Here is a 72,089-nt window from a genome sequence, read left to right on the forward strand (position 1 = left end):
GCAGCTGCGTTGTAATGACTTCGTTGTGTAGGTAGTGCAATGTAATGACTGCTATGTAAAGGTTGTTTCCCGGCTGAACTAGTTGAAGACTGTAGAAGTATTTTGCTTGTTAGGAGGGCCCAGTTATTGCCAAAAAGTAATATGCAGTTTATCCAGCAGTCTGGCTGAAAGAGGGCACACACTTTGAGTGGTATCTCTATCAGCTGAGTTGAACTTTTGACCTCTTCTGCCACCAGGGCAGAGGCTGGCATGAACATTCTGAGAGAAGAATGCCCTGTGTCAGTATTCTGTGCCAACATTCTAAAGCTTCCCTGCCCAGCCCCCGCTTCAAGCACCCTTCTCAGAGAGGAACATGAAAAGTGGCAGAAGCTTTAGATACAGAGATCGGTTCTGGCTCATGTCGCTCTTGCTTTGGCCAAATGATTGAACCTTACAACAACCTTACCTAACACTCTCCAGGTTATCCCTGTCCCTCACTTCACTCACGTCATATTCATTACATACATCCGGTATTGTTCCCTTTTCTATTCATTCCTAAATTGTTTACTATCCACACCCCCTTGTTGCACTCAATTGCCTTGCACATTTATTTCCTATGCTGGTTCTCTGTGAGAGAAAGAGAGTGGCCTCAGTAAGATTTCCCTCAACACGGCGGCCATCTTGGACTGCCTCTGAATGCATTAAGTCTCAGTTCACACAAAATGGAGGTTGTTCTTCAGTGCACCCATTTCCAAATTTACAAACAGTTGTGAGCTTCAATTCTTTAATTTTAGGCTAAAGAATCGTAAACAAAGAATAGTGTTTTCAGTGAAAACACACTTTTATCTTTCACAAATGATAGCACAGCTGATTCACATTTCCCTCACTAAACATTTGCTTTTTTAACAATATGTTTGTTGCCATCAAATACATAACATGCTTTTCATAAAAACATTAATTTTCATTCATGTTCTTTTAGGTATTGCTGTGGCCTCACACCTTTTATCCTCAGCATAGCAGGCAGTTTTTGTGGTTCTCACACAGGCAAAAAACCAAAATGTATGGTTGTAAATATGCTTTTCATTTACACATCCAGTCAGAAAAAACGTGTTCCTTTGGTTATATTAGATACAAATTATTGGACTGTGGTTTTCTCACTGTTCTGCAATGTTGCATTGATCACCTAGCCAGATTTGTTTTACTTGGCCTTTCCTATTTAATAAATGACTTCATACAAGATACAGCTTTTGTTTGCCTACACTGTATTGAGACAATGGGAGTCCACTTTTGGCTTTATTGTGGTTCAGGGGAGTAGGGTAAAAGGCTTTTGTGATGATAGGTGCCGTCCTATAAATGCGAACACGTTTATCTCTCTTCAATGAGCCTACATGCCAACATACCTGGTTCAAGCTTGAGACTACTAATGTTTTAGCCAAAATGGCTTTACCTGACATTGCTTCTTCTTTAATTTTTATCAATTGGCAAAATGCATTCCCCCTAATTTGTTTCCAAAACATCTACTTTTAAAATGTTGACATGTCTGAATGAGGCTGAACCAAATATCTGATGTTACAACTCAAACAGTTACAACGCATGCCTTTAGAACGTGCCTTTTACATCGCAGCATCCATTACAACGCATGATTTTACAACGCATGCCCTCACAACGCATTTTTAGAAACTAAATTTACAACGCATTCCATTACAACGCATACCATTACAATGCATGCCATTACAACGCACAATACTTTTAGGGCAAGAGTAGGGTAAGTGTTAGATAGCGTAGGGGTAAAAATTACTATTCCCACTCCATTGAGTGCAACAGTAGGGTAAGTGTTGGGTAGTGTAGGGGTATACATTTCTATTCCCACTCCAGTGAGTGCAACAGGAGGGTAAGTATTGGATAGTGTAGGGATAAGAAAACTATCTCCATGAACCCCAAAACCCATACCCACCCTAAAACTAAAAAATCCCCACGACTTACCTTATAATGCGTTGTAATGGCATGCGTTGTAATGATATTCATTGTAATGGCATGCGTTGTAGTGACATATGTTGTAATGGTATGCGTTATAATAGTATGTGTTGTAAGCGCAGCTGCGTTGTAATGACTGCATTGTGAAGGTAGTGCGTTGTAATGACTGCTATGTAAAGGTTGCTTCCCGGCTGAACTAGTTGAAGACTGTAGAATTCTGACCTGAAATTGCTTCTTCTTTAATGTATTTCAATTGGCAAAATACGTTCCCCCTAATTTACTTTCACAATATCTACTTTTAAAATGTTGACATGACTGAATCAGGCTGAACTGAATATATGATGTTACAACGCAAGTAATTACAACGCATGCCTTTACAACGCGGTTTTTACATCGCAGCATCCATTACAATGCATGATTTTACAAAACATGCCATCACAACGCATTTTTAGAAACTACATTTACAATGCATTCCATTACAACGCGTACCTTTACAACGCATACAATTACAACACGCAATACTTTTAGGACAAGAGTAGCGTAAGTGTTGGATAGCGTAGGGGTAAAAATTGCTATTCCCACTCCAGTGATTGCAACAGTAGGGTAAGTGTTGGATAGTGTAGGTGTAAAAATTTCTATTCCCACTCCAGTGAGTGCAACAGTAGGGTAAGTGTTGGATAGTGTAGGGCTAAACATTTATATTCCCACTCCAGTAAGTGCAACTGTAGGGTAAGTTGGATAGTGTAGGATAATGTAGGGATAAAAATACTATCCCCATGTACCCCAGAACCCATACCCACCCTAAAACAAAAAAATCCCCATTACTTACCTTATAATGCGTTGTAATGGCATGCGTTGTAATGATATTCATTGTAATGGCATGCGTTGTAGTGATATGCGTTGTAATGGCATGCGTTGTAATGGTATGTGATGTAAGGGCAGCTGCGTTGTAATGACTGCGCTGTGAAGGTAGTGCGTTGTAATGACTGCTATGTAAAGGTTGTTTGCCGGCTGAACTAGTTGAAGACTGTAGAATTCTGACCTGAAATTGCTTCTTCTTTAGTATATTTCAATTGGCAAAATACATTCCCCCTAATTTGCTTTCAAAATATCTACTTTTAAAATGTTGACATGTCTGAATGAGGCTGAACTGAATATATGATGTTACAACGCAAACAATTAAAACGCATGCCTTTACAACGCGGTTTTTACATTGCAGCATCCATTACAATGCATGATTTTACAACGCATGCCATCACAACGCATTTTTAGAAACTACATTTACAATGCATTCCATTACAACGCATACCTTTACAACGCATGCCATTACAACACGCAATACTTTTAGGGCAAGAGTAGTGTAAGTGTTGGATAGCGTAGGGGTAATAATTGCTATTCCCACTCCAGTGAGTGCAACAGTAGGGTAAGTGTTGGATAGTGTAGGGGTAAACATTTCTATTCCCACTCCAGTGAGTGCAACAGTAGGGTAAGTGTTGGATAGTGTTGGGATAAAAATACTATCCCCATGTACCCCAGATCCCATACCCACCCTAAAACAAATAAATCCCCATTACTTACCTTATAATGCGTTGTAATGGAATGTGTTGTAATGATATTCATTGTAATTGCATGCGTTGTAGTGACATGCGTTGTAATGGTATGCGTTGTGATGGTATGTGATGTAAGGGCAGCTGCGTTGTAATAACTGCGTTGTGTAGGTAGTGCAATGTAATGACTGCTATGTAAAGGTTGTTTCCCGGCTGAACTAGTTGAAGACTGTAGAAGTATTTTGCTTGTTTGGATGCCCCAGTTATTGCCAAAAAGTAATATGCAGTTTATCCAGCAGTCTGGCTGAAAGAGGGCACACACTTTGAGTGGTATCTCTATCAGCTGAGTTGAACTTTTGACCTCTTCTGCCACCAGGGCAGAGGCTGGCATGAACATTCTGAGAGAAGAATGCCCTGTGTCAGTATTCTGTGCCAACATTCTAAAGCTTCCCTGCCCAGCCCCCGCTTCAAGCACCCTTCTCAGAGAGGAACATGAAAAGTGGCAGAAGCTTTAGATACAGAGATCGGTTCTGGCTCATGTCACTCTTGCTTTGGCCAAATGATTGAACCTTACAACAACCTTACCCAACACTCTCCAGGTTATCCCTGTCCCTCACTTCATATTCATTACATACACCCGGTATTGTTCACTTTAATATTCATTCCTAAATTGTTTACTATCCACACCCCCTTGTTACATTAATTTGCCTTGCACATTTATTTCCTATACTGGTTCTCTGTGAGAGAAATAGAGTGGCCTCAGTGAGATTTCCCTCAGCACGGCAGCCATCTTGGACTGCCTCTGACTGCATTAAGTCTCAGTTCACACAAAATGGAGTTGTTCTTCAGTGCACCCATATCTAAATTTACAAACAGTTGTGAGCTTCAATTCTTTAATTTTAGGCTAAAGAATCATAAACAAAGAATTGTGTTTTCAGTGAAAACACACTTTTATCTTTCACAAAAGATAGCACAGCTGATTCACATTTCCCTCACTAAACATTTGCTTTTTTAACAATATGTTTGTTGCCATCAAATACATAACATGATTTTCATAAAAACATTAATTTTCATTCATATTCTTTTAGGTATTGCTGTGGCATCACACCTTTTATCCTCAGCATAGCAGGCAGTTTTTGTGGTTCTCACACAGGCAAAAAACTAAATGTATAGTTGTAAACATTCTTTTCGTTTACAAATCCAGTCAGAAAAAATGTATTCCTTTGGTTATATTAGATACACTTTATTGGACTGTGGTTTTCTCACTGTACTGCACTGTTTCATTGATCACCTGGCCAGCTTAGTTTTAATTGGCCTTTCCTATTTAATAAATGACTTCATACAACATACAGTTATTGTTTGTCTACCTTGTATTGAGACAATGGGAGTCCACTTTTGGCTTTATTATGATTCAGGGGAGTAGGGTAAAAGGCTTTTGTGACAATAGGTGCCCACCTATAAATGTGAACACTGAAACTCTCTTCAATGAGCATACATGCCAACATACCGGATTCAAGCTTGAGACTACCAATGTTTAATCCAAAATGGCTTTTTCTGTTTCTGACCTGAAATTGCTTCTTCTTTAATGTATTTCAATTGGCAAAATACATTCCCCCTAATTTGTTTTCAAAATATCTACTTTTAAAATGTTGACATGTCTGAATGAGGCTGAACTGAATATATGATGTTACAACACAAACAATTACAACGCATGCCTTTACAACGCGGTTTTTACATCGCAGCATCATTAAAATGCATGATTTTACAACGCATGCCATCACAACGCATTTTTAGAAAATACATTTACAATGCATTCCATTACAACGCATAGCTTTATAACGCATGCCATTACAACACGCAATACTTTTAGGGCAAGAGTAGTGTAAGTGTTGGATAGCGTAGGGGTAAAAATTGCTATTACCACTCCAGTGAGTGCAACAGTAGGGTAAGTGTTGGATAGTGTAGGGGTAAAAATTTCTATTCCCACTCCAGTGAGTGCAACAGTAGGGTAAGTTGGATAGTGTTGGATAGTGTAGGGTTTTAAAATACTATCCCCATGTACCCCAGAACCCATACCCACCCTAATACAAAAAAATCCCCATTACTTACCTTATAATGCGTTGTAATGGCATGCGTTGTAATGATATTCATTGTAATGGCATGCGTTGTAGTGACATGCATTGTAATGGCATGCGTTGTAATGGTATGTGATGTAAGGGCAGCTGCGTTGAAATGACTGCGTTGTGAAGGTAGTGCTTTGTAATGACTGCTATGTAAAGGTTGTTTCCCGGCTGAACTGGTTGAAGACTGTAGAATTCTGAACTGAAATTGCTTCTTCTTTAATGTATTTCAATTGGCAAAATACATTCCCCCTAATTTGCTTTCACAATATCTACTTTTAAAATGTTGACATGTCTGAATGAGGCTGAACTGAATATATGATGTTACAACGCAAACAATTACAACGCATGCCTTTACAACGAGGTTTTTACATCGCAGCATCCATTACAATGCATGATTTTACAACGCATGCCATCACAACGCATTTTTAGAAACTACATTTACAATGCATTCCATTACAACGCATACCTTTACAACGCATGCCATTACAACACGCAATACTTTTAGGGCAAGAGTAGTGTAAGTGTTGGATAGTGTAGGGGTAAAAATTGCTATTCCCACTCCAGTGAGTGCAACAGTAGGGTAAGTGTTGAATAGTGTAGGGGTAAAAATGTCTATTCCCACTCTAGTGAGTGCAACAGTAGGGTAAGTGTTGGATAGTGTAGGGGTACACATTTATATTACCACTCCAGTGAGTGCAACTGTAGGGTAAGTTGGATAGTGTTGGATAGTGTAGGGATAAAAATACTATCTTCATGTACCCCAGAACCCATACCCACCCTAAAACTAAAAAATCCCCATTACTTACCTTATAATGCGTTGTAATGGCATGCGTTGTAATGATATTCATTGTAATGGCATGCATTGTAGTGACATGCGTTGTAATGGCATGCGTTGTAATGGTATGTATAGTAAGGGCAGCTGCGTTGTAATGAATGTGTTGTGTAGGTAGTGCGTTGTAATGACTGCTATGTAAAGGTTGTTTCCCGGCCGAACTAGTTGAAGACTGTAGAATTCTGACCTGAAATTACTTCTTCTTTAATGTATTTCAATTGGCAAAATACATTCCCCCTAATTTGCTTTCAAAATATCTACTTTTAAAATGTTGACATGTCTGAATGAGGCTGAACTAAAAATATGATGTTACAACGCAAACAGTTACAATGCATTCCTTTAGAACGTGCCTTTTACATCGCAGCATCCATTACAACGCATGATTTTACAACGCATGCCCTCACAACGCATTTTTAGAAACTAAATTTACAACACATACCATTACAACGCATGCCATTACAACGCATGCCATTACAACGCACAATACTTTTAGGGCAAGAGTAGGGTAAGTGTTAGATAGCGTAGGGGTAAAAATTACTATTCCCACTCCAGTGAGTGCAACAGTAGGGTAAGTGTTGGGTAGTGTAGGGTTATAAATTTCTATTCCCACTCCAGTGAGTGCAACAGGAGGGTAAGTATTGGATAGTGTAGGGATAAGAATACTATCCCCATGAACCCCAAAACCCATACCCACCCTAAAACAAAAAAATCCCCACTACTTACCATATAATGCGTTGTAATGGCATGCGTTGTTATGATATTCATTGTAATGGCATGCGTTATAGTGACATACGTTGTAATGGCATGCGTTATAATGGTATGTGTTATAAGGGCAGCTGCGTTGTAATGACTGCATTGTGAAGGTAGTGCCTTGTAATGACTGCTATGTAAAGGTTGTTTCCCGGCTGAACTAGTTGAAGACTGTAGAATTCTGACCTGAAATTGTTTCTTCTTTAATGTATTTCAATTGGCAAAATACATTCCCCCTAATTTGCTTTCAAAATATCTACTTTTAAAATGTTGACATGTCTGAATGAGGCTGAACTGATTATATGATGTTACAACGCAAACAATTACATCGCATGCCTTTACAACGCGGTTTTTACATCGCAGCATCCATTACAATGCATGGTTTTACAACGCATGCCATCACAACCTATTTTTAGAAACTACATTTACAACACTTACCATTACATCGCATACCTTTACAACGCATGCCATTACAAAACACAATACTTTTAGGGCAAGAGTAGTGTAAGTGTTGGATAGCGTAGGGGTAATAATTGCTATTCCCACTCCAGTGAGTGCAACAGTAGGGTAAGTGTTGGATAGTGTAGGGGTAAACATTTCTATTCCCACTCCAGTGAGTGCAACAGTAGGGTAAGTGTTGGATAGTGTTGGGATAAAAATACTATCCCCATGTACCCCAGAACCCATACCCACCCTAAAACAAATAAATCCCCATTACTTACCTTATAATGCGTTGTAATGGAATGCGTTGTAATGATATTCATTGTAATTGCATGCGTTGTAGTGACATGCGTTGTAATGGTATGCGTTGTGATGGTATGTGATGTAAGGGCAGCTGCGTTGTAATAACTGCATTGTGTAGGTAGTGCAATGTAATGACTGCTCTGTAAAGGTTGTTTCCCGGCTGAACTAGTTGAAGACTGTAGAAGTATTTTGCTTGTTTGGATGCCCCAGTTATTGCCAAAAAGTAATATGCAGTTTATCCAGCAGTCTGGCTGAAAGAGGGCACACACTTTGAGTGGTATCTCTATCAGCTGAGTTGAACTTTTGACCTCTTCTGCCACCAGGGCAGAGGCTGGCATGAACATTCTGAGAGAAGAATGCCCTGTGTCAGTATTCTGTGCCAACATTCTAAAGCTTTCCTGCCCAGCCCCCGCTTCAAGCACCCTTCTCAGAGAGGAACATGAAAAGTGGCAGAAGCTTTAGATACAGAGATCGGTTCTGGCTCATGTCACTCTTGCTTTGGCCAAATGATTGAACCTTACAACAACCTTACCCAACACTCTCCAGGTTATCCCTGTCCCTCACTTCACTCACTTCATATTCATTACATACACCCGGTATTGTTCCCTTTCCTATTCATTCCTAAATTGTTTACTATCCACACCCCCTTGTTACATTCATTTGCCTTGCACATTTATTTCCTATGCTGGTTCTCCGTGATAGAAATAGAGTGGCCTCAGTGAGATTTCCCTCAACACGGCGGCCATCTTGGACTGCCTCTGACTGCATTAAGTCTCAGTTCACACAAAATGGAGGTTGTTCTTCAGTGCACCCATATCTAAATTTACAAACAGTTGTGAGCTTCAATTCTTTAATTTTAGGCTAAAGAATCGTAAACAAAGAATAGTGTTTTCAGTGAAAACACACTTTTATCTTTCACAAAAGATAGCACAGCTGATTCACATTTCCCTCACTAAACATTTGCTTTTTTAACAATATGTTTGTTGCCATCAAATACATAACATGATTTTCATAAAAACATTAATTTTCATTCATATTCTTTTAGGTATTGCTGTGGCATCACACCTTTTATCCTCAGCACAGCAGGCAGTTTTTGTGGTTCTCACACAGGCAAAAAACTAAATGTATAGTTGTAAACATTCTGTTCATTTACAAATCCAGTCAGAAAAAATGTGTTCCTTTGGTTATATTAGATACACTTTATTGGACTGTGGTTTTCTCACTGTACTGCACTGTTTCATTGATCACCTGGCCAGCTTTGTTTTACTTGGCCTTTCCTATTTATTAAATGACTTCATACAACATACAGTTATTGTTTGTCTACCCTGTATTGAGACAATGGGAGTCCACTTTTGGTTTTATTATGATTCAGGGGAGTAGGGTAAAAGGCTTTTGTGACAATAGGTGCCCACCTATAAATGTGTACACTGAAACTCTCTTCAATGAGCATACATGCCAACATACCGGATTCAAGCTTGAGACTACCAATGTTTAATCCAAAATGGCTTTTTCTGTTTCTGACCTGAAATTGCTTCTTCTTTAATGTATTTCAATTGGCAAAATACATTCCCCCTAATTTGTTTTCAAAATATCTACTTTTAAAATGTTGACATGTCTGAATGAGGCTGAACTGAATATATGATGTTACAGCGCAAACAATTACAACGCATGCCTTTACAACGCGGTTTTTACATCGCAGCATCATTAAAATGCTGATTTTACAACGCATGCCATCACAACGCATTTTTAGAAAATACATTTACAATGCATTCCATTACAATGCATAGCTTTACAACGCATGCCATTACAACACGCAATACTTTTAGGGCAAGAGTAGTGTAAGTGTTGGATAGCGTAGGGGTAAAAATTGCTATTCCCACTCCAGTGAGTGCAACAGTAGGGTAAGTGTTGGATAGTGTAGGGGTAAAAATTTCTATTCCCACTCCAGTGAGTGCAACAGTAGGGTAAGTTGGATAGTGTTGGATAGTGTAGGGTTTTAAAATACTATCCCCATGTACCCCAGAACCCATACCCACCCTAATACAAAAGAATCCCCATTACTTACCTTATAATGCGTTGTAATGGCATGCGTTGTAATGATATTCATTGTAATGGCATGCGTTGTAGTGACATGCATTGTAATGGCATGCGTTGTAATGGTATGTGATGTAAGGGCAGCTGCGTTGTAATGACTGCGTTGTGAAGGTAGTGCGTTGTAATGACTGCTATGTAAAGGTTGTTTCCCGGCTGAACTAGTTGAAGACTGTAGAATTCTGACCTGAAATTGCTTCTTCTTTAATGTATTTCAATTGGCAAAATACATTCCCCCTAATTTGCTTTCACAATATCTACTTTTAAAATGTTGACATGTCTGAATGAGGCTGAACTGATATATGATGTTACAACGCAAACAATTACAACGCATGCCTTTACAACGCGGTTTTTACATTGCAGCATCCATTACAATGCATGATTTTACAATGCATGCCATCACAACGCATTTTTAGAAACTACATTTACAATGCATTCCATTACAACGCATACCTTTACAACGCATGCCATTACAACACGCAATACTTTTAGGGCAAGAGTAGTGTAAGTGTTGGATAGCGTGGGGGTAAAAATTGCTATTCCCACTCCAGTGAGTGCAACAGTAGGGTAAGTGTTGGATAGTGTAGGGGTTAAAATTACTATTCCAACTCCAGAGAGTGCAACAGTAGGGTAAGTGTTGGATAGTGTAGGGGTAAACATTTCTATTCCCACTCCAGTGAGTGCAACTGTAGGGTAAGTTGGATAGTGTTGGATAGTGTAGGGATAAAAATACTATCTTCATGTGCCCCAGAACCCATACCCACCCTAAAACTAAAAAATCCCTATTACTTACCTTATAATGCGTTGTAATGGCATGCGTTGTAATGATATTCATTGTAATGGCATGCGTTGTAGTGACATGCGTTGTAATGGCATGCGTTGTAATGGTATGTGATGCAAGGGCAGCTGCGTTGTAATGACTGCGTTGTGTAGGTAGTGCGTTGTAATGACTGCTATGTAAAGGTTGTTTCCCGGCTGAACTAGTTGAAGACTGTAGAATTCTGACCTGAAATTACTTCTTCTTTAATGTATTTCAATTGGCAAAATACATTCCCCCTAATTTGCTTTCAAAATATCTACTTTTAAAATGTTGACATGTCTGAATGAGGCTGAACTGAATATATGATGTTACAACGCAAACAATTACAACGCATGCGTTTACAACGCGGTTTTTACATCGCAGCATCCATTACAATGCATGATTTTACAACGCATGCCATCACAACGCATTTTTAGAAACTACATTTACAATGCATTCCATTACAACGCATACCATTACAACGCATGCCATTACAACGCGCAATACTTTTAGGGCAAGAGTAGTGTAAGTGTTGGATAGCGTAGGGATAAAAATTACTATTCCCACTCCAGTGAGTGCAACAGTAGGGTAAGTGTTGGATAGTGTAGGGGTACACATTTCTATTCCCACTCTAGTGAGTGCAACAGTAGGGTAAGTGTTGGATAGTGTAGGGGTACACATTTCTATTCCCACTCTAGTGAGTGAAACAGTGGGGTAAGTGTTGGATAGTGTAGGGATAAAAATACTATCCCCATGAACCCCAGAACCCATACCCACCCTAAAACAAAAAATCCCCATTACTTACCTTATAATGCGTTGTAATGGCATGCGTTGTAATGATATTCATTGTAATGGCATGCGTTGTAGTGACATGCGTTGTAATGGCATGCGTTGTAATGGTATGTGATGTAAGGGCAGCTGCGTTGTAATGACTGCGTTTTGTAGGTAGTGCAATGTAATGATTGCTATGTAAAGGTTGTTTCCCGGCTGAACTAGTTGAAGACTGTAGAAGTATTTTGCTTGTTAGGAGGGCCCAGTTATTGCCAAAAAGTAATATGCAGTTTATCCAGCAGTCTGGCTGAAAGAGGGCACACACTTTGAGTGGTATCTCTATCAGCTGAGTTGAACTTTTGACCTCTTCTGCCACCAGGGCAGAGGCTGGCATGAACATTCTGAGAGAAGAATGCCCTGTGTCAGTATTCTGTGCCAACATTCTAAAGCTTTCCTGCCCAGCCCCCGCTTCAAGCACCCTTCTCAGAGAGGAACATGAAAAGTGGCAGAAGCTTTAGATACAGAGATCGGTTCTGGCTCATGTCACTCTTGCTTTGGCCAAATGATTGAACCTTACAACAACCTTACCCAACACTCTCCAGGTTATCCCTGTCCCTCACTTCACTCACTTCATATTCATTACATACACCCGGTATTGTTCCCTTTCCTATTCATTCCTAAATTGTTTACTATCCACACCCCCTTGTTGCATTCAATTGCCTTGCACATTTATTTCCTATGCTGGTTCTCCGTGAGAGAAAGAGGGTCGCCTCAGTGAGATTTCCCTCAACACGGCGGCCATCTTGGACTGCCTCTGCCTGCATTAAGTCTCAGTTCACACAAAATGGAGGTTGTTCTTCAGTGCACCCATTTCCAAATTTACAAACAGTTGTGAGCTTAAATTCTTTAATTTTAGGCTAAAGAATCGTAAACAAAGAATAGTGTTTTCAGTGAAAACACACTTTTATCTTTCACAAATGATAGCACAGCTGATTCACATTTCCCTCAGTAAACATTTGCTTTTTTAACAATCTGTTTGCTGCCATCAAATACATAACATAATTTTCATAAAAACATTAATTTTCATTCATATTCTTTTAGGTATTGCTGTGGCATCACACCTTTTATCCTCAGCATAGCAGGCAGTTTTTGTGGTTCTCACACACGCAAAAAACTAAATGTATAGTTGTAAACATTCTTTTCATTTACAAATCCAGTCAGAAAAAATGTATTCCTTTGGTTATATTAGATACACTTTATTGGACTGTGGTTTTCTCACTGTACTGCACTGTTGCATTGATCACCTGGTCAGCTTTGCTTTACTTGGCCTTTCCTATTTAGAAAAAGAATTCATACAACATACAGCTATTATTTGTCTATCCTGTATTGAGACAATGGGAGTCCACTTTTGCCTTTATTATGGTTCAGGGGAGTAGGGTAAAAGGCTTTTGTGACAATAGGTGCCCACCTATAAATGTGTACACTGAAACTCTCTTCAATGAGCATACATGCCAACATACCGGATTCAAGCTTGAGACTACCAATGTTTAATCCAAAATGGCTTTTTCTGTTTCTGACCTGAAATTGCTTCTTCTTTAATGTATTTCAATTGGCAAAATACATTCCCCTAATTAGTTTTCAAAATATCTACTTTTAAAATGTTGACATGTCTGAATGAGGCTGAACTGAATATATGATGCTACAACACAAACAATTACAACACATGTCTTTACAACGTGGTTTTTACATCGCAGCATCCATTACAACGCATGATTTTACAACGCATGCCATCACAACGCATTTTTAAAAACTACATTTACAACGCATTCCACTACAACGCATACTTTACAATGCATGCCATTACAACACGCAATACTTTTAGGGCAAGAGTAGTGTAAGTGTTGGATAGCGTAGGGGTAAAAATTGCTATTCCCACTCCAGTGAGTGCAACAGTAGGGTAAGTGTTGGATAGTGTAGGGGTAAAAATGTCTATTCCCACTCCTGTGAGTGCAACAGTGGGGTAAGTTGGATAGTGTTGGATAGTGTAGGGATACAAATACTATCCACATGTACCCCAGAACCCATACCCACCCTAAAACTAAAAGATCCCCATTACTTACCTTATAATGCGTTGTAATGGCATGCGTTGTAATGATATTCATTGTAATGGCATGCGTTGTAGTGACATGCGTTGTAATGGCATGCATTGTAATGGTATGTGATGTAAGGGCAGCTGCGTTGTAATGACTGCGTTGTGAAGGTAGTGCGTTGTAATGACTGCTATGTAAAGGTTGTTTCCCGGCTGAACTAGTTGAAGACTGCAGAATTCTGACTTGAAATTGCTACTTCTTTATTGTATTTCAATTAGCAAAATACATTCCCCCTAATTTGTTTTCAAAATATCTACTTTTAAAATGTTGACATGTCTGAATGAGGCTGAACTGAATATATGATGTTGCAACGCAAACAATTACAACGCATGCCTTTACAACGCGGTTTTTACATCGCAGCATCCATTACAATGCATGATTTTACAACGCATGCCATCACAACGCATTTTTAGAAACTACATTTACAACGCATTCCATTACAACACATACCATTACAACACATGCCATTACAACGCGCAATACTTTTAGGGCAAGAGTAGTGTAAGTGTTGGATAGCGTAGGGGTAAAAACTACTATTCCCACTCCAGTGAGTGCAACAGTACGGTAAGTGTGGGATAGTGTAGGGGTACACATTTCTATTCCCACTGTAGTGAGTGCAACAGTTGGGTAAGTGTAGGATAGTGTAGGGATAAAAATACTATCCCCATTCACCCCAGAACCCATACCCACCCTAAAACAAAAAAATCCCTATTACTTACCTCATAATGCGTTGTAATGGCATGCATTGTAATGATATTCATTGTAATGGCATGCGTTGTAGTGACATGCGTTGTAGTGACATGCGTTGTACTGGCATGCGTTGTGATGGTATGTGATGTAAGGGCAGCTGCGTTGTAATGACTGCGCTGTGTAGGTAGTGCGTTGTAATGACTGCTATGTAAAGGTTGTTTCCCGGCTGAACTAGTTGAAGACTGTAGAAGTATTTTGCTTGTTAGGAGGCCCCAGTTATTGCCAAAAAGTAATATGCAGTTTATCCAGCAGTCTGGCTGAAAGAGGGCACACACTTTGAGTGGTATCTCTATCAGCTGAATTGAACTTTTGACCTCTTCTGCCACCAGGGCAGAGGCTGGCATGGACATTCTGAGAGAAGAATGCCCTGTGTCAGTATTCTATGCCAACATTCTAAAGCTTTCCTGCCCAGCCCCCGCTTCAAGCACCCTTCTCAGAGAGGAACATGAAAAGTGGCAGAAGCTTTAGATACAGAGATCGGTTCTGGCTCATGTCACTCTTGCTTTGGCCAAATGATTGAACCTTACAACAACCTTACCTAACACTCTCCACGTTATCCCTGTCCCTCACTTCACTCACTTCATATTCATTGCAAACACCAGGTATTGTTCCCACCTTTCTGAGAGAAACATACTGGGTATCTCTTCATTTTCAACATTCTGCAATGGCCTGGACATGTTTCTTAAGTAGATCTTAAAATGAAAATATCTATTCTTTTTTAACGTTGCCTTTCTGACTTTTTTTACCTTAGTTACCTGTCAGGGGTCATTAGGGCAGCTATAGAACACATTTAAAGTGTTTTCTTCCTACATTTACTCTTTCAAATATGTAGTGCGAGGGGGAATAAATACATTCTTTAGGTGATTTTACCTGTCATGCTGCTATAAAAGTGGCCAGGTGGGACGAAAAGATACCTAGTATTTAATTTGCTCACTTGCTTTTCACTTTGAATTCCATGTTCTCTCATCTGTCCTCACTTCTTATTCATTGCTCGCTCCCCCATGTATTAACACACTCACAAGCATTGTTTCCTGTGCTAGTTTTCCTCTGTATGTGGATTGCAATGTTCTACTCTTGTAGAAAAGTGGGTTATTGTTGCAGTAACCCCCCCCCCACCTTTTGCTAGAATTCTGATGCACTTTGACATGATGTGCCCTGGGGCACTGCCAATCAGGTTCCCAGGGCCTGTATTCTCTCCCAAAACTGTACCTTTGTACCCCCAATTGGCACCTCTCTGGCCACATGCAAGTACCCTGTAAAAGGTACCATAAGTACCAAAGGCTCTGTGACCAGGGAAGGCCTCTAAGGGCTGCAGCACATATTGGGCCACCCTTATAGGTCCTGTACCTTTGAGAGATACACACTGCCATTGCAGGCTGCGTGTTTTGGTGCAGAGAAAAGTGAAAAGTCAACATGACACACATACCCGTGCGCCATGCCTGCAACCCATTGCCTATTGCATAGATAAATCACCCCTCTAACTGGGTGCACTATACCATTGATGAGAGTACAGGTGAGACATTCTGAGACATTGTAAGAGCAGTAAAGCCACAAAGAGTATATGGTCTGGGAGTTTGTCATTACAAACATCACAGCACCATAATGGCTTTACTGAATTCTGGGACATTTGGTAGAAAAGAAGATGCCCAGCAGAAAAGACTGCAGAGAAGAACTGACTTCGCCCCAGCCCTACCGGCCCGTCTGTAGTTTCTGGAAATGATGCGCCAAAAATGGCCTTGTCTTGCAGCCAGCTACCTCCAGAACCCCGGGAGGACTGACAGCCTTGAACAAAGACCGGATCTCCTGTGAACAGCAGCTCTGTTCAAAAGAAACTCCAAAGACAGACTCTGAGTCTACTGAGGCAAAAGAAACTCCATGCCTGGAACCACCACTGCACCCAACGCCTATGGCCCGAGTCCAAGTTTCCCACCGGTTCCAGCGAGGTCCACCAGTGCTCCAGAGTCCGAGACCACTGTGGGTTGACCCCTCCAAGACTCCCCGACGTTGCCTGCAGCCTCTGCATGGAGAACCCCTAACCGTGAGTAACCCAATTCGGTGGAATCTGACCTCAAAAGGCCCCCTCTGTCCGGCCGCCCTGCACCCTGTAGAAGAGGACCTGAGGTGCACCTATGTCCCCGAGCCCTCCAACTTACCTGCTTAGCTGTATTTTCCTCCTGGAAGACTTCCTGGACCGAGCATGCAGTCAAAGCCCAAAACCGGCAACATCCATTGAAAACAACGAGTCAACCAACGCCAAGCCAGCACACTGCACCCGGCCGCCCCTGTGCTGCTGTGGGTGCACCTTGTTCACGAAATCTAATCCTTTGCCCTGAGCTGAACCTTAGGAGCCTGGCTCCCACAACCTTGTGGCCTGCCCATGAGCAGCCACCAACAGAAGGCCCCCAATCCCCAATGGATAACATTGGGACTCAGCTCTCTGTACCCGGCAGCCCTAGTGCCGCTGAGGGTGTTCTCTGAGTGCATCCTTGACTCTGGGGGAACCCTGATTCTAACCCAGAAACACAACTCTACCAACCAAGTACTTACATTTATTCATTTCCTCCTATAGGAACGCATTGACTGCTTTTCTGTGAAAAAAGTTATGCGGAGTTGGAAATTGTATGAGAACCTAGAAACTGTGTATTTACAAAAACTGACTTACTTACCTTTGAGTTAGGAAATGTGCCAGTGTGATATCTAGGCATATCACACGGAGTAGAAAAGGTAATCTGAAAAGTAATCTAAAAAGTAATTGCAAAGTAATCTAAAAGTAATTTCAATTGTTCCTGAACATTTGGCCTACCTGTATCTATGTTCAACTGCATTCAACTGTATTATTAGAAAGGTACTAATTTTACATACCTGCACCAAGTCTGGCTTGGTCCTAAAAATAAAATACAATAAAGAATTTTTTTTATACAAAACAATTGGGCGGAGTTCAGTCTTTCAGTGTATGAAATCATTTGTTGCCTTAGTGTGTACAATACATCCTTTAAACTACCCTCTGATTAAGCCTTACTGCTCGCTCACACTACCACAAATAGAGAGTAAGTTGCTATTTACTTTAACCTCTGTAAGCCTTTGCTGGATCCACTGGACTCACACTATACCTTCATTTGGTATAGTATATACAGAGTCAGAACTTTGCATTTGTTTAACTGACTTGGTCAACATCTGACCACATGACAGAATTCCTAAAATTACTTTAGAATTCTGTTTTCTTTTTTTTTAAATTGGCAATTTTTTTCAAAACTACAAAGTCTTGTTAGAGCCTTGGTTAACTCCTTTAGAATGTTTTAGAAAAATAAAAACTTACCATATTTAGGGGTAAGAGGGTTTAGTTTTGTTTCAGAATGTCTCTTAACAAGACCTCAACTGTTAGTGAAAACCTACCAAATGGCATAGCGAACATGGTTGAGGAGCTCGACCTCACCCCTTACCTCCATCTAGTATTTAGGGAGTTAAGGTCTCTATGCAAACTGAAAAACATTGTCACGGAGTCCCAACCCTCCAAACAAAAGCTGCAGGAGCTGTTGGCAAGGTGAAGACCTCTCAGATGGGGAAGAAGATATAGGGGATGAGGATAACTTCTAACCCCCCTTACTTCCTACGGAGGAGAAGGCCCCTGTGCCCCTGACTCCAAAAATACAACTCAAGGCACCTAGATCCCACACAGGTGGGTCTGGTGCTTCTGAGTCCATTAAGGACTGCCTCAATGAGGAGAGCAACCTCTTAGTGACGTTGGCCAAAAGATTAGACCTAGAGACCAGACTCCTGGCTCTAGAAAAGGAAAGAGCAGAGATGAGACTAGCTCCCATCAATGGTGACAGCAACTTAATAAATAGCCCCAAATCCCTATATTTGAGGATGGTGATGATATCGCCAGGTGGTGCACAGCCTAAAAGAGGGATTGTGTAGCCAGAAAAGGGAAGAAAACTCAGTGGTGAGCACTGCTTTGGGAACTTTTCTCTGGTAAGTGCCCTCAATGGGGCAGAAGCAGAGTCCTATGAACTCATAAAGGTCACCCTGATTGAGGGATTTGGCCTCCCTTTTGAGGAGAATAGAATTAGATTCAGGGGGTCTCATAAAATCCAGAGTAAGCCCTGCGTGGAAATTGTAGACTGCTCAATGAAGACACTAGGTGACTGGTTGACTGGAAGTAAAGTGCAATATTATGATGGTCTTTATAATTTGTTTATGAAACAACACATATTAAGGAAAAGTTGCATCAGTATCTGGTAGGCATAGGTCCAATTTCTCCCTAAGCATTGGGAAAGAATGCGGACCACTGGTTAGACAAGGGTGACCAGGACGTCCACTGGGGGTGACCAAAAGAAAGTGGTTAAAAAACCTCCCCAGAGGAAAGACAGTGAGCCTCCTAAAGATAAAAGTAAGGAGTCCCAGGTAGCCCCCTAAAAAACCTGTCCAGGAGGGTCGGCCCACCAAACCAGCACCCCCTATCACCACCCTCTGCAACTGGACCCCGATCAGCACCGAAGACACCATCCGCACGATGAACACCATCCACTCCGGATCTCCAACCGACCCTTGCCCCCACCACGTCTTCAACAAGGCCGACTCCATCATCGCACCCCATCTGCGGGACATCATCAATGCCTCCTTCCACACCGCCACCTTCCCGGAGAGCTGGAAGTACGCCGAGCTCAACGCCCTCCTGAAGAAACCCACAGCGGACCCCACCGACCTCAAGAACTTCCGCCCCATCTCGCTCCTCCCTTTTCCTGCCAAAGTCATTAAGAAGACCGTCAACAGACAGCTTGCAGTCTTCCTCGAGACAAATGGATCCCTTGCCCCTTCGCAGTCCGGCTTCAGAGCCAACCACAGCACCGAGACCGCCCTCATCGCAGTCACAGATGACATCAGATGCCTGCTCGACAACGGGGAAACAGCAACCCTCATCCTCCTGGACCTCTCCGCAGCGTTCGATACTGTTTGCCACCGCACCCTAATACAGCGCCTCAGCAACATCGGAATCCAAGAGAAGGCCCTGGAGTGGATCATCTCGTTCCTCGCCGGAAGAACCCAGAGAGTCCGCCTCCCCCCGTTCAGATCTGAGGCCACCGAAGTAATCTGCGGCGTACCACAAGTATCATCACTCAGCCCAACCCTCTTCAACGTCTACATGAGCCCCCTTGCAGCTATCGCACGACAACACAACCTCAACATCATCTCCTACGCCGACGACACCCTGCTGATCCTCTCCCTCACCAACGACCCCGCCACCGCCAGAGCCAACCTACACGAAGGGATGAAAGACGTCGCCGAGTGGATGAAGAACAGCCGCCTGAAACTGAACTCAGACAAGACAGAAGTCCTCATTCTGGGATCATCGCACTCCGCCTGGGACGATTCCTGGTGGCCCCCTGCCCTGGGCTCCACTCCCAAGCCAACGGACAACGCACGCAACCTGGGCTTCATCCTGGACTCCTCCCTCTCGATGACCAGACAAGTCAACGCCGTCTCCTCATCGTGCTTCAGCACCCTGCGTATGCTCCGTAAGATCTTCCGCTGGATCCCCACCGAGACCAGCTCTCCCCGTCAGCAAGAGGATCACATTCAGGCTCCTCACCCACGCACACAAGGCTCTCCACGACCTGGGCCCCAAGTACCTCAAAGACCGCCTGACCTTCTACACGCCCACCCGCCAGCTACGATCGTCCAGCCTCGCCCTCGCCGCCATACCACGCATCCGCAGAGCCACCGCCGGAGGAAGATGCTTCTCCTACCTGGCAGCCAAAACGTGGAACTCCCTCCCCATCCACCTTCGGCTGACCCAGGACCACCTTTCCTTCAGGAAGCAACTCAAGACCTGGCTGTTCGTGCAGTAAAGTATCCCCTACCCCAGCGCCTTCCGGGTGAGTAGCGCGCTATACAAGTGGCTTGATTAATTGATTGATAGACACCTCACGACCTAAAACTGGGTACTAAGGTAAGAGTTGGGATTCCAACAGGTATGGTGTCACAACTGTCAAAAGACAGGTCACCACACCAAGGACCCTAGCTGTCCTCAAAGCAGAGCCCCCTAGTGCAGCTCCAGAGGTTGCCAGTGTAGTCTCTGAGGGTGGTTTCTCAGATGAGGAAGTCCTTCTAGCCTTCAACTGGAAAATGGGCACAAAAGGGTAGTTGGAGATTCCAGAGGGGAGTTGAAACTTCCACTACCTACTGGTGAATGGAATCCCAGCCCGTGTCCTGAGAGATACATGTGCCAGTCACACAGTGGTGCATGACAGGTTGGTGCTCGCCAACCAGTATGTCCCAGGAAAAACAAAAAGAGTAAGGGCTACCTCAGGGGAGGCCACTGTGGCTGTGGCTATAGTACCCCTAGAAATCGATGGGTCTTTTATTTCGAGAAAGGTGGTAGTTAACAAACACCCTCCCCTTGATTGTCTCCTTGGGAGTGACCACTCAGAGGTTGGTCGTAGCCACAGTGAGGTACTGGTCCAGTGCCAGACCTCATGCAAGGACTTGGGGGGAGGGGCTGAACGTACAGCTAGTGCATAGAAGCCCCAAAAGAAAAAGAAGACAGTGTACAGAAGGTGGACAACTGTTAGCCACAGTTCCAGTGGGTCAGGGAGATTCTATCCTAGTAAGGTAGACATCCAACTTCGAACTGGTGTAGTCCTCCTTAGCCCACAAAAAGACCTGACTAGTCAGGCAACTGTCCAGCCTGAGTTGGTGGCTCCTCAGATGGAAGAACAGAGGGTGGAAGAAGGGTGTTCACTACATAGTGAAGTGACCCCCTACCCTAAAACAGCAGTCAGACAACCAGAACTCAAAGAAGTCTGTACGTAAGCCCCTTCAGAGCTAAAGGTGTGGTTCTGGGTGCTGGCAGCTGCCAGTGGCCTCTGCTGTGTGTTAACCTTCATGGCAGCACTGCCCTCGGCCTGGTGGTCTAACCCCCTGCCAAATAGCAAGTTAGGTACCCTGACCCTATTGGTCATGGTGGGGTTACTCAAGCTGTGGGTAACCTCTTTGGGTAAGCTGGGACTTGCCCTAGCTATGTTAGACTTTTGCAGAGGTAGGCACCTGTGAGCCCAAGATAAAAAGATGGGGTAAAGAAAGGAAAGGAGCATTGGGAAGTAGGTCCCGAAACTGTTGAGGTAGGCCAGCTCCCCAAAGGGACTGATTTGGGAAAAAGGATGCGAGGCAGAGTAGGCCCTGTAACTTACAAACCACTTCCACTACACTTCCTCGCCTCAAAGACTAGGAAGACTATCCCAGGTTTGACTGAGTCTCCTGGCCTTTGGAGCTTTGGAAGGTGGGGGGGTTCTTGTGTAGGAAAATGGGTTTCTGTTGCAGTACCCCTCCCCTCCCCTCCTCCACTCTTTGCCAGACTTCTTGATGTGCCCTGGGTCCCGGCCAATCAGGTTCCCAGGGCCTGTGTGTGTTCTTTTCCCAAATTTTACCTTTGTACCCCCAACTGGCACCACTCTGACAACATGTAAGTCCCTTGCAAAAGGTACCATGGGTACCAAGGGCACTGTGACCAGGGAAGGCTTCAAGGGCAGCAATAGAACACATTTAAATTGTTTTCATCCTACATTTATTGTTTTAAGTATGTATTGAAAGAGGGAATAAATACAGTCTTTAGGTGATTTTTTCATACTTTTGTACCTGTCATGCTGCTATAAAAGGGCTACAAGCAGTGGAGGTCCATAGACGGTCGGCCGATTAAAAGAGACTTATCAGGGTCTCGGATTTTCTTCGCAATACAGCAGAGCAACCTCCACGCAGTAATAGTGATTCACTCAATTTTGACCTTGATTACAAAGTGTCAAGTTCATATCTAGTAGGTGATTTGTGGTAGCCGAATACGAGTCCGTCTTCCCCAGATACTTGTGGGATTACACCCAGGTGGTAGACGGGACCATCCTTACCATGTTTTCCCTTTTTTTCAGCGATACGAGTCATTTTGATCAAGATTCCTAATACTACGTCTTGGCCCATTATTCTTGGGATTGCACCCAGGTGGCAGACGTGACCAGTATTGCCATACTCTTACCCCTTTTTTGTGCGACACGGGTCAATTGATCAAGATTCTTAACTATACGTTTTGGCTTGAAAAAGTCTCCTTGAGACGAAACGCGTGTCGGCGGTGTGAGCTGGAAAGTTTTTATATCTATGAAAATAAAGATTTGGAAGTCTAATATCGGGTCTGGATCCATAATTTGGAGTCTGTTGTGATAAATTGTTTGTTATATACTAATGAATAAGGAAAAAATTCAAAATACAATATCATTAATTGACAAATCCAGGAAACTAGTTTAAGATATTTTACAACAATAGATGTAACGTAACAAGCATTTGGGAGTGCTGTATGATCCTATTTCTTTTTTCTTGATATTGGCACATTTTGTGCATTTTAACATCTTAGGTGGTGGATGTATTTCAGGCGATAATAGCACCACTTTGAATGATATAAACACAAATTTGTCTAAAATACTTCACGTTAAATGATCTTTTGAGATATGTATTGACATTATGTGCGGACGTTTTCTCCTTTGATGGGGAAACACTACCACCAATCCTCTTTAGAATGCTGCTATAAAAGTGGTCAGGTGGCACCAATAGATACCTATGTCATTAATTTGCTCACTTGCCTTTCATTATTCGCTGTTCACTCATCTGTCCTCACTTCTTATTCATTGCTCGCTCCCTCAAGTATAGAGACACTCATAAGCAATGTTTCCTGTGCTAGTTTTCCTCTGTATGTGGGATCGCAATATTTGTATGCACCTTTTTATCACTGTGTGCACAGCAGTATGTTGCGGTAAGCAGAGGTAAATAGTGTGAGAAACAGTGCCCACTTCACTCCAGGCTATTAGGAACACTCTCTTGTAGAAAAGTGGGTTTCTGGTTGCAGTAACCCACCTACACACTATTTGCCAGGTTTCTGATGCACTTTGACTTGATGTGCCCTGTGTCCCTGCCAATCAGGTTTCCAGGGCACTATGCTCTCTCCCAAAATGGTACCCTTTTGCCCCCAATTGTCACCTCTCTGGCCACATGTAAGTCCCTTAGAAAAAGTACAATGGGTACCAAGGACACTGTGCCCAGGGAAGCCCTCTATGGTCTGCGGCACATATTGAGCCACCCTTAAAGGCCCTGTACCTTAACACACACACACTGCCATTGCAGGCTGTGTGTTTTGGTGCAGAGAAAAGTGAAGAGTCGACATGGCACACATACCTGTGTGCCATGCCTGCATCCCACTGCCTATGGTACAGGTCAGCCACCCCTCTAGCTGGGTACACTATACCACTGGGATAATTCTCGCTTCAGTGCTTACTCTAATCAGGGGTTCCACTCGGCAACTCTGGGCATTAGCTTGCCTAATCTCCACAACGGCCCCACCAATTCCGGGGATGCCTGGCTCAACCTTGGGTACTCCCAGCAAGGGACCATCCCACAGGGAAAGCCAGGACGGGTTCCCCAGAGTTATATAGCGCCGGGACGCCCCGTTGCTGGGGCAGCTGTGCGCTTTACAAGTATACTACATTTACATTTACATTTACATTTAGTACAGTTGCATGAGCACTGTACCCCTACAGTGTTTAAGTCCATTCTTAGACATTTTAAGTGCAGTGAAGCCATATAGATTATATAGTCTGGGAGTTTTTCATTACGAACTCCACCGCACCATAATGGCTTTACTGAATTCTGGGAAGTTAGGTATCAAACTTCTCAGCATAATAAACCCACACTGATGGCAGTGTTGGGATTTATTATACCATGCACTCAGAGGGAATCTTAGAGATGCACCCTGAAAAAGAGAACAGCCTCTGGTGGGTTCCCCAACTGGTAACCACCAGCCTGCCATCACAAGACATGTTTCTGGACCAATGGGATGGGAGCCTTTGCTTCCTCAGCCCAAAAACTAAGCCTTTCCTGGGCAGAGGTGGTCACAGCCCCCCCAGGTTATCTGTGGTAGGGGAGCTTCAAAGGCCTTGCCGCCTTTGTAACATGACCCCGAGCCTCTCCTGCTATCAGGAGCTGGCCCTCTTCCTGTCTCTCCCCCTTTTCGGTGGGAGGACAGGCAGGAAAAATTAGAACAACCCAAAAGGTGTGCCCACCTATGCCAACCCCACCCCTCAGGTGGGAGAGGCGAGGTGAAGCTCACCCTTTAGTGCCCACCATCTTGCAGATGGCAGGCACTCTCCAATCAGTGTTAGGGATTGTGCCCCCTCTCCCACATAGGGTGAGCACACCAAGGGTGTAGTCACCCTAAGGTCAGAATTTTATTGGTACCTGATGCAGAGACCCATAAAATGCCCCCTAAATGCAGTATTTAGGGGGCAGCCCTGAACCCAGGAGGCAGATTCATGATACCTACAAAGAAGAAGGATGAAAGAAGATGGCCAGCAGAGGAGAATGCAGAGAAGAACTGGCTTGGCCCCAGCCCTACTGGCCCGCCTGCAGTTTCCTGAGATTCTGCGCCAAAGAGGGCCTTGTCCTGCAGCCAGTAATCTCCAGAACTCCTGTGAGGACTGACTCCCTTTAACGAAGACCGGATCTCCAGCAGCTCTGTTCAAAAGAATCACTAAAGAATACTCAGAGCCTGCTGAGGACAAAGAAACCTGACGCCTAGAACAACCACTACACCTGATGCCTACTGCCTGTGTCTTGAGGTTGATGTAGATATCAAACAAATGAACACATCATCCTAACTTGGGGAAGATCTGATAATGTCTGCGTAAAGGTTTCATTTAAATACAAACATCTGAGAGCAGATGGTCCTTCCCTTTGAAGCCTTATATTTCTGATTGACTGATTGTTATGAATCAATCACGTGTGATAGTAATTGTGGCCACAAATGATTAAAATCTCACCAATTTTTCAAATGGGATGTTAACTGATTAACAGAGGGTTTTTTCATAATAGGATCCAAAACTTGAAATGCATAATTCTGAAGGGGAGTATAAATAACCATAACACTATTGTTATTAAATGAATATTTTCAACATTGTATTTATATGAAAGTTATAGTAGTAACATCTAATTTTTAATTTAGTTTCTTGTGTGTTACTCAGGGAATTTTTTCTGTATCACATTTACTAACACAACTTTTAGATTAGTTCCCAGTCAATTTACAAAAAATTATGTTCACGATACATTCATCTTTCCTAAGTGCTTAATGATTTAAAAACTAAACCCAACACATCTTTATTGTTATGTGTTACTATAACCCCTTCTTTAGGGTGTGAAATTTTAAATAGTACTAATGCTCATATTAACTTAAATCCTGAGCATCACATAGTGCCCCCTGCAGCTTTTTTTTTTTATACTTCTTAGCAATTTGTCCATTTACTACATACTTTCATAATCACCTATAATGAGGGCATTCAGTTATCAGGTTGCTGCAGTCACTTAATACACGCTTTATTTCTAGGTAATTTGTACTTAATAGTTGCCAACACAAGTTTTTCCTGATATAAATTCAAACAGTTTGACTAGGTGTTCATCACACCAAGATCACATCTCCTTCGTGCCACTATCTCATCACAGATCATAAACTGTTTTGACTTAAAAGAAATATAGCAATCAGAGCGAAAGAGCTAACTTTTTCTTTCAGGTATATTTTTTCCAGGGGAGAATGTTTTCTTTGCCTGCCACAAGTTGTGAGATGTCTAATTAATAAGGTGATTTTTACACTTTCCCTGGGAGCACTAAGAAGTGAGTACTGATTATTGCAATTCAAGATGCTGGTAATTATAGGTCTGTGGTTGTCTCCAGAATATTGTTTACACTGAAAACAATGGTGGGCTTGCATTATGAGAAATAATCAAAAATGGTAGAGTGAAAGCCCCAAATGAGCTTTTCTACAAATAGCTTCCTACCTAGCACCCAAATCCGCCCTCTAAAGTACCTTATCAGATATTGATCCTTTAGGTCTTTAAACCTTGAATTTAAGTATGGCATGTGCTGTCGTATGAGCATTTAATCAAATTCTTCACCCCTTATACATTTCATGTTGTTTTTTCATCAGCAATGAAAAGTATGTTTGGGTTGCTCTTCCTCAGAGGAGCAAGAATGCTGTTTCCCCTGTGCTGCTCTGTTGCTGATAATCTGATATCCAGTGCTATTGAAGATCTGTGAATACCTCTATCTTTTTATGCTTCTAATCTACATTGACCATTCCCAGAGCTAAAATCCTTTCGGTCATAAATTATTGCCTATATTGAGTGCACCAGAAACAAAATTATTGAAAGTGGTATTATAATGGCCATTTGGGGACGGATTAGAGCCAAAGGCCTAATATGTATAGCATGAGTCCATTTTGTCTGGATTCTGATACTTGTATGGTTGTTGACTTCACTCAAACTTCAAAGTGCTGCTGGTTACAAAATAGAGCTGTTTGTCAGTGACAAATAGCCTGGGGCCATTTTGTAACGTACTCCTCACTTAAACAGTTATTCACTAACTATAACTAACTGATTGCTCATTATGCCACTTTCCTCACTCACCTCATTTAATCCTTGTTAGTTTATACATTTCTTCACTCATTCTTCCTCATTATCTTCTCTACTCACTCAACTTACTCCTCTGTCTCTCTCATGCTCTTAACTCTGACAACATCTCACAGATCTTTACTTTCTGATGGATACTTCTACCTGCAAATTCCTCATCTTTTTGAATATCCCCAGTGCCAATCAGGATCGGGAAACTCTTCAATAGCTCTCCTATGCAAATATAATGTGCTGGCTCCACTTCATTGCCATACATGGCATCACTGCGAAGTCATTAGAGCCATAAAATTCACCTTTAGGAGTGCTGACATCAGTTTCCTTCTTTGTGCTACACCTGCACATTCTGGAGCACTCCAAACTCTTCTCAGGAGTCTTGATGTCATGGGCGATTTCTTAAAAAATATAAAAAGTTTGGTTACAGTTACCTCACGATGATACCCGCCGAGCGGTATGGCTTTAAACCATACAGAGATTGTAATGGCCAAATCTCCATCAGGAATCCTGCAACATGTGCCTTTGGTGCCTGGGATTTGACCACGACCCGCAGGCCTGCAAATCATGTCAGTGTATGCATACAAAGGTGATTAAAAAACAAGAGGCCAGGATGTTTATGGCCTAGCACAAGACAAGCATTGGGGACGTCAAAATCGAGACAGTGATTGAAGTTGCTGCAGTAGCCATCTTCATCAAAGTCACCAAAGAAAAAAGAAAAAATTATAGAAGAGGCATGTGTCTCTCCGACATACTTCAAGAAGTAAGTCTCCACAACCCTGACTTTGCCACATTCAATGTCGCGAATCTGACATAATATCGACAGACAAAATATCTACATACAAAAATATCGACACAAAAATATCGACATCAAAAATATCGGAGTTATATCTTCATAAAGGTAAGTACAAAAATATCGAAAAAAAAGATCTTAGTACAAAAATATCGAAATTAAAAATATCGTTTTTTTAAATGTACTAATAATAATGTAAACATTTTTTAAAAATACATATAATTTTTCAAATATTAAATAAAAACATTAAAACATATTTAAAAAATAATAACTAATACATATACATTTAAAATAAATTAAAAACTCTACATACAAATGAATATATATACTTACACCACATATTGCAACAGTAGGAAAAGCGTTGGATAGCGTAGGAATAAAAATTACTATTTCCACTCCAGAGGGTGCAACAGTAGGGAAAGCGTTGGATAGCGTAGGGGTAAAAATTACTATTCACACTCCAGAGGGTGGAACAGTAGGGAAAGCGTTGGATAGCGTAGGGGTAAAAATTACTATTCCCACTCCATAGGGTGGAACAGTAGGGAAAGCGTTGGATAGCGTAGGGGTAAAAATTACTATTCCCACTCCAGAGGGTGCAACAGTAGGGAAAGCGTTTTATAGCGTAGGGGTAAAAATTACTATTCCCACTCCAAAGGGTGCAACAGTAGGGAAAGCGTTGGATAGCGTAGGGTAAAAAATTACTATTCCCACTCCAGAGGGTGCAACAGTAGAGAAAGCGTTGGATAGCATGGGGGTAAAAATTACTTCGAACACTACTCCCCCTTTAACACACAACACACTACACATACAAAAACACAATTAATATAAATATCAATTAATCAATTATTAACAATTAATATTATTAAATTGATGCAATTATAAATGACCTAATTAACACATATTAATTACCATTTTATTAACAATAAATACAAATAAATAAATACAATCTCTTTAATTAGTTAAATTTAATTATATAACACCATATTCCCCTATAAACACACAACCCACTACACATAAATACATCACATAATTTAATCACTTAATAATAATTAATTACCAAATAATTATTAATTAACAATAACAAAACATTATTTATATTAGCACATTAACTATAATTAATTAAATTAACTAATTAATAATAATTAATTAACAATTAATTATTAATTAGCAATAACACAAAATTAAATATATCAGCACATTAACTCTAATTAATTAAATTAACTAATTAATAATAACTAATTAACAATTAATTATTAATTAACAATAACAAAAAATAAATATATTAGCACATTAACTCTAATTAATAAAATTAACTAATTAATAATAATTAATTAACAATTAATTATTAATTAACAATAACAAACAATGGTATATACTACAATATTAACTGTAATTAATTCGATTAACTAATTAATAATAATTAATTACCAATTATTTCTTAATTACAACTATTTTTTTTAATTATTAATTTATTATTATTAAATTACTTCTCACCCTATTCCCCTGTAAACCCATAACCCGCTCTGATACTAAAACGCAAAATGTAAACAAAATTACTAATTTCAAAACATACATTAAAAAACATATTTAACAAACATATAAACAACATAATAAAATACATAACACTAAACAAAATTTCGATATAAGTAAATTTCGATATTAGTAACATACATACCTTAAAAACGATATTCTGTCTGTCGATATTTTGCACTTCGATATTCTGTACCATCGAAATTAAAACATCGATATTATTGTATCTCGATATTTTTATTTCGATATTTTGTCTCTCTACCCAAGCTAACACCTGGTGCCTTTCCCACAACATAATCTGAGGTTTCAGCAGGGGATTTACTTTTGGGGCCATCAGCAATACACCCAACAGCAGCCCCAACAACAGGGGATCTTCCCTCTACAAATAGTAGAGAGGACAAAGCAAGGGAAGAGCAGATGCTGTACCCCTTTCTCCTTCCTCCTCTTCTTCCCCAACCACTACAGGGAAACAGCCATAGTTACCCTTGTCTGAACACACACAGTCATTTTGGGGACAGACATCCCATTTTCACACGTTTGGAGGACTTCAGACCTTTCACAAGTTTTGAGGATTCCAGACCTTTGGGTCTTGTAGATTGTGGGAAGGGGTATGCCCTACCCTTCCAGCAGAACCCTCAACCATCTCTTCCAGTTACCAGTACTCCTGCCAGACCATCTGACTGTCCTTCAGCAAGAGGTTCTGACCTTACTAGTAATGGGTACTCTGGAGTGTGTTCCAGAGCAGGAGAGGGGCTAGTGATCCTGTCCCTAGCTCTGGTTCTTCTAGCACTGGAAATGGAAGTCTAGATTGTGTCTGTTGACCTGCAAGATATCTACTTCCACCTTCCTATCCTGCAGATACACAGGAATTTCTAGGCTTCACGGTCCGATCCGAACACTATTAGTTTGCTGTTCTCCCATTTGACCTCACTTTGCTCCTCCAGTCTTCACAAAGGTGGTGGTGGTAGATTCAGACCATCACCGATGGCAATTAATTCCAGAATTCCTTTACCGGGATAACTGGCTCCTAAAAGCCAACTCACCAGGGATGTGTCCTACCATTTACACACAACTGACAAGTTGTCGGTCAATATGAACTTTTCCATCAACAATTCTACGTCTCCCCTAGTTACATTACAGTGCATCCAGAGGCATATTTATCAATGTTTTGCATTGCCCTTTACCCGCACAAGGCAGTGCAGGGCTACACAAAACCTAGAATGAGATTTACCAAGCCTGGCTGGATTAACAAAAGGCTGCGCAAGTCATTGCCTTGCGCTACTCTGCCCTGACAAGGCGTTCCATAGGTGAAGCATGGATATTTCTATGCATCCATCCATTGATTTTGGTGCATTCCCCGAATAAATCTGGGAATGTGTCAACATTCTACACCTTCCCAGGGGAGGTACACCGAGGAGAAATGTGTCTATATATTTTCATTGTTTCCGCTTTCTAAGTGTTCGGCATTCTGCAACACACTTAGTTGAGGGAAGTGTCTTTCAGCGTTGTGTTTGTGCAGGAAGATGACCCTTCCTGCACAAAAACAATACTGCACCCCTGTGCAAGGGTGCCTGCTCTGGTGCAAGCAGTACATGTTGCGCCATCACAAACAGAGGACAGGAATATGCCAAATAATGTTAAATATGGCACATTCCTGCTCTCTCCCTTTTGTGCAGCGCAGCAAGGTATCTTGCAGCAATGCTTTGCTTGAAGACGAGATAAATTGGAAGGGGCGGGATGGTATACCATTGCAAAATGAGCCTTCCCTTCTTCTCAGAAGGTTCACAACATCCAGGCTATGATTGTGATGTTTCAAAATGGAGTGATTGTTCTAGTCCTGATGGTCTTATGCCTCTTCGATCTGCAATCCTCCTTCATCCTTCTGGTCACCTATGCATGCTGACACATGAGGGCACTCCAATGATGTCTTTGCAGGCAGTGGTTCAAGCACATTTTATAACACTTTAGTGGCCTTACAGTGGTAGAGGATGGACAGCAATCTATCCCAAGTAAGTCCATTTCACTCTATCCCTCCGGTGGCAACAGGTATCACTGATGCCTCCACTCTAGAGTGGGTAATATATCTGGAAGAATGTGAGATCAGAAGCCCCTGGTCCCTAGATGAACGGAGATTGCTCATTAACCTCTAGGAATTAAGGGTCATAATTTTGGCACTCAAGGTCTTCCTCACTTCCCTCAGTGATCAGTGTTTTCAGATCTTGATGGACAATAAACTATGTAGTATATCATCAAGCAGGGGTGAGTAGGGTCAAACTTCTCTACCAAGAAGCTCTGAGACTCTAGTCTTGGGTTCAGGAACATTAGATTTGCCTGGTGGCACATCACCTTGCAGGTATGCTCAATGTGCTAGTGGATAGTTTCAGTAAGATTCATCTTGCCAACCACAAGTGGCATCTGGAATCGGAAGTAATCCAGGACATATTCCAGCTCTGGAGGACTCCTGATATTGACCTGTGTGCCACTCACGAGAACGCTCAATTCCTGAAATTCTGTGACCTCTAGTTTCCGATGCAGGCAGCATTGGGGGATGTGTTTCAGTTGAAGTTGAACTTTTCGCTTCATTATGTGTTTCCTTCCATTCCCTTGATTGCTCGAATTCTAAGGAAAAGTTTTCTTGATCAGGCCCAAGTAATCCTCATTGCCCCCAGATTTGCCACAAAGGGTGTAAAATGTAGACCTTATTCGCTTCTCCCTGTGCCCTCCGCTCTGTCTCCCTCACAGAGTAGACCTCTTGTTGCAGTCACATGGCGGGTTCTTCATCCCAACTGCTAAAGCCTCCACCTGTATTTCTAGAGATTTAACGGGCAACATGAGATCTCTTTCTTTACCTTCTGAAGGTGTGGATATTAATTTATGTGCCCACAGTCATGTCCCCAAGATAGTGTACTGAGGCAGATGGAATTCATTTACCAATTGATATGTAGACAGCTTAGTAGACCCTCTTCAGATTCATCTGTCTAACATCTTAGGATTGTCCTTTCACTAGCTCAGCAGTGGGGCGCAGTGGGTACTGCTAAAGCTCACTTATCAGACTTTTCGACTTTTCTTTGTTTACCTGACCGGCTGTCCCTTTTCAAACCATCCATAGTTATGAGGTTCATAAAGGGACAATTAACAAGTTTCCACCAATCCCTTTTAGGATGCCTCAATGGGGCTACAACTTGGTTCTCGTGTTTCTTTTATTTTCCCCTTTTGAACTATTACATAGTTGTCCTTTACGTTACTCACATTTAAGGCACTCTTCCTGATCACTAACACACCAGCTAGACGTGTTAGCAAGTTGCAAGCTTTTAGTGTCAAACATATATTCATTTCTTTCAGTCCTAACAGATTGGTGTTAAAACCAAGGCTGCCTTCCTGCCAAACAGACTCCCAACCTTCTTCACTCATCCACAGGCAACCAAGTAAGAACAGAGACTGCATCGTCTTGATCATAAGAGAGCAGTTAGCTTCTATGTGGACAGAACATGCGAGTTAAGGCTAGATGATCAGCTGTTTGTGGGCTATATGGGGAAGGTGAAAGGCAAAAAAGTGCATAAGAGGACATTATCAAGATGGATAATCCTATGAATTACGATGTGCAGTGCTCTGGCTAACAAAGAGCCATCAGAAAGTATTCAAGCTCATTCCACCAGAGCAAGTTTTGTACTTCTGCAATGGCAACAGGAGTTCCGATAGCACACATCTGCAAAGTGGTGAGTTGGGTGTCCCTCTACACTTTTGCGTAGCATTACCATTTGAACTCAGAAGGGAGAATGGAAAGTCACTTTGCTCGCTGGTTCCTTGAGAAGTTCTTGGTAAAAACTGCCATGCACCCACACCTTGTCTCGTGACTATTGGGGGAATTTATTCAAAAGGTGACGAATCTGCAAGTAGAGCAAATACGCCCTGGAAAGCTCTCTATCCACCCACACAGAAATATGTACTCAATCAATCAATCAAATCAAGCTTTATTCGGATCATACAAAATGTCCATAAAAGCATTCTATGAAATACAATAAAATCCATTTATAACCAAGACTATGCAAAAGAAACAACATCTTAACATAATTAAAATAAGCACAATCATTATACATGTATACCTATAGTAATTCTTAGTTCAATTTTTCTAAGTGAACAAGGTCATTCCTTTGTTTTTTTGCTGACATTATTTAACAAATTACTGCATTGCAGACTGGTATTCTTTCCAAATTCCGTAAATAATTAAAAGAAGTTTTATAGGATTACAGGCAATTATCTTTAAAAATTGGACAGAGATACATTTTTCTAATTTCTATACACAAATTACAAAAGAGTCAAAAGTGAAGGGTGCTTTGTTTGGATCTACCATCACACGGGCAGTTTGGAAGATTAGCACACCACTTGCCCCTTTTAGGAAAAGCAAAAAGATGGTGTAATGTATTCATCCGTATCTGGTTAGGTAGAATCTATGCTGTACATTAGTTATGAAAACGAGGTATGGCTGCAGACCCATGGCGATTGGTCCCTTAAGATAAGATTTTAAAATTAAAATTTTCTTAGAACCTGAAACCTCATCTCTTAAGGCTGTCCTAACATTCAGGAGACTCCTTTTCAAATCAACCTTACTGATGTGTTGTATGTCTTCAGGTTGATTTCCATTCAGGGGCAAGTTGCATTCTTCTAAGAGACCACTAATATACTTAACCAAGGTATTTTCTTGCATCGGTCTGGGGACAAACAGTCTAAAATAATATCCCTCGTAAAGCGAGTTTTTTCCCTAGTCCAGATATGGTGCCACAAATTTAAGGCGGCTATGGTAATCAAATCGTGTATATATGGTGTTCCGGTTTCTCTATGCAAGATAATGAAAGGGGTAGAGGCCGGTACAGCTAACAAACGTCTTAAAAAGTTGTTTTCAAGAATTTGTAATGGCAAAGTATCCGTCTGGCCCCATAGTGCTCCCCGGTGATGCACTTTGCTCCGTATAGCTTGAGAATCTCCCGTACAGGTTTTTTACCAATTTTTTGGGAGAATCTAAAAATAGCCTCCCCCAATTTCACAAATTTCAACTTGCGCAGAGTTATATGTGTATTCCAAGTACCTTTACTGTTAAAAGGAATCCCTAAGTAAGAACATGTAAACGTTCTCTCTATTAATGTCGCGTTAATATAATGTGATTTTGTTTTAATATTCCTTTTACCGCAGGACATAACCAAAGGCTTACTCTGGTTAATTTTTAAATGTTTTCCGTCATAAATCTAGTAAAATTGTCCATCAGGGACTGTAATCTGTTCGCTGTCCTTGAAATTAGGACGGCAATTGCAAAAAACAACAAGTGATGGACTGAATGTGGATCAATGTCACACACTCCCCCAGTCAAAAGATCTGGGCCCAAATCCATCGTTTTTTTGCACTCCACACCACCCTGGGTCAGATAATGGCTTTATGCAAATCAGCTCTGACCATGTTGCCCCATGGGAACAGTCCAGTCCGAACTACAACAGCCATATCTTTCCCAGACCGGAATCAAGCATCCGAGGACCGGACCGGTTTCGAGGTAACACCTCTCTTCAGCCCGGCTAGCTTGACTCCAAGTGGTGTGGAGTGCCTGGGACCCACGTCTGGGCATCCCCAGCGCACTTAGGGCGGCAATTGCAAAAAACAACAAGTGATGGACTGAATGTGGATCAATGTCACACACTCCCCCAGTCAAAAGATCTGGGCCCAAATCCATCATTTTTTTGCACTCCACACCACCCTGGGTCAGATAATGGCTTTATGCAAATCAGCTCTGACCCTGTTGCCCCATGGGAACAGTCCAGTCCGAACTACAACAGCCATATCTTTCCCAGACCGGAATCAAGCATCCGAGGACCGGACCGGTTTCGAGGTAACACCTCTCTTCAGCCCGGCTAGCTTGACTCCAAGTGGTGTGGAGTGCCTGGGACCCACGTCTGGGCATCCCCAGCGCACTTAGGGCGGCAATTGCAAAAAACAACAAGTGATGGACTGAATGTGGATCAATGTCACACACTCCCCCAGTCAAAAGATCTGGGCCCAAATCCATCGTTTTTTTGCACTCCACACCACCCTGGGTCAGATAATGGCTTTATGCAAATCAGCTCTGACCCTGTTGCCCCATGGGAACAGTCCAGTCCGAACTACAACAGCCATATCTTTCCCAGACCGGAATCAAGCATCCGAGGACCGGACCGGTTTCGAGGTAACACCTCTCTTCAGCCCGGCTAGCTTGACTCCAAGTGGTGTGGAGTGCCTGGGACCCACGTCTGGGCATCCCCAGCGCACTTAGGGCGGCAATTGCAAAAAACAACAAGTGATGGACTGAATGTGGATCAATGTCACACACTCCCCCAGTCAAAAGATCTGGGCCCAAATCCATCGTTTTTTTGCACTCCACACCACCCTGGGTCAGATAATGGCTTTATGCAAATCAGCTCTGACCCTGTTGCCCCATGGGAACAGTCCAGTCCGAACTACAACAGCCATATCCCAGGCACTCCACACCACTTGGAGTCAAGCTAGAAGAGAGGTGTTACCTCGAAACCGGTCCGGTCCTCGGATGCTTGATTCCGTTCTGGGAAGGACATGGCTTTTGTAGTTCGGACTGGACTGTTCCCATGGGGCAACAGGGTCAGAGCTGATTTGCATATCGCCATTGTCTAACCCAAGGTGGTGTGGAGTGCAAAAAAACGATGGATTTGGGCCCAGATCTTTTGACTGGGGGAGTGTGTGACATTGATCCACATTCAGTCCATCACTTGTTGTTTTTGCAATTGCCGCCCTAAGTGCGCTGGGGATGCCCAGACGTGGGTCCCAGGCACTCCACACCACTTGGAGTCAAGCTAGCCGGGCTGAAGAGAGGTGTTACCTCGAAACCGGTCCGGTCCTCGGATGCTTGATTCCGTTCTGGGAAGGACATGGCTTTTGTAGTTCGGACTGGACTGTTCCCATGGGGCAACAGGGTCAGAGCTGATTTGCATATCGCCATTGTCTAACCCAAGGTGGTGTGGAGTGCAAAAAAACGATGGATTTGGGCCCAGATCTTTTGACTGGGGGAGTGTGTGACATTGATCCACATTCAGTCCATCACTTGTTGTTTTTGCAATTGCCGCCCTAAGTGCGCTGGGGATGCCCAGACGTGGGTCCCAGGCACTCCACACCACTTGGAGTCAAGCTAGCCGGGCTGAAGAGAGGTGTTACCTCGAAACCGGTCCGGTCCTCGGATGCTTGATTCCGTTCTGGGAAGGACATGGCTTTTGTAGTTCGGACTGGACTGTTCCCATGGGGCAACAGGGTCAGAGCTGATTTGCATATCGCCATTGTCTAACCCAAGGTGGTGTGGAGTGCAAAAAAACGATGGATTTGGGCCCAGATCTTTTGACTGGGGGAGTGTGTGACATTGATCCACATTCAGTCCATCACTTGTTGTTTTTGCAATTGCCGCCCTAAGTGCGCTGGGGATGCCCAGACGTGGGTCCCAGGCACTCCACACCACTTGGAGTCAAGCTAGCCGGGCTGAAGAGAGGTGTTACCTCGAAACCGGTCCGGTCCTCGGATGCTTGATTCCGTTCTGGGAAGGACATGGCTTTTGTAGTTCGGACTGGACTGTTCCCATGGGGCAACAGGGTCAGAGCTGATTTGCATATCGCCATTGTCTAACCCAAGGTGGTGTGGAGTGCAAAAAAACGATGGATTTGGGCCCAGATCTTTTGACTGGGGGAGTGTGTGACATTGATCCACGTTCAGTCCATCACTTGTTGTTTTTGCAATTGCCGCCCTAAGTGCGCTGGGGATGCCCAGACGTGGGTCCCAGGCACTCCACACCACTTGGAGTCAAGCTAGCCGGGCTGAAGAGAGGTGTTACCTCGAAACCGGTCCGGTCCTCGGATGCTTGATTCCGTTCTGGGAAGGACATGGCTTTTGTAGTTCGGACTGGACTGTTCCCATGGGGCAACAGGGTCAGAGCTGATTTGCATATCGCCATTGTCTAACCCAAGGTGGTGTGGAGTGCAAAAAAACGATGGATTTGGGCCCAGATCTTTTGACTGGGGGAGTGTGTGACATTGATCCACATTCAGTCCATCACTTGTTGTTTTTGCACTTGAAATTAGGACAGCATCATCGACGTACAATAAAAGGAGTGTTGCCCGCTTACCAATCATTGGGACATCTACCCCCAAATTCTGTAGTAAAATATCAACGCCATTTATATGAAGTGAAAACAGAAGAGGTGCAAGTGTGCAGCCTTGTCTTATTCCATGTGTAATATTAAAGTGCTTTTTGCATTCCCATGTATTCCATAACGTATCTTTGCGGACAGACGAGCATAGATTTTAGATAAGAAACTAATAATATCCTCCGGGGCTCCCATCCCTCCCAACGTCTCCCATAAAATGCACTTGACAAATCTACAAAGCAAAGGTGCAAGTATCCTTCCCTAGCGAAGTGGAATTTTCCTATTATTGTTGTAATACTTTATTCGATATAATCATATCATAAAAGTACAAACATTCAAGTTAATGGCATACATGATAAAAATGTACAATTCATAAGATAAAAAACAATAAAAATATTATTTACACTTTTAAAACAACTCTGATAGCGGTACTAAAGTGCAACAACGGTAATATACATATGGGCTTTCTGTACATGCAGGATCTATACTTTATTAGTATTTAGCAATCTGGTGCGAGTGAGCCAGGCACTTGATAGGTACTTTGCAACTCCGCATACAACAAATAAAGATGTTGTATCGGTTAAGAGAATGCGGAGGGCGACCCTAAAATCTCTAACCCCCAACTCCCTGCATACTGGCTTCAACCATCTTGATCTCGCCCTCTTGTATGCTTTGCAACCAAACAGAAAGTGTGGTAGGGATTCGGTCTCACATGGAGAGCTTGGACAGGTACCATTTGAGACCCGTGTTCCTTTCCATCCCCTAATAAATTTGTTAAGGGGTAGTGTCCCATACCTCATTAAAAAAAAAATTGATCTGTCTTTTGGTATTTGGATGAAATCTAATAATGGTTCAAACCTCCTAGTGGGCTTATGCTCCAGAAATTGTGTGGTTAGAGCTTCCAATTTTGTACTCTTCTGTTCCTCAGTGTGTACCCACTCCCAGTAGATTTTCTTAACAACTTGCTTTGGAGGAGGGGACTGTGAGGTCCAGGATTCAGCCAATCCCAGCTTCATGACCATTTGCCTCAATTTGTTTAGCCACTGGATCTTATTCGCACAATTCAAGGCTATCAGTTCGTCCATCACCAGGGCGTAATTTGCTAGTTCTGGGGTCCTTCTCAGGCGCACCCAGAACAGCACAGGGCGAAGGACTACTATGTCTAAAATCGAGCGTTTGCCCATATCATGAAAAAGGGGCTTCAATGGGGTTGAGATAGGAACGGCAACTAAGTCCCTTATAAACTTATTCTCTGCTCTAGCCAGAACGGTGAAATTTTCGCAGCCCCACAGTTCCAACCCATAGACTGCGGAGGACAGCACCTTCCCTTCATATACAGCTAGAGCCCGGGCTATAGGCCTGCTGACTGACATACGCTGACTCCTCAGACTGGCTCCCGAGACTCTCTTGAGGTTTAGCAGCATCTTGGCAACATGGGAGTTCCATTTCATTCTATTGTTAATCCTGATTCCCAGGTAGTCAAAATCCTCCACCACCTCAAGAGGCGACCCATTAAGGGTGATATTAATTTTCTTTGCTTTTTTTGAAGGGGGCAGCACCATTAACTTGGTTTTGGATGTATTAATGGTCAGCCTGCGTTCATCGCAAAATAGACTGAATCTGTCCAGTAGTTTCTGCAGCCCCGAAGGGGTTTTGGACAACAGGAGGGTGTCATCTGCGAAGAGGAGGGTTGGTGTTTTCTCCCCCGCCAGGACGGGGGCATCGGCATTGTCCTCCCTCAAATGGTCTACCACCCCATTGATAAAGAGGGAGAACAATATCGGGGCCATCACACAGCCCTGGCGTACCCCCCTATCCACAGGCACCCTCCCGGTTAGCTGTCTCTGATTCCGCCATCTAATTCTAGCATAATTATCTTCGTGAAGTTTAACTATAAACTCCAGGAGGTAACGCGGGAACACCCTTTCCAGCAGCACCCTCCAGAGTTTATCACGAGGCACCAAATGAAAGTCCCTTTTGAGGTCTATGAAGGCCAGATATAAATTCCCCTTCATAATGGTTACTGATTTCTAGTATATTGCCCAAAACCTGAAAACCTGGTCCATAGTACCCACATTCTGGAGGAAACCCGCCTGGAAGTGGGACAGTATATTCCCCTCCTCTAGCCACATACCTACTCTATTTATAATGATCCTGCCAACTATTTTCTGAGCAGCGTCGATTAAACTAATCGGCCTGTAGTTGGCAGGGTCCTCCCTATCGCCTTTCTTATGGATAGTAACAACTTCAGTGCCCCTCCACGAGTCAGGGACCATGAAGGATCCATGAAGGATTCTATTCATTAGAGGAGCAACAAAATCAGACCACAGCTTAGGGTCATGTATGTATAGATCGCCCGGTAACCCATCCAGGCCTGCCGCTTTAGAGGGGGGTTATGCTCCTGATAGCATCAGAAACTTCTCGGTCTACAAATTGTTCTACAGGTGTAAGTTCCTCATTAATAAAGTCATTTTGTACCCTCCATAATTGAACTAAATCATCTTCGCCACAATACAGATTTGAAAAATGGGAATGCCATTGTTGCTCAGTTATATGGTTAGGGAGGGGCTCTACTCCTCTCCTGTCAAGTTTGTTTATCAAGTTCCAAAACAGGGTAGAGTTCTTCGAACTGGCAGCAATCTTAAGTTGTTGCCAATATTCTTCCTCCCAGTCCTTCTTTGCACTTTTAATGCAATCGCTATATTCCCTTCTAGCCGTCCTAACTGCTATAGCGTCCTTTCTCCTAATGGCGTTTGCTATAGCCCTTCTCTTTTCCCTACAACCTGTCGTATACCATAGGGTGCCACTTTTTGGTGGATTCTTCTTCCTTGGTCCACTAGTATCTCTTATAGTGAAGAATTAACCAATGTTCTCTATTAGACTCTTGTAGGAGTCTATAAAATTCCGACTTTGTTCGGTTGACTGGGCGGAGGTATGGGATAGGAGTTCCCTAGTTTCTGCCTCTACTAGTTCTTTAACACGGATCAAAATATCTTCTTGGCACATCACCCTGTTCCACTTTAATCTGCGTTTGCAATTAGATGGAACTACTTCTTTTGTGATCATAAGTGGGCAATTTAATGCTTCCCTCTCATTACCCCATCTTATTTCCATGCAAAGTGGATTATGATTGCTATCCTGTGACTGTCTGACTTCCATGTCAACTAGTCTGTTCCAGGAACCGGTATCGAGCAGAATGTAATCAATATGGGATGGACAACTAAATCTGTTATAGGTCATCATACCATTTGGGTCTGAGGTTGTCCTACCGTTCAGGGCACGTAGGTTATATTCTAGTGTTAGGGCATTTATTTGGATCGCTCTTGGCGTCCATTTTCTGTTTGGCGCTATGGTTAGAGGCGGGAGGGACTGTCTAGAATCCTCTTTGTTAAGTCCCAGGAGATCTTCTTTACTTAAGGGTTCATATGTATAGTTAAAATCTCCCCCTACAATAATGCTAGGCAATGGGGGATACCTGCTAGCGCCACCTCAAGTAAGGCTATAGTGGGTGAAGTTTGACCTCCTGGGGAACCTCTAGCATAAACATTAAACAGCTCCATCGAGCTTCCAATATGGGAGCCCTTAGTGGAGATATGTAGTATGTCCTGCGACTGTAAAGTATGCGCAGTGAGTGCCCAATTCAAAATCACACTAAACCATACGTGCAGTCCTCCCGATGGGCGACCTCTCCCTGAACGCCCAGCTATGTTACAGGAAAGCAATTTAATCATGTTTGTGTTTGTAACCCTCTCTGTGTGAACTACTTCTGAAGCTAGTCCTCCAACTGCTGGTAGGGGATATTGAGCGTTGACCACTTCATTAGACCTTTCTTCCCCCCGAGGAACAACTTCATCATTAATCTTCATAGCCTATCTATAAGGCTTGTGGTGAAATTGGTCTGACGTTCGGGCTTCCACATATTGTGTGTTTGTGTTACACTATTCAGATAGTTATCCTTTAATGGTCAGTCTATGTTGTTTAGACCCGATGCTTCCTCGGGCCTAGATTTAGACCATAGAGGTGCGTGTCTGATTTGTATGTTACAATTCCTAGGGGGGCATGTCCTATACTGTAGGGCTACTAGGTTCTCGGCAATTGCTGTGTTACCAAACTATATCTCAATACAGTCTGTTGATGAACTAGGCAAGGAAATTCTTTTAACATTAAACATATCCTCCATAATGACTGATCTGCGCAATGGCTTTATTGCGTATGAATTCACTGTTCTCATAAGTGTTAGCAGCTTCAAGCTTGGTGACCCCGGTCATGTAGAAAATACCACAAGGGGATCTGTATGGTGTGTTTATCTGTTTGTTACTCCAATTAGTTGTTTCAGCCATGTCACTATAATATTTATTATCCCCCTGCAGGACCCTGCATTGTGATATTGACCCCCTCAATTTTGCTACTTCAGCATGTGAGCCCGAGGTGTTTTGCCTGGTGGGTATTTTAGCTAGGGGGTTATGAGCTGGGATTTTGGGTCGTAACTCTACTACAGTTTTGGAGACACATAATGGGGCTGTTCGTGTATTGGGTTTGGTTTGGTGGGGCCGATCGCAAGATAGGGGCTTCCTTTTACCGGGTTGGACACTAACACTGGGTGTAGAGTGTTTGTTATGTGTAGTTCCTCCCGTTTTGTAAAGTCCATCATGAATTTCTTAATAATAGATATACGGCCTGATTCATGTAGGCAATAGCGCTCGCAAAAGGGCCAGATTCTGAGAATCTGGCCCTTAGCGAGTGCGATTTTTGCATTTGGTATTCACAATCCCAAATGCAAAAATCGCTATTTAAGAATTCGCATATTTGCGAGGAATGGCATTTAAGGAATCTCTAATAGAGATTCCTCAAATGCTATTCATGACACATCAAGAAATTGCGATTTTGCACTATTGGGGCCGCTATTTACCGAGAGGTCAGACCTGTCGGTAAATAGCAAAAACTCAGATAAATGCTTTTAAAAGCATTTTTCTAAGTTGCATGTTGCACACACACATGTCCTTTGGACATGTGTGTGCGCAACACCTGTCCAAATGTGCATTTTAGGGGTGCTACAGGGCGTCCTTTGGACACCCCTGGCACCCTTAAAATCGCTATCTTATTTGCGAGTAGCAAATTGCTACTCGCAAATAAGGGATACTCCCCATTCATTCCTATGGGCCTCTTGGCCCATAGGAATGAATGGGGAGTTTTTGCGAGTAGCAATTTGCTACTCGCAAATAAAGAACATGTAGGAATCGCTATTTTATTAGCAATTCCTACATGAATGCCGTTTTGCGTGTCCTCAATAGCGAGTCGCTATGATTCGCTATTAGGGACACGCAAAACGGCATGTACATGAATCAGGCTGATATATCCCTTACCAGGCTTTCCATTTTCATCATGATTAAATTATTACAATTCAAACATCTGGAGCATTCACCTGGACTATTCACAGCCTCCACAGTCCCCCCCAGCCCTTGTGATAAGACCTCACTTAATTCCCTTGATTCCCATTCCAACACTGAAAAGCGATTAGTACAAGTGATGCCCATTTCACATGCAATCACCTGCGAGGACCTGTCTATATTCCCAGTTGATATAGCTGGAAGTTCGGCATTAGCACTCATGTTTGCCCCTCTTAATGCCTCTGTAACATTTACCTCAATGGGGCTAGCAGGGTTAGAATGCATATCATCTACTGAGCACTTGGATTTTGATCTTTTAGAAAAAATAGCTAGGATCACTTTGCTCTTTATCTGCAGTAAACCGTCGACCAGGGGATCAGGGTTATCCACATTTCTTAAGGTAGGAGCCGTCAATAGAATGTCCTCACAATCTTCAACAATAGATTTGATGCTTGACATAACACCATTAGCGGCAGCATGTAGCGACTTTTTGACTTCTTCCTTTTTTTTGTTGTAATGGCAAGGGCTCCCCCCCCTCCATTACCTTCCTTTTACCCATTCCTAGCTACAACTTTCCCTGGTAAATGGGATAATATCCAACAACTCGAAGGTGGCCCAACACCATCTTGTGTATCAGGGAACAGTCAACTTGACGAATGAGCACAGTACCTTTTTTTTTTATATGGGTGGTTCAAGTTCTCACATGTAAGGGGCGGGGCCCTGCCCTGCCTCGGTCTGCCTAGGACGGCTGCAGACGGCCCTGCCCTTGTCCCGGTCTTCTCCCGGCGCGCTCCCGTGCGCGTCCCGCGGGACGAGGTTCCAAGGGATCCTTTATGCGCCTCCTGGTGCTTCCGTGTGATGTCCGCGGCGTCCTGGCCTCTAGTGGGGCTGCTGGGAGGTGTAGTCACAGGAGTGGAAGGGGCCCGGCGGAGCCAAGCCTGGCCGGAGGAGCGAGCGGAGTAAAGCCCGACCCACAGGTGCTGCTACAGGAATGCGGGGCTCGGCGGAGCCAAGCCCGGCCAAGATGATGAAGCAGAGCAATGCCCGGCCCTCAGGAGCGAGTACAAGCAACAGGTAAAGTTCCCCCGGACTCAGCACCAAGGGAGCCTTTATGCGCGTCCTGGCGCTTCCGTGTGACGTCCACGGCGTCCTGGCCGCTAGTGGGGCTGCTGGGAGGTGTAGTCACAGGAGTGGAAGGGGCCCGGCGGAGCCAAGCGCGGCCGGAGGAGCGAGTGGAGCAAAGCCCGGCCCACAAGTGCTGCCACAGGAATGCGGGGCTCGGCGGGGCCAAGCCCAGCCAAGATGATGAAGCAAAGCAATGCCCGGGCCTCAGGAGCGAGTACAAGCAACAGGTAAAGATCCCCCCGGACTCGGCACCAAGGGAGCCTTCATGCGCCTCCTGGTGCTTCCGTGTGACGTCCGCGGCGTCCTGGCAGCTAGTGGGGCTGCTGGGAGGTGTAGTCACAGGAGTGGAGGGGGCCCGGCGGAGCCAAGCCCGGCCGGAGGAGCGAGCGGAGCAAAGCCCGGCCCACAGGTGCTGCCACAGGAATGCGGGGCTCGGCGGAGCCAAGCCCGGCCAAGATGATGAAGCAGAGCAATGCCAGGCCCTCAGGAGCGAGTACAAGCAGCAGGTAAAGTTCCCCCGGATTCAGCACCAAGTGAGCCTTTATGTGCCTACTGGCGCTTCCGTGTGACGTCCGCAGCGCCCTGGCCGCTAGTGGGGCTGCTGGGAGATGTAGTCACAGGAGTGGAAGGGGCCCGGCGGTGCCAAGCCCGGCCGGAGGAGTAAGCGGAGCAAAGCCCGGCCCACAGGTGCTGCCACAGGAATGCGGGGCTCGGCGCAGCCAAGCCCGGCCAAGATGATGAAGCAGAGCAATGCCCGGCCCTCAGGAGCAAGTACAAGCAACAGGTAAAGTTCCCCTATTAGTTCTAAGTTCAGAAACTGTTCGACCTCCCCAACACCTCGTCTGAAGCCATACTGAGCTACAGATAAGATGTTCTTTTCTTCTACCCATTGCTCTAGGCTGGCCAACAGCATTCTTGCCATTACTTTAGAAGTAGAGTCAAGCAAAGGTATTGGGCAATAGCAATTGGCACTACTCCTATTCCACTTTTTGAAAATGGGGACTATCAGACTCTCTGCCCAAGTGGCAGGTACCACCCCATCAATTGTTGCATTAAAAAATTTGTACACAACGGGTACCCAAAAATCTATATTATATTTAAATATATCAATTGGGACTCCGTCGGGCCCAGCCGCTTTGCCACTAGCGCTATTCTTAAGGGCTGTTACAATTTCATCTTGACTGATACTCCCTATTTTGGTGTTTTTTAAGATTATGACGGATTTATCCTCTTTATTTAAAAAACCCTGATCAGTTTCATAAAAAATTGCTTCAAAGTGAATTAACCAATCCGCTGGGGTCACTACCATATCAATTTTTACTGATTGGACATCTTTAAAGAAAGGTTGATCCAATGTTTTCCAAAAAAGGGCCGAATCTTTAAGATCGGCAGCTTTGATCAGATTCTCCCAATCATTATCCCTAATCTCCGAGTTTCTTCGGGTAAGGGCTTCTTTATATGACTTCCGTAGGATACTGTCCTCCTCCATATTACGCCAGATGTTTTTATTGCAGACTTTAAATCTCTATTTAATCTAGAGCATTGATTATCAAACCATCTTGGGGAATGCGAAACATCTGTTTTAGGATTCTTTCGCAAATTATCAGAAATTGCAGTAGAAATACTTTAAAAAGCCTTAACTATGTCCATACTATTTGAGGAATTATCAGGGCAGGTTAAAACATGATCATTAATTTTTAATAGGATCCTATTTGTAAAAGCTTCTGGGTCAACGGCAGCCCATTTGATTGAGATCCCATTCTCGCCCTGTGTCTTTATATCCATAGCATGGGTACTTGCTTCCGGTTGTTTTAAAAAGGGAGATTTTAAGGTTATCAGCACAGGATGATGATCATTCAATAAACTTGGGGAGACAAAAAATTCAGCTATTAGGGACCGAAGGCTTATTGAGGTGATAAAGTGATCAATACATGAGGATGATCTTACTCCTTCAAAGGTGTAAATATTACCCCTATCCTCACGTCCGCTCCTTTTATAGCCCTACCTGCCTTTGAGGGGATAGCATTTGTTGAAATCCTCTTAAACCCGTTTACGATGAAATTATCTGTGAGCCAAGTCTCTTGTAATAAAACCACATAGCAGAGTTGGATGCTTGTAAGCCAATTTACATCCTGCAGTTTATGCCTAGCCCCAGCAACATTCCATGTCATTATATGGAGGCATTCGTTCTGAGGATAGCTAGAAGGATCCGTCTCAACTTCTGTGACAGACCCTTTCTTGCAACTATCAGTGCTAGCCTCACTAGCTTTAGTTATCTGACTCATACTCCTCCCTGCATAGTTTAATGTATCTAGCTGGGTAGGCAAGTTAATCGCAGGAGAAGAGGGAGACCGAACGATGATGTTCTCCAACAGTGGGGGACTTAGAGGTTGTAGTCAATCACAACCATCTAGACCGGACAATGCGGCAAATCTGTTAACTAGATTTAGAAAGGGTGGTCTCTTGGTAGGACCCTACAGTGCTCTCCGGTAAATCCGGTTGACCACCCTTTCCAAATAAAATGGCGTCTATAAAAACACCCTAATGGCAAAAGAGAGATCTTACTGAAATGATCCTCTAAATAATACTCCCTATACGGTCCAGCAGAAATCTCACAACCTGCTCGTTATTAAAGTTGGCAACTATGCAGTCCCCTCTCAAGTCCTTCCTAGAATGTCCTATCCAAGCATAACATCTAGCCATGATCATCTGATTACAGATGTTCTAATCCCAAACCCCGACATGCTCCAATTTAGTTGTGAGCCAGTACATAGTTTTGGCCATCAGCTGATCTGTAGTTTCTAACTATCCTTCCTGTGAAACTGAGATATTCCGCAAGATCACTGCCAAAGGGGCAGCAGCTGGAGGAAGATGCAAGACCTGAGAGCCCTCCAAGGCTAGACTATTATCCACACCCTCAAACGTCTGCTGCGGTTTTCGACGCTGAGGCCCCGATATCAAGCTTGGTACTTCATCACCCACAGTCCCCACACATGGACCACTTTCCTCCCCTTCCTGACTACAAAAGCTAGCCTGAGTAGGGCCACTAAGATTAACCCCTTGCTCAACCCTTTTAACACCCACATGCACTAAACCAACATCATGATTACCCACAACATCCTCATTCATCCCAGGTACCGACGATGTTGAGGGTATTTGCCTCGCTACGAGGGATTTAGGAGGAATGGAGTTCCCAAGTACCACGTTGCTTAGCTCATTAGATGTATTAACCATTAACCTATTTCTGGAGGCTAAAAACCCCTCTAGGTTAGAAAGGTTATTCATAACCTTCAGTTCAAAATCGGTTAATCCTTCCTCAATTTTAGAGAGCCTATGCATTATTGGAGACAGAGATGATGCAATTAAATTACCCAATTTGGACCACATAACATCATTGACTTTGTCAGGGGAATCGCCTAGAAGATCTAAAGTCGAGTCCGGTGGCAAACTTGGCTGTGTAAACACCGTTGTTAGAGATGGCGATGCTACAGTTTCTCCATTTTTATTAATCTTTTTAATTTTTGCCAGTTTGTCTCTGTGGGCCCCCTCCCCGCTTCCTCTTTTGTGAAGAGTCTGAGGGAACGGCAGAGGAGTTAGTTTTACCATGAGGTCCAGATCTTGTAGCAATACTTGGGGGTGGACTGCTTCGGGTATTTACAGTAACCGTCTCAACCAGTTCAACAGATGGCGTAATATTATGTGTTCCCTGTCCGCCTTGTTTTTCCGATGGTTCATTTTGAGACAATCCAGGGTCACTTACTATGACGGGAGAATCAGGAACTGCAACCAAGGAGCAATCAGGGGTACGAGCACAAGCCAGGGCGCCCAGAGAGGATCGTTTAGCTGTTTGTAGATCAAGAGACTCACGACGCTCTGTCAGTGCTATCTCCTGAGCAAGGACAGAGATGGCTCTAATTAAAAACTGATCCAAAGTCCCCACCACGCTGCCAGAGGGCTGTGCAGATCTTCCCTTGCCCTCACGCCAATTCATCCTCACTAAGCTTCTGAAATGATGGGAGGTCAAAAAAACAACTTAATAAATTCCACCTTCCCAATTAATAACACTTTTCCCGAGACCAACCGTATGTCAAATTGAAATGACCTTCTGATTATGACTGGCTTTTGTGAGTGAGCCTGGCCTCATCCGGTCTCTAACGGGCTCAAACAGGCCCGCCCTTGGCCTGGCCCGCGCCTGCTAAGAGGGAGCCGCAAGCACCTTTATGCGCCTCCGGGCGTGAGAGAATGGCGGCGGCGCCTCCTGGCGGGGTAATCAGGCAAAGCAGTGTGGGCTCTGAAGTCCAGTAAAGCGGTTCCTGCGAAGCGGGAGCCGCGAGCACCTTTATGCACCTCCGGGTGCGGGAGAATGACGGCGGCGCCTCTTGGCGCGGTAATCAGGCAAAGCAGCGTGGGCTCTAAAGTCCAGTAAATGTACTCACATAGAAATCTACATGCTTGTCAATCTTTTCTAAGTCTACACATATACTTTATGCACAGTAGCACTAGGGTTTCCTTACTCTTCATTTTCTTTTGAGAATCCCATTTTTCCTTGAACATGTTTAAATGTTTGGAAATATTGTGAAGCAAGTGGAAGAAGTAACATTTGAAAAACATGTTTCACTGTTGAGTAATCTCTTCATCTATGCCATCTCCGAAACACCTTCCTATTCCCACTCTGGAAATAAAATTTATTCCACCTCTTGTTAGAAGTGTATCTTAAATTGTACCCCGGGTGAAAATCGGCAGAGAAAGTGTCTGTGGACAGTTACAAACTCACAAGTTTGCAGGCACACGTAAACTTTGTAAGGCAATAAAACCCTTAAAATTTCTCTACATACCCACATAAAAATATTTATTCACATAGATATCTGTAAGTTTTTAAATCTTTTTCCAAGTGTACACATGTACTTTGTGCGCATTAGCACTTTGTCTTTCTTGGAATTGAGATAAATGTATGCCATATAGACCAGGCCATTACATAGCCATATTTGTAATGGATAGGTACACATATTTCCAAGATAAAATGCAATGTAGTTCTCTTTGAGTTACACATTTGTAATATAGTGCTTAATCTGAAAGGCGCTTAGTGTTAAAGGAATAATGATAATATGGTACTCTTAATGATGGATAAATTAACATGAACTTTTTCAATACAACATGACGTGAGCATCGATGACACCATCAAGACCATGCACACAATCCACTCAGGCTCTCCGTCAGACCCATTCCCGCATCACGTCTTCAACAGAGCAAGCAGCTTCATCGCACCCCACCTGCGCAACGTCATCAATCTCTCCCTCGAGACCGCTACCTTCCCAGAGATCTGGAAGCACGCCGAGAACAACGACCTAATCAAACAAGCATTTGCAATGCAATAGGTCTCGCATTAGGAAAGTTTGAGCTATTGGTATTGTAAATGACAAATTTTGTATTTATGTGTTGGTTTTGAAACTAGCTAAATTAATAGCTTTGTCATTTACAATGCCAATAGTTTTAGCTTTCGCAAATGTGACACCTATAGCATTTGTAATGCAATATGTGGTGTATTTACGTGACTTAGATGTATTGAAATTACAAATAACAAAGGCATTTAAAAAAAAAAAAATTAATACTTAAATAAAAGTTATTGTAATTTATAATGGCAATAGCTTAAACTTGTGTAAATAACTTGTGAAGAATATGTTTGTGACACTTGTAACATTTGTAATAAAGCTTGACACATGGAGAGAACATATTTGAACCAGTTGTTGTTGAATGGTTGCACAGACTGATGCTGTGTTAGCGCATAGTGATGTTGCGGTATCCCTGAGTGATGATGCATCAGGGGGGTGCTGAGTGATGCGGTGGTGATGCGATAGATAGAGTGAGTGCGATAGATAGATAGAGGGAGGGCAATAGATAAAGGGAGGGAGGGCAATAGATAGAAGCAGGAGGGTGATAGTGGGAGGGCGATAGATAGATAGATAGATAGATAGATAGATAGATAGATAGATAGATAGATAGATAGATAGATAGATAGATAGATAGATAGATAGATAGATAGATAGATAGATAGATAGATAGAGGAGGGCGATAGATAGATAGAGGGAGGGCGATAGCTAGAGTGAGGGAGGGCGATAGATAGAGTGAGGGCGATAGATAGATAGACAGATAGATCGAGGGAGGGCGATAGATAGATATTTTATTTATTTATAAAGTTTTATATAGCGCAAACTGGACAATGGATAGAGTGAGGTTGATAGATAGAGTGAGGTCGATAGATAGATAGAGTGAGGGTGATAGATAGATAGAGGGCGATAGATAGAGTGAGGGCGATAGAGAGAGTGAGGGCGATAAATAGATAGATAGATAGAGTGAGGGCGATAGATAGATAGATAGAGAGATAGATAGATAGAGTGAGGGCGATATATAGAGTGAGGGCGATAGATAGATAGAGTGAGTGCGATAGATAGATAGATAGATAGATAGATAGATAGATAGATAGATAGATAGAGTGAGGGCGAAAGATAGATAGAGTGAAGGCGATAGACAGATAGAGTGAGGGCAACAGATCGATAGTGAGGGCAATAGATAGAGTGAGGGCAATAGATAGAGTGAGGGTGATAGATAGAGTGAGGGTGATAGATAGAGTGAGGGTGATAGAGTGAGAGAGATAGATAGATAGAGTGAGGGCGATAGAGTGAGGCAGATAGATAGATAGATAGATAGATAGATAGATAGATAGATAGATAGAGTGAGGTTGATAGATAGAGAGAGGGGTGTAGAGAGAGAGGGGTGTGTAGAGAGAGAGGTGTAGAGATAGAGAGGGGTGTAGAGATAGGGGTGTAGAGAGAGAGAGGGGTGTAGAGAGAGAGGGGTATAGAGAGAGGGCTGTAGAGAGAGTGGGGTGCAGAGAGAGTGGGGTGCAGAGAGAGTGGGGTGCAGAGAGAGTGGGTGCAGATAGACAGAGTGTGGTGCAGAGAGAGTGTGGTGCAGAGAGAGTGTGGTGCAGAGAGAGTGTGGTGCAGAGAGAGTGGGGTGCAGAGAGAGTGGGGTGCAGAGAGAGGGCTGTAGAGAAAGGGGTGTAGAGAGAGGGGTGTAGAGAGGGGGTGTAGAGAGAGAGGGGTGTAGAGAGAGAGGGGTGTAGAAAGAGAGGGTATAGAGAGAGAGTGGTGTAGAGATAGGGGGGTGTAGAGAGAGAGGGGTGTAGAGAGGGAGGGGGGAAGAGAGAAAGGGGTGTAGAGAGAAAGGGGTGTAGAGAGAGGGGGCAGAGAGAGGCGAGCAGAGAGAGAGGGGGTGTAGAGAGAGAGGGGTGTAGAGAGAGAGAGGGGTGTAGAGAGAGAGGGGTGTAGAGAGAGAGGGTGTAGAGAGAGAGGAGGGGTGTAGAGAGAGAGAGAGGGGGGTGTCGAGAGAGAGGGATGTAGAGAGACAGGGTGTTGACAGAGGGGTGTAGAGAGCTGTGCCCCTGGGTGTCAATTTGACACTAAAAAGGGTGATAACAGTGAGTCAGGGGTGGGGGGGGCATTCAAAGGTTATGGAGCAGACACAAGGGAACAAATCTCATACTGTGGGTCAATGTGACACTAAGAAGGGTGCTAACATTGGGCCCTGGGGGTCAATGACACACTAAGAAGTTTGCTAACAGTGGGTCATGGGGGGGGGGGCGGGGTATTCAAAGGATTGAAGCAGACATCCTTATAAAAGCGATAAAAATAGCACGCATCACTGGCGTCAATTTATATTTAAATCAAGATAAGGAAAACTGACAAGTGTGTAATACGTCCCGTGTTCAGTTTGCACACCTAATCATTAACAATAATAATACGTGTAGTGCTTGCTCTCATAACACTACTAGTAGTAGCGGTCACTGTTGCCCAAAATAATGGTACTTCTTTTATAGGCTTGAGGGAGATGAAAGGCAGAGCAAGAGTAGGGAGGATACATATGAACCCAAGACGTGCAGGTTGCACACTGATTTCAGTAGTGAGCTCTTAACGCGCTGAGCTAGATTTTGAGCCATTGGGCTTCCCTGCTCCATCATTTGAAGCGAGTTACGCTGGATGCTTTCCATGTTATGTGCATACGAGTAGATTTGTACTGCCTGTAACTACTGCATGAATAGGGATGCTGCTCGTCCCTTTCAAGCTGTTTGCGCTTGTTTTAAACACTTTACGTTCGTATGAGCTGATTTGCACGGTCCGTACCTTTCGTCCGCCTTATTAATAAGAAAAAAGCAGGTATGGCATTACGTGTCCTAGCGCATATACAGACAAACATGCAGAAATAATGAGTGCATGCAATAATAGCACATTAAAGGTAAACGGTTGGCTTTGCCGACAAAGAGAAGCGCTGTCACGCTGTTCCCATCCCAACTCCCAGTGGCTGGCGAGTTAAGAGGTGAAGGGGAGGAGGAGGGCATTGACTAATGGCAGCAAATGGGTCCGCGCTATATAAAAACGCATAAAATAAATAAATAAAAGGAAGGTAGTGATTCCTAATGGTGAGTGTGGGAGGGAGCCTTGTGACAGATGTTGAGAGCCTTAAAAAGCTGAATTGATATGGGTAGGCAAAGATTTAAGTGGAAACGTATTTAAGAGTATGTGCGGAAGGGAATGAGATAACAAGCTCTGATGCTCTGAAGTCTGATGCCTAGGCACAGACAAATGGTGGTGCGCGATGTGCACGAGGGGGGGAGGGGGAGCGGCAGCCTTTGATGTCTGATGCCGAGGCACAGACAAATGGTGGTGTGTTATGTGGCTGACGTGCACGCGCCTGTCTCACATGAACTGTATGGGATCCGCAGCCGTTTTGGTAGACTTTTCTTTTCCACTTACTATAATTCTCGCCAGCAATGCGCAAGCGCATTGGCAGGCGAGACCTAAAAACCTAAGGCAGACCCAAGAGACCTCAAGAACTTCCGGCCCATCTCTCTGCTCCCCTTCCCAGCCAAGGTCATCGAGAAAGCCGTCAACAGGCAGCTAACCCGATACCTCGAAGAAAACAGAATCCGGACCCTTCCCAGTCAGGGTTCCGCAGCGACCACAGCACAGAGACTGCCCTCATCGCCGCCACCGACGACATCAGGACCCTGCTGGACAATGGCGAGACCACAGCACTCATCCTCCTAGACCTTTCTGCCGCCTTCGACACCGTCTGCCATCGCACACTACGCGCACGCCTCCACGCCGCAGGGATCCGAGACAAGGCTCTGGATTGGATCATCTCCTTCCTCTCCTGCAGAACCCAGAGCGTCCGCCTCCCCCCATTCCATTCCAAAGCCTCCGAGATCATCTGCGGTGTACCCCAGGGATCCTCCCTCAGCCCGACGCTGTTCAACATTTACATGGTTCCGCTCGCACACGTAGCCCGACAGCACAACCTCAACATAATCTCCTACGCCGATGACACTCAGCTGATCCTCTCCCTCACCAAGGACCCCATCACCGCCAAAGCCAACCTCCACGAAGGAATGAAGGCCGTCGCCGACTGGATGAAGACCAGCCGTCTGAAGCTGAACTCGGACAAGACGGAGGTCCTCATCCTCAGCTCCAACCCTTCAGCCTGGGACGACTCCTGGTGGTTGACGGCACTGGGGGCAGCCCCGACACCCACGGACCACGCACGCAAGCTGGGAATCATCCACCACTCAACGCTGTCAATGACCAAGCAAGTCAACGCCGGCTCCTCCTCCTACTTCAACACCCTCTGCATGCTCCGCAAGATCTACGGATGGATCCCGACAGATGCAAGAAAGACAGTCACCCAGGCCCTCGTCAGCAGCAGACTCGATTACGGAAACGCCCTCTATATGGGAGCCCCGGCCAAGCTCATCAAACGACTACAACGTATCCAAAATGCCTTGGCACAACTGATCCTTGACGTACCACGCAACGGTCACATCACTCCTCACCTGAGAAACCTGCACTGGCTCCCCGTCAACAAGAGGATATCCTTCAAGCTCCTCATCCACGCACACAAGGCACTCCACAAGACCGGCCCCGCCTACCTCAACAGACGGCTCTCCTTCTACTACCTTAACCACCAGCTCCGCTCAGCCGACCTCTCACTCGCCACCATCCCGCGCATCCAAAGAACAACCACCGGTGAGAGATCCTTCTCCCACCTCGCCGCCAAGACATGGAATACCCTCCCACCGAACCTACGACAGACCCAAGACCTGCTGACCTTCAGGAGGGTACTTAAGAGCTGGCTGTTCGATCAGTAGCGCCCCCCAGCGCCTTCAGACCCTCACAGGTATGTAGTATGCATTACAAATGATTGATTGATTGATTGATTGATGTGACTCTGTGATAGAAGAAGCACACATGTCCAAAATGCACCAAAATGTGGTCCTCATTGTGTTGGATAAAAACACACAATTGTGACACACATCTTTATACAATCCTCATTGTGATGGGAAAAAACACCAATCTCTGTAATAGGCAGCATAATATTTCTTGTGATAGATAAAGGCACACAAACCTGTTATACAGAATTTAATATGGTTCTTAGTTACACCACTGCCTATCGGACCATAGGTCACATTTAAATAGGAGCTATTGTAAAGCACCAAAGAGCACAATCTTGTGACACACAGTATGAAATGGTTTTCAGTGTCCAGAACAAACGTTCATATGCTTGAAACATATAAAGTCGTGGCAGTGTGTATTACACGTTTAAAATATCAACACAAAACTGTAACATGCGTCATGATGTGCTCCTTTTTGCAATGGATAAAAGCTCAAATGCTATACACATGGTCACATGAATTGCATAACACAATGCAGTCTTCATTTTGATGGATGAAAATATGTGTGAGATGTTGTTTTCAGAGTGAGGTGTTATAGCGCAGAGTTAAGACACGCACTGTGATGTAATTCATATTCATTGACAACAGAGGGGACCAGTCTCTCACAGGAATGCACATGCAATGAGGAACAGGTTTGTTTCTATTAGGTATCTTAAGACATCTAGTGCTTGATGCACATGATGAACTCAAATGAATTTGTAGCTGTGTCACAGGGTCGAGGATGACTTATTGGAGGAGATTCCATACTCCCTGGTGACTATGGTGAATGAGGCACTCTTCCTCTGTGTGCAGGCTTTTTCTCCGGTCTGTCCCTTTAAGGAACAAGACTCTGACACCCAAGAAGAAAGCGGTCAGCAAGTCCGGATGACGTCTCTGCCCCCTTACCAATGGGAAGAGAGAGCCCCGCTGATGAAAGCGGAAATGGATGTTGGAACGGATGCTGAGGAAGAAGTGAGACCTGAAGAACGCGGAGAGAGCCAGGTGAACCAGAGCGCTTGGAGGAGAAATGGGACCTCATCGCCTGCAACAAGTGGGGAGGTAACCCCTGCAGAGAAGGAGTCGCCAGGAGGCCAACCGTTTCACGCTTCGCTTTGCCACGCTCTAGGAGGAATGTGACTGAACAAGATACAGTCCGGCTGCGGGCTGCTCACGGGCACTGGGCTGGAAGGCAGCAAAGTAAGTAGAGGGCACACCTCTGCTAAACCGATGGGTTAACCGGACTACACTTGGTGGTGGTGGCTTCTTTGAGTGTGGTGATAGTCCCTGCACTGGCCCTCTACACTTCTACATATTGTCGATGTCCCAACGTTCACCGGTGGTTTTCTTATTTTCTTACCGAGGGACATACAAGTCCATGACTGACCTGGTGGCCTCATAAGAGGAAGAACGGAAGCAGTATTCATACCTAACCTCTACTAGCTGTGTAAACAGATGCACTAGGACGTGAAAAATAAAAACATATTCAAACCATACCTAATAAAAGGGATAAAAGAACCAAGTCGCACGTTGATTCCTACCGGGGCTTAACCCCTTCCTTGACGACCTGGTGACAAAAATATAATGTAATATAATCCTATTTGTGATTGAAAGAAGTTTATTCTTGGCAACAGTAGTTTAGATAATAGCACAACTTTGCAACAGACCCAGTGGCATGGTCATTGCTGTGATGGGAAAAAGCTAAGATATGTAATACACAACATTACACGGTCCTCGTTGTGATGAATAGCAAAAACCATTCGTGACACACACTACAATGTGATCCCAAGTAAAATAATAGTAGCACAATTATGTAACACACCAAAACACCTGTAACACTCAAAACTAAGGTCATTATGCAGGATATGAGCAATCTACTGGCATGATTGGGATTGTGACCCTGATGTGATACAAATAGCAACATACCTTAAGGCTTCTAGATCCTCTTCAATTCACAATACAAAGTGCTATATTTATTGTCATTGATTATTAGTGTGCTTGGATTACACGAGCATGCTGTTTTTTTAATTTGCAAATGTTCTCTTGATTATTCTTAATATGCTTCTGCAGTAGCAGTATTTCATTATTTCTCATTTTCTTTTGAGAACATAATTTTTCCTTGAATAAGCATAAATGTAAAAAAAATGTGAACTATTCAGAATCAAGTAGAAGTAGGTAAATATTTCCTTTCTGCATGCATATTTGCCTGTTGAGTGATCCCTTCATCTATGCCATCTCCAATTTTTATTCTGATTCCTTCCGCTTCCCACTCTGAAACCCCATTATTCCGGCACTTATTAGAAGTGAATCTCAGATTGTTCCCTGGGTGGGAATGGGCTGAAGAAATGTTTGTGGACAGTTACAAAGTAACACATTTGCAGGCACACAAGTACTTTGCAGAGCACTAAAGCCCATGAAGATCACTATCCACACACACACAAATATTTACTCACATACAATAGTCGTCTTTTTCAAATTGTACATGTATATTTGTGCATATTAGCCCTTGGGCTATTCAGTACTGGAGATAAATGCTTTTCTATTGACCAGGCCTATATATAGCCGTCATTGTGATGGATAAGTGTCCACATTTCTATGATACAATACAATGTCATTTTATTTAGTTCCATAAGATCCATAAGATCATACACATTGGTAATATACAGCATTATGTTATAGGAGCTTTCTGTTAAAGTAATAAGTGATAATACTAAATCACATTAATGTGGTACTTTTTACGATGTCTAAAATAACATGAACCTGTTAAGTACAACATGATATTACTGCGATAGAAGCAGCACACATGTCTAGAATGGCCCAAAATGTGGTCCTCACTGCGTTTGATAAAAGACACAATTGTGACACACATCTTGATACGGTCCTCATTGTGATGAATAAAAGCACTTACCTCTGTAATAGGCTCCATAATAGTTCCTGTGTCAGATAAAGGCACACAACATTAGCCCTAGGGCCTTTTTGTGATGGAGATAAATTCATGTCCTATGTAACAGGTCTGTATAGAGCCACAATTGTGATGGATAAGTGGATAAGTACACACATTTCCAAGATAAAATACAATGTAGTTTTTTTTTAGCTACCCAAGATGATGCACCCTACAAAAACACAGCATAATGTTAAAGCAGCTTACTGTTAAAGGAGCTTTCTGTTAAAGGAATATGCAATAACACTAAATCACATTAATGTAGTGTTTTAATGATAGCTACATTAACATGAACTTGATCAATGCAACATGGTATGACTCTGTGATAGAAGAAGCACACAAGCCTAAAATACACAAAAAATGTGGTCCTCATTGTGTTGGATAAAAACACACAATTGTGACACAAAACTTGATATGGTCCTCCTTGTGATGGAGAAAAAAAAACAACCGTAGTAATAGGCAGCATATTTCCTCTGGCAGACAAAGGCACTCAAACCTGTCTCACACAATTTAATATGGTCCTCAGTTTAACCCTTAAAGTGAACATAGGCTGAGGGAGAGGGGGGTGAATACCACTGAGGAGTTGCCTGCGGGGTGCATGACATGAGACCTGGCCTGTATTCCTCACGAGTCTCGTAATATGCTGCTCAATATGCTACATGTACTTCCTTGTTTTCAGATGTTGTCCTATTCCGTGATGTGCCATAATGAGTCAGTCGATCCGTATACAACTGTTTTTAATGATGCCTGCGTGGGGGGTGGGGGGTTTTGTCTTTTGTATTTTACAAAATTGGAAATAAAGTTTAAAAAACAAAAAGAAAAAGTGAACATAGGAGCATAATCTCAAAATCTCAACACAATTCTGTAACATGCGCCATGACGTGCCCTTTTACTGCAATACATAAAAGCTCACATGCTATACACATGGTCACATGAATATTCACCTACCATGATGTAGTCCTCATTCTGATGGATAAAAACATGCACGTGATTTTTTTCTGTCAGAGTGCAGTGTAATAGCACACAGAGTTAAAACATGCAGTGTGATGCTGTAATGAGTTTGATGGACTACAATTCATAAACAATTCATATTTACCGACAACATAGGGAACCAGTCTCTCACTGGAATGCAGTCTTAATGAGGAACAGTCAATCAACAACAAGATCCCTATACCTGGGATGATTATTAAATTACATAGACATGAGTACACATTACTCAGGTTGTATTCTTCTTTTTTTATACATACCGAGGTAAACCCCTGCTATCTTGCGCAGTGCGGTTTCACTCCTCTAATGTCTGATAATCCCCACACATTATATTGTTCCACACAATTAATTAAATACTGCAGTCTCAATTCAAAAAATGTCCGGCAGTGATGTTCAACGGATGTCTGCTTTCTAAACTGAAAGAACATCTATCCACACTTCACCACATGTGTACAATCTTACAGAGGAAAAAATGTGTGGTGGAAAGGAAGGCACCTCACGGGCGAACACCCTCGGGGATGTTGGCTGATGTTACCAACTCAATGCCCCTTTCTCATCATCGGTTGCCTTCCAATCCGGAAAAGAAAAAAGAATAGGTACAACACATAAACTGAAATACGTGTAAAGGTGCAACATAAAGAGTATCGACGTTAACTCAAAAAGGACAGAGTGACATAAAATCCACAGCCACACCCACTCAATCACTTTATTCTTCGTTTCAGTGTGAGCTGAAGAGTTAAAACAAAGGATGGTAGCTTAGTATCGCCTACCAGTTCCTTATCAAAGGATGGTAGCTTAGTATCGCCTACCAGTTCCTTATCAAGGAACTGGTAGGCGATACTAAACTTCCTCAAGCTAAACTCACAAAAAACAGAATTTCTTCTAATCTCCCCCCTAATAATTCCCAGGAGAAAAAGGAATGGTTCAAGTTGATCACTGCACTTAACTGCATGCCAACTCTGGTCGACTCCACCAAATCACTTGGAATTACACTTGATAAGAACCTTAAAATGCAAGCACACATCAACCTGTTAGCTAAAAACGCAAGCTTTCACCTCAACTATCTCAGGAAAATGAAACCTTTCATCGAGAACCCGGACCTCAAAACTGCTGTTTAGTCCTTAGTCATATCAAGGCTGGAGTACGGATGCACCACCCTCGTGGGACTTCCCAAAATCTCAACCGCCCCATTAAAAGCCTGTATCAACGCCACAGCTAGACTCCTAACAGGATCCAGAAAATTTTACCACATATCACCACACCTGAAAACACTCAGCTGGCTTCCCTTTGAAACTAGAATCCACCTAAAAATGGGATGCATCACTCACAAAGCACTTCACCACAATACTCCCCCGTACCTATCGTAAAAACTGACCTTATCTGGAGGATTCAGACGTTCTAGGAGTGCTAATAATCTACTCCTGAAACCCTCATGCTTCAGAAAGAAAAAAATCCTGACAGAGCATTCTCCGGAGCAGCATCAAGAATATGGTACTCGCTTCCTCCCCACATCAGAAAAATCTCCTCTACTTTTCTGTTAAAAAAAGAAGCAAAATCATTCCTTATGTGCAAATTCCTCCCATAAACTATCACATGGACCTTTTCCAGATGTACTCCGTATAGTTGCCCCCTCTTTCCCTCGAAAGACACCTTCGCTGCTCTCGACTCGTTGCTAGAAATACTGTTAAGCCTGCGACATTACGAACTTTGTAAAATAAGTCGATCTTATGTATGCTATTCGTTTTGCAATCTGTCCTATTTCGTATTGTGCCCCCATTGTAAAGCGCTCTGATAACCTTCGCTGGGTCTGCTCCGCACTATAGAAAACTCTAAAAATAAAATAAAATAAAAATAAAAATGTGCCCTTTTTTGCAATACATAAAAGCTCACATGCTATATACATGGTCACATGAATATTCGCCTACCACGACGTAGTCCTCATTCTGATGCATAAAAACATGCATGTGATTTTTTTTCTTTCAGAGTGCAGTGTAATAGCACACAGAGTTAAAACATGCAGTGTGATGCTGTTATGAGTTTGACGGACTACTAATCATAAACAATTCATATTTACTGACACCAGAGGGGACCAGTCTCTCACTGGAATGCTTTCTTAATGAGGAACAGGTCTGTTTCTATGAAGTATCTTAAGGCAGCCTTATGATGGTATGCAAGTACATCACAAATTCTCTGCAATGAATTAGAAATGAAGAGGTAAACCATCAGGCAGTTTTAGTGCACTGCATGATATTGCCCTCTTGGTGATGGTTAAAGCATGCACATCTTTGTAAAACAGTGCATGAGATTGTCCTCTGTTATACATAGTTTTTTTTGTTACTCAGGCTCATACATTTTACTAATACACAGCATAATGTTATACATGCTTTCTGTTAAAGGAATAAGTGATAACACTAATTCACATTAATGTGGTACTTTTAATGATGGCTAGATTAACATGAAATTTTTCAATACAATATTATGTTACTCTGTGATAGAAGAAGCAAATTTGTCTAAAATGCACCAAAATGTGTCCTCATTGTGTTGGATAAAAACACACAGTTGTGACACACATCTTGATACGGTCCTCATTGTGATGGATAAAACACTAACCTCTGTAATAGGCAACATATTATTTCCTGTGGCAGATAAAGGCACACAACATTAGCCATTGGGATTTGTTGTGATGGTGATAAATTCCTTTCCTACGGACCAGGCCTGCATAGAGCAGTCAGTGTGATGGAAAAATGCATTCATTTCCAAGATAAAATACAATATAGTTTTCAGAGTTACCTAAGATCATACACATGACAACTAAACAGCATATTGTTAAAGCATCTTACTGTTAAAGGAGCTTTCTGTTAAAGGAATATGCGAAAACTATAAATCACATTAATGTGGTATTTTTAATGATAGCTCCATTATCATGAACTTGCTCAATGCAACATGATATTTCTCTGTGATAGAAACACACATGCCTAAAATGCCCCAAAATATGGTCCTCATTGCGTTGTATAAAAACATACAATTGTGACACACATCTTGATATGGTCCTCATTGTGATGGATAAAAACACCAACCTCTCCAATAGGCAGCATATTTCTTCTGGCAGACAAATGCACACAAACCTGTCTCACACAATGTAATATGATTCTCAGTTTAACCTCTAAAGTGCACATAGGAGCATAAGCCCCATATATATAGGAGCAATTGCAAAGCATAAATGAACACAATGTTGGGACACACAATATGAAGTTGTTTTTAGTGTCCTGAACAGATGTTCATATGATTGATACACTTATAAAGTTGTGGCAGAATCTATAATATGTTAAAAAATCTCAACACAATTCTGTAACACGCGCCATGATGTGCCCTTTTTTGCATTACATAAAAGCTTACATGCTATACACATGGTCACATGAATTGCCTACCACAATGTAGTCGTCGTTCTGATCGATGAAAACACTGTTGTGTTTTTGTTTTAGAGTGCAGTATAATAGCACACCGAGTTAAAACATGCAGTGTGATGCTGTAATGAGTTTGATGGACTACAGTTCTTAAACAATTCATATTTATTGACAACAGTGAGGACCAGTCTCTCACTGGAATACAGTCTTAATGAGGAACAGGTCTGTTTCTATGAAGTATCTTAAGACAGCCTTATGATGCTAGGCAAGCACATCACAAATTCTCTGCAATGATTTACAAATGAAGAGGTAAATCAACATGCAGTTTTAGTGCACTGCATGATATTGCCCCACTGGTGATGGTTAAGCATGCACATCTTTGTAAAACACTGTATGAGATTGTCTATTGTTATACATAGATATTGTGTCATATTACTAACAGACAGCATGATGTGCTTCTTAATGTGATGTATCAAGGCAAACAATCGTGTAACACTTCAAGGCATCTAGTGATCATTGCACTTAATAAACCCGAATTAATTTGTAACATACAATGTAGTATAATTCTATTTGTCATGGAAATAAGTTCATTCTTGGTAACAATAGCTTAGATAATAGCACAACTGTGCAACAGACCTAGTGGGGTGGTCCTCACAGTGATATACAAAAGCTCAGATGTATAACACACATCATATGGTCCTCGTTGTGATGGATAAAAACAAACAATTGTGATGCACACCAAGACTCGATTCAAAGTATAATAGTAGCTCACTTATATAACACCCCAAAACACCTGTAACACTCCAAGCTATGGTCATTGTGCAGGGTATGAGCAAACCACTGGAAAGATTGTGATTGTGACCCTGCTGCGATTCATATAGACAAACACCATTATACCCCTTTATCATTTACTGGAGAAGCGTGGCTCAATGGTTAGAGCGGCAGACCCTGATGCAGAGATCTGGCCCGGGACCAGGGTTCAATTTCCCCGGACCTGATAATTCTCGCCTCGGTGCCTAGTCTAATCATGGGTCCCACTCTGTGACTCTGGGCAATAGCTTGCTTAATCTCCGCAACAGCCCCAGCAGCGCTTGGATGCCTGGCTTCACCTTGGGGGTGCCCAGGAGTGGACATTTCACAGGAAAGCCAGGATGGGTTCCACAGCGGTTTGAATACCGAGCTACGAGGCCTCTGGGTAGAAGTGCACTATTTAAATACTATACATTTATATTTACATTTACTCAATTCACTACACCAAGTGCTACATTTATTATAATTTTGGATTACATGAGCAAGCTGCTTTTTAATTCACAAAGATTGTCTTGGGGACAGTTAGCATACAGCTACAGAGGATGTATTTCAAGGGGTAGTCTTCATTTTCTTTTGAGAATTCCATTTTCCCTTGAACAAGTTTGCATGCTTAGATTTTGGGAAATATTCTGAAGCAAGTAGAAGTAATAACATTTTAAAAACATTTTCCCCTATAGAATAATCCCTTCATCTGTGCTATTTCCAATTTTTTGTCAGATTGCTTCCACTTCCAACCCTGTAAACAGATTTAATCTGGCACGTGTTAGAAGTGAATCTCAGATTGTTCCCTGGGTTGGAATGGGCTGAAGAAATGTTTGTGGACAGTTACAAAGTAGCACATTTGCAGGCACACAAATACTTTGCAGAACAACAAAGCCCTCTGAAAAATCACTAACCCCACACACAGAAGTATTTACTCACATTCACTAGTCATCTCTTTGCAAGTGTAAATGTATACCTGTGCACATTAGCACCTGTGCTTTTTTATGATGGTCGATTGGCTGGATGATGCATGTCCTAGGGACCAGGCCTGTATAGAGCCCTCATTGTGATGGATGAGTGCACACATTTCCAAGATACAATACAATATAGGTTCTTTTAGTTACTTAAGATCATACATATTACTAATACACAGCATAATGTCATAGGAGCTTTCTGTTAAAGGAATATGTGATAACACTAATTCACATTAATGTCGTACTTTTAATGATGGCTAAATTAACATGAACTTGTTCAATTCAACATGATGTGACTGTGTGATAGAAGAAACCCACTTGTCTAAACTGCACCAAAATGTGTCCTCATTGTGTTGGATAAAAACACACAGTTGTTATACACATCGTGATACAGTCCTCATTGTGATGGATAAAAACGCTTTACTAATACCCAACATAATGTTAAAGAAGCTTACTGTTAATGGAATGTGCAATAAAACTAAATCGCATTAATGTAGTACTTCTAATGAAGCTACATTAACATGAACGTTTTCAATGCAACATGATGTGACTCTGTGTTAGCAGAAGCACACATGTCTAAAATGAACCAAAGTGTGGTCCTCATTGTGTTGGATAAAAACACACAATTGTGACACACATCTTGATACAGTCTTCATTGTGATAGATAAAAACGCCCTGTCTCACACAATTTAACATGGTCCTCAGTTTGACCTATAAGTGCACATAGGAGCATAAGCCACCTTTATATAGGAGTAATTGTAAAGCATAAAAGAGCACCTTCTTGTGATACACAAAATATGAAATGGTTTTCAGTGTCCAGAAGAAAGGTTCATATGCTTGATACACATGTAAAGTTGCGGCAGTGTCTATTACATGTTAGAAACACAAAAGAAAACTAACATGTGCTTTGCTATGCTCCTTTTTGCAATGTATAAAACCTCACAATTTACACACATGGTCATCTGAATTGCATACCACAATGTAGTCCTCATTTTGATGGATAAAAACACGCAAGAGTTTTTTTTTTTCAGAGTGTGGTGTAATATCACAGAGAGTTAAAACATGCACTGTGATCTCGTTATGAGTTTGATGGACTAAAAGTCTTAAACAAATCATATTTATTGACACCAGATGGGACCAATCTCACATACAGTTGTAATGAGGAATTGGTCTATTTCTATTAAGAATCCTATGGTAGCCTTGTTATTGTATGCCAGCACATCACAAAGTCTCTGCGATTAATTACAAATGAAGAAATAAACCAACATGCAGTTGTAGTGCACTGCATGATATTGCCCTCCTTGTAATATTTAAAACATGCACATCCATGTAAAACTATATGACATTGCCTTCTATGATAAATAGACAATCTCTCATGTTGTAACAGATAGCATGATGTGCTCCTTAATGTGATGTATCAAAGCAAGGGATCTTGAAACCTGTCATGGCATCTAGCGCTCATTGCACTTGATAAACACAAATTAATTTGTTACATACAATGAGATATATTCCTATTTGTTATGGAAAGAAGTTAATTCTTGGTAACAGTACTTTAGGTACTAGCACAATTTTGCAACAGACCTAGTCGTGTGGTCATCACAGTGATAGGAAAAAGCTCAGTTGTGTAACACACAACATCATGCGGTCCTCATTGTGATGGATAAAATCAAACTGCTGTGATGCACAACATGACTTGATCCAAAGTATGATAATAGTAGCTCACATATATAACATACCAACACATCTGTAACACTCAAAGCTATGGTCATTTTAGAGGGCAGGAGCAAACCACTGGCAAGATTATGATTGTGACCCTGCTGGTTCTTTTTTTTTAAGGTTTCCAAAGAAAGTTTTATTCGGCTGACGCGTTTCAACCAAACTGGTCTTTCTCAAAGCCAATACATATGTGGTGATTATACCCTATCACCTATAAACACCAAGCTCACATATGAGTAAACATAGTGAAAAGACTGTTGGACCTTGTACGATGCCCAGAACCTTTGGAAGAAAGCCTGGCATAAATAGGTCTAGGCAACGTAAATAAATTAACACAAGTGCATGATTTACCTTATGCTTTCACATGATCACAAAATATATAGGGTCATCAAAAATATATATACATATTTATCTTAATAACAGATAACCATTTAAGTTCTACTAAGTTTCTAAACTTGTATAATTAATGAAAAGCACATACTCGACACGGGTACATTGAGAAACGCCACCCGAAAATAACAAATCCAATGCCTGTCATCCCAGCACACCATGCGCAGTCGCCACGCCGCCCCGCAACCATGACCCTGCTGTGATTCATGATGCTTTTTCAATAAAGGATTTAATAGCGCACAATGTTGCAATATGAAATGTGATATAATCATTTTAATGGACTAAACTATCAAAAACAACTCCTGCTTATCAGCACCTAAGGGGAACAATATCTGTCAGGAGTGCACTCAGAATCGGGTACAGTCCTACCTCTATCAAGCATCTTAAGGCAGCCTTATGAATTTTTGTGCAGTGAAATGCCGGCGGTGGGGAACGAGAGTCTTTCGATGAAGGGCTCAGCTCCTTCAATTATAAGTTCCCGATCGAGGTCCTCCTCTGCTGCCTCGTCTCTCCCTGGTATGCCAACAATGCGGAAGTCCTTGAAATACTTGTGTTCCCCGCCGCCGGCATTACACTGCACAAAAATGTCAATGCATCACGGGTTGTTGGACAGGCCCCATGAAGGGCTCGCTCCCTCCCCGCAGGACAGGGCCCGGGCCACCGTCAGCACCATTGCCCGGCCCGGCCGCCATCTTGGACACGGCACCACGCGGCCGCGCGGCCTCAGCCCGACCCCAACCCTGGGCCTGGCCAGGCCCCGACATCCCGGCACCACCCTCCACCCAGGAGGTGAACGGCCCACTTGGCAGGTCAATGGGAGTACGAAGTGTCGATGGCTCTCCCCCGCCAGGTGCCGAGCACCCCCAGCCTCCTAGGGCGCTGGCTCCACCCCCCTGCTGGGTGTCTGGACTCCCTCATCCCAGACCTCCCGACCTCCAAGAGCGAGGGTCCGGACATCAAAGGGCGCCAGACCTATAACTGAGGCAGCCCCAGGGCAGGAAGGCAGTTGTATCCTGGAGTCGAGAGACACCGCGACGAACTCATCCTTGACGGACTGTTGGCGCTGCCACAGCCCTGCCTTGTGAACTATTGTCCTGCCTGCTGGCGCTGCCGCGGCCCTCTGCAACCTTCATCCTCGTGGGACCTGCTGGCGCTGCCGCGGCCCTCTGCAACCTGCATTCTCGTGGGACCTGCTGGCGCTGCCGAGGCCCGTTGTAACCTTCATCCTCGTGGGACCTGCTGGCGCTGCCGCGGCCCGTTGCAACCTGCATTCTCGTGGGACCTGCTGGCGCTGCCGCGGCCCGTTGTAACCTTCATCCTCGTTGGGACCTGCTGGCGCTGCCGCGGCCCGTTGCCACCTACGACCTCTTCGGGACCTGCCGGCGCTGCCGCGATCTGACCCCTCCGAACACCGAGCTCGAGGATTGTGAGCTATCACCGTTACACACCCGTACCCGTGGGTACCAAGACTGTCCCGCTACCCCCTTCCCTTACTAGAGACTAGAATTGAGAGGATCCTCGTGTCCTGACCGCCTTGTATCGTACCACTCTACGACCCGAAGTGCCTATAAAAGGTGTTACCCTAATCTTTGTGTGGTGTCCATCTGTGGGGGGGAAGTTACCTGTCTGTGCGATCACTGTGCTCGGCCGACCCTCCAGGTCCCCGTCTAACATTGGTGGCTAGCGGCGCGATCCGAACCAACGCGTACCGTACAGACAGTAACTCACCCTACGACTAAAACCACAATGACGACCAAAGAGAGCGGATCGGCGGAGAAGTTCCAGATGGAAAAGCTGGAAGAATACAACCACCGAGAGCTCAAACAATTTTGCATGGACTTAGGCATTGCTACCACCGGGCTAAGCACAAAAGAAGACTTCAAAAACGCCCTAGAGGCCTGGACAGAGACAAATACCGCAACCCCCCGGGACCCCGCAGCCCCGGAAGTCAACACCACCCGGACGGAGGAACGGAGAATAGGCCCCTCCCATGAAGAGATCCAGGAGCGGGAAAAAAATAGATTACACGAGTTAGACTTGGCACGACTCAGATTAGACGGAGAATTGAAACTGGCGGAACAAAAAATAAACTTAGAACACTTACGACTCAGAGAAGAGCGAGAGGAAAAACAGAGACAGAGAGACCTCGAAGAAAAAAGACTGGCATACGAGCACGAGTGCAAACTAGCGGAGATAGAAATACGCAAACTGAACAAAAACCCAGGGGTGCCCGAGCAACCGCACTCCCCGGGTCCTACCGAGCAGAAGGTCCACATCCCCAAGGATGTGGTCCGAGAATATCACCGGACCGACGACATACAGCAGTGGTTCAAGGCCTATGAGATTGCCATGACCGCCCACCGGGTCGCTCGAAGTGACTGGGGAGCCGGTCTATGGGGGAGATTCGTCAACGAGGGTCGTGATGCCCTGCTGCAGCTTCTGGACCATCAAATGACGTCCTATGACCACATGAAGGCCGCCCTCCTCAGTCGATATGGACTTACACCCGAAATGTACCGCCAGAGGTTCCGCAACTGCACCCGGATCCCAGGTACGACGTGGGTGGAATACGTGAACTATTTCAGCCGAGCCTTCGAGGGGTGGATCAAGGGTAACAACGTAACCACTTATGAACAACTCTTCAATCTCATTGTGTGGGAGCACCTCTCCAACAACTGCTTTGTCGAGCTCAGGCAGCACCTCCTCGACAGTAAATTGACTGAACCCCGGCAGCTCGCCACCGAGGCTGACCGGTGGGAGAGCACCCGAGTGGCCCGGAGTGGGCCGAATGAGCAGAACAGAACCAACCAAGGTCACCACCGTCCCCGAGGAGGAGGAGGAGGCCCGGGCCGGGGCAGAGACGCCGCCCCGGCCGCACCCACTAACGCCACCCCGGCCCCAGCAGGCCGGGGAAACCCCCCGATGCGCCCGGGGTTCCGAGCTAACGTGACGTGTCATCGATGCCAGCGAGTCGGCCACTATGCCAGTGACCCGACCTGCCCGAAGAACCAGGCCCCCGGGCCCCGCCAGATGGCGGCCGCCGCCCTGGGAGAAGAACAAGTCTCCGAAGACACGGAGACCTATGAGTCGGAGCAGTTCGAGTGGGAACCCGCCGCCATGACCCTGGCATGCCTGGGAGGAAGAGACATGGTCCCGCGGACTCCCCTGCCCGCCAACACTCGGAAGTACAGCCAGTGGGTGAGCATCAATGGGCGCAAGGCCGAGGCCCTGCGTGACACCGGGGCCAGTGTGACGGCCGTCCGCTGTCACCTGGTGACCCCAGAACAAATCCTACCAAACGTACTTTGCCCCGTCCGATCGGCAGATAACTCGGAGAGCCTGTGTCGGATGGCCTGCGTCCCCTTCGAATGGGGAGGAGTGTCCGGCATGCTGAAAGTAACTGTCCGTGACGATGCCCCCGTAGACTGCCTCCTGGGGAACGATCTCGAGAGCTCCCCGTGGGCCGCTGTGGAAAGAAGAGAGCATCTGGGGATGTTGGGTCTCCCGGACTGGGCATGCGTAACCACCCGGTCCATGGCCACCCGCACCATCCCTAGACCAGAAGAACCAGAATGGGCAACACCTCCGCCCTCGATCACTCCAGAAGAAGACTTCCTCCAGGCCGACCACCCGGACCCCACCCCAGAGGGGTCCACACAGCCCCCCGAGCTTCCCGACCTGGCTCAGTGGCGTCAAGAAGGGGGGCCCACCCAGGAACAATTCCGGCAGGAGCAAAAGACCTGCCCCTCCCTCGAGGGATTGCGACAGCAAGCGCTCGCCCAGAGCCAAGGAGACACCACCGGGGCCCACTGGGTTTATTGGGACAATGATCTCTTGTACAGCGAACAGAAAATCGCAGAACTGGGGGCCGGGCGAGTGCTGGTGGTGCCTCTCCACTTCAGAGACTTCCTGTTGAACCTAGCCCATGATGTCCCCCTGGCCGGGCACCTGGGCCAAGACAAGACCTACCACCGCCTGGTGACTCACTTTTTTTGGCCCAAAATGAGGAATGACGTATCCAACCATTGCCGGTCCTGCCCGACCTGCCAGGCCAGTGGGAAGAGCGGCCGCAAACTCAAGGCACCCCTACAACCATTCCCCGTGGTGACCACCCCGTTCGAAAGGGTGGGATTAGACATTGTGGGGCCCCTGGACCCCCGAACAGCACAGGGACATCGCTTCATCCTGGTCCTGGTGGATCACGCTACCCGCTATCCTGAGGCGGTCCCCCTTCGTACAATAACAGCCCCAGTAGTGGGTCGAGCCTTGATGGGGATCTTCTCTCGAGTGGGCTTCCCCCGGGAAGTCGTCAGCGACAGGGGTACGAACTTTATCTCAAAATACATGAAGTCCCTCTGGCAACAGTGTGGGGTCACCTACCGATTCACGACCCCCTATCACCCTCAAGGGAACGGACTGGTTGAGCGGTTCAACCGCACGCTCAAAGGGATGATTGGGGGGTTGGAAGAGCCCCTCCGTCGCCAGTGGGATGTGCTACTACCGTGCCTTCTCTTTGCCTACCGAGAAGTCCCCCAGAAGTCCCTCGGCTTCAGCCCTTTCGAACTCTTGTATGGACACCCGGTGCGAGGCCCGCTCAGCCTAGTCAAAGAAGGCTGGGAAATGCCCCCTCTAAAGAACCCGCCCGATGTTTTCAAGTACCTCCTAACCCTCCGCAACCAGACCAGAAGGTTCAGAGAGATGGCAAAAGCAAACCTGGAGGCCAGTCAGGAGGACATGAAAAGATGGTACGATCAAAATGCCTCCTCCATCGAATTTGAACCCGGCCAACAAGTGTGGGTAATGTCTCCCACCGAACCATGCGCCCTGCAAGACAAATGGACGGGGCCCTTCAAAGTAATCGAGCGCAAGAGCCCTGTCACCTATCTCATCGATATGGAATCTTCCCGAAACCCTCTCCGGGTCCTCCACGCTAATAGACTGAAACCCCACTTTGTACGCTCCGAACTCAGTCTCCTGATGGCAACCGACAATGGAACCGAGGAGGACTCCGAACCCCTCCCTGACCTCCTACGGTCACGGGAGAAGGACGGCTCCGTGGACGGGGTCCGACTCTCGGAGGCCCTCACCCTGGTACAGCGCCAAGGCTGCCGAGTCCTCCTGCTACAGTTCTCCACCCTGTTCTCCCTCACCCCAGGGGTCACCCCCTGGTGCTTACACGACGTGGACACTGGAGACAGTCCCCCTATCCGCCATCGGGCCTACCGCGTACCAGACCGGGTACGGGCCTGCATCCAAGAGGAGGTGGCCAAGATGCTCACACTCGGGATCATCGAGCCCTCAGACAGCCCCTGGGCCAGCCCAGTGGTACTGGTCCCCAAAGCGGCCGGCGCCACGCCGGAGCTCCGGTTCTGCGTCGACTACCGGGGCTTGAATGCGGTCACCAGAACAGACGCACACCCCATCCCCCGAGCAGATGAACTAATCGACCGCATGGGAGCTGCCCGCTACCTCAGCATCTTCGACCTGACAGCGGGCTACTGGCAGATCGGTCTCACACCCCGGGCCCAAGAACGATCTGCATTCTCTACCCCTGATGGCCACTATCACTTCAAGGTCATGCCATTCGGCATGAAGAATGCCCCAGCAACATTTCAGCGGCTAGTAAACCAGGTCCTGACAGGACTCGAAGGATTCAGCGCCGCCTACCTGGACGATATCGCTGTGTACAGCCACCACTGGTCCGACCACCTCCACCACCTCCGAGAGGTGCTGCAGGCCCTCCAACGAGCTGGCCTCACGATCAAGGCCAGCAAATGCCAAATTGGCCAGGGGTCCGTGACCTATCTCGGGCACCAGGTGGGAAGCGGTCTGGTGGCCCCTTTGCAACTCAAGATCGCTGCCATCCAGTCGTGGCAGTCCCCCATCACCCAGACCGAGGTCCGCGCCTTCTTGGGACTCACAGGCTACTACCGACGGTTCGTGAGGGACTATGGCAGCATCGTAGGGCCCCTCACGGAACTCACCTCCAAAAACCAACCAAAGAAGGTCAACTGGACCCCAGATTGTCAAGCGGCCTTCGAGAAGCTGAAGGCCGCCATGTGCTCCGCCCCGGTGCTCCAGGCCCCCGACTACAGTCGGGAATTTATCGTCCAAACAGATGCCTCCGACCATGGCGTTGGGGCAGTCCTTTCCCAGCTGAACCCCGAAGGACTTGACCAGCCAGTGGCTTTCATCAGCAGACGGCTCCTGGCCCGAGAACGACGCTGGAGCACCATCGAGAGGGAGGCCTTCGCCGTGGTGTGGGCCCTCAAAAAGCTCCGGCCTTATCTCTTCGGCACCCACTTCCGGGTCCAGACCGATCATCGACCCCTGCAATGGCTCATGCAGATGCGGGGGGAAAACCCGAAACTACTACGTTGGTCCATCTCCCTGCAGGGGATGGACTTCACTGTGGAACATCGACCCGGCCAAGACCACGCCAACGCAGATGGCCTGTCCCGCTTTTTCCGCCTCGACGAGGAAAGTCCCCAAGAAGATGGGTGACTCTCCCCGCCTTCAGCTGGGGGGGACGCATGTTGGACAGGCCCCATGAAGGGCTCGCTCCCTCCCCGCAGGACAGGGCCCGGGCCACCGTCAGCACCATTGCCCGGCCCGGCCGCC

Source organism: Lissotriton helveticus, chromosome 7 (assembly GCF_964261635.1).
Source record: "Lissotriton helveticus chromosome 7, aLisHel1.1, whole genome shotgun sequence".
Classification (NCBI taxonomy): Eukaryota; Metazoa; Chordata; class Amphibia; order Caudata; family Salamandridae; genus Lissotriton; species Lissotriton helveticus.